Source organism: Rattus norvegicus, chromosome Y (genome assembly GCF_036323735.1).
Source record: "Rattus norvegicus strain BN/NHsdMcwi chromosome Y, GRCr8, whole genome shotgun sequence".
NCBI classification, from domain to species: Eukaryota; Metazoa; Chordata; class Mammalia; order Rodentia; family Muridae; genus Rattus; species Rattus norvegicus.
Genome location: NC_086040.1, coordinates 43227388 through 43299476, shown reverse-complemented (window position 1 = coordinate 43299476; position 72089 = coordinate 43227388). Strand labels below are relative to the sequence as shown.

The following is a 72089-nucleotide window of genomic DNA, read 5'->3' as shown; positions in this document are numbered from 1 at the left end:
CCAAGTGAGCTCGCATGTTAATGGGAAATCCTGAGGGTAGAATATTTTTTTTCAGTTTTGTTTGCTTATATGGTGGATCACTTTGATGGGTTTTCCTAGATTGATCCACTCCCGCAACCTCAAGAGGAAGCCTACATGATGGCACTGAATGGCGGTTTTGATATGCCCTTGGATATTATTTTGGAACATTTTACCTAGTAATTTTTCCACCAATGTTCGTAAGGGAAATTCGTCTGAAATTCTTCTTTTGTTGAGTCGTTTGTGATTTAGGTGTCAGGGTGACAGTGGTGACATGGAATCAGTTTGGCTATTTTCCTCCTGTTTCTGTTTTTGGAGTAGGTTGAGAATTCTTTGAAAATCTGGTAGGAGTCTGTACTCAAACAATCTGGCCCTGGGGCTGTTTCAGTGGGTAAACTTAATTACTGTTTGTGTCTCTTTAGTTGTTATAGAGCTATTTACATAGTTTATCCTACCAGAATTTACCAGTGATCAGTGTAATCAGACTACACAATCATTCACTTTGTTCAGAGCTTCTAATTTTTGAGACAGCAGGTAATTGAAGTGAGACCTAAAGATTCTGTGACTTTCATCAGTGTCCATTGATACGGCTCCCTGGTTCAATTCTGTTTTTGTTATTTGGATGATTTCTCTCAACCTATTAGATTATCTGTCTGTGTGTTTGTCTGTCAGGTTGATGTTCCAAGGAACCAACTCTTGTTTTTTTTTTTTTTTTTTTTTGATCTTTGTATTCTCTTTGTTTCTGATGGATCACTTTCACCCCGAGTCTGATCATTTCTTGCTGTCTCCTCCTTTAATATGTATTTGCTTCTTTTTATTTTAGAGATTTAGGGTGTGCTGTGAAGTTGCTAGTGTGTGGTCTCTCCGGTTTCTTTATGAAAGTGCCCAGTGCTGAATATGCAAGTTCCTCTTAGCACTACTTTCCTTATGTCCCTTAAGTTTGAAGAAGCTGTGCCTTCATTTTCATTAAATTCTAGGAACCCTTTTTGTTTTTCATGTCTTCTCGGAACTGGTTGTTTTTCAGTTGCGAGCTATTTAATTTCAATGAGTTCATACACTTTTTCTTATTGTTGAAGTCCAGTTTTAATCCGTGGTGATCTGAAAAGATCCAATGGTTAGCACAGTCTTTCTGTATCTGTTCTGGCTTGTTTAGAGTGGGAGAACATGGTCAGTTTATGATAAGGTTCCATGAGGTTCTGAAAAGAAAGAGTGTACTTTTGTGTTCGAGTAAACTATTCTGTAGATATCATTGAGGTCAATCTAATTGAACCCCGTATTAGTTACATCATTTATATTTTTTTAGTTTCTGTCTCAATGGCCTGTCCTTGGTGAGAGTGGGACATTGATGTTCCCCACTATTAATATTTGAGGTTCAATGTGATATTTAAGCTTCAGGAATATTTCTCTCACCAATGTTGCTGCTTTTGTCTTTGACACATAGACATCCAGAACTGAGATGACATTTTGGTGGATTTTTCTTCTGAAGCATAAGAATTGTCCTTCCCCATCTCTTTTGATTACTTTTGGTTGAAAGTCTGATTTGCTGGATGTTAGAATGGCTACACCATCTTGTTTCTTGTGTCCATTTGCTTGGAAAACTTTGCCGATCCCTTAGTCTGAGGTTGTGTCTATCTCGGTTGCTAGATTGTGTTTCTTGAGTGCAAAAGAAGGATGGATCCTGTTTTTAAATCCACTGTATTAGCCTGTGTCCTTTTACTGCTGAGTAGAGGCCATTAATGCTTAAAGGTATTAGTGAGAAGTGATATTTAGTTCATGCTATTTTGATGTTACAGGAGCAGTGCTTTTTCTTTGCTTGCATGTTTTTTGGTTTTTGTTTTTTCGATTGGGATGTTTGAGTGTTTTTGTGAGTATTAGATCTGTTCTGTAGGGTGCATGATTTTTTTGTTTACATGTTTTTGTTTTTGTTTTTTTTGGAGAGCTGTAAGAGTATGCGTGAGAATATGAGATCCCTTCTGTTGGTTATGCTATGTAATTATTAATATCTATTGGGAGGCAGGGACGGTTCAATTTCTTAAAATCCATCAATATAATCTACTATATAATGAGACTGAAAGAAAAAAAATCACATAATAATCTCATTAGGTGCTGAAAAAGCTTGCAAAAATATTCCAACCCCCCCTTCATGTTAAAAGCATCAGAGAGATCAGTGATACCAGTCCTATGCAGAAACATAATGGAAGCAATGGACAGCAAGCCAGCACGCAACATCAACCTAAATGGAAAGAAACATAAAGAAATTCCATTAAAGTTAAGGACAATGTAAGGATGCCCACACTTCCTACTCAGTATAGTATTTGAAATTCTATCCAGGTTAAAAGCATGGTTCAAATTTTGTTCTGAAATGGAGTATGGCCAAGGCCTGTGAAGGAGGAATGGCGCACAGCTTTAGAACTCCTGCAGTATGGCCCACTCTTCCCCCCAGTCCCGTTGGACCTTGGAGAGTCAGGAACCCAATGAGGACTTCATGCAGAGTGTCACTCGGTTTTTGCACTAATATCTCTCTTAATCTAAGAAGTGCATGAAAATCCTCATGGAGTTTCACACCACTCAGAGGGCAGCGCCATTGGTATTTGCAATAACAGTGGTCAAGATCTTTTAGGATTTGCCTCTGGGGCAGATCAGTGCTTCCATCATTTCCCGAGGAAATGTAGAATGGTCAGCGACGACCGCCAACCTTAAAACACATTTGGAAAAGTAAATTGCTTGTGAAGCTGACTAAGATGTTGTCCCTACTGACTCTGAGGTAATAAAAAATTTATGTAACAGTTTGAGGTTTGGAAAGGCTGGGACCTTTTAAGGTCAGGGATCAAGAACAATGGCGACACAGGCTAATGGTGTGACTGTCACAAAGGCTGAACTGTTGATGACTGATTTCTGTCCCAGGTTTAGCCTCAGTTCCTGATAGGTTTTAATAAGGATTGCCAATCACAGATGTGCGTTCTGATCATTTAAAGCAGATATGACATTTTTATACAGATATTTAGATTTCTGTTTTTTTAAAGATTCTTGAGTACTGTTAAAGATAAATAATACAATATTTAAACATTTCTCTGTAAATTGAAATTGATTACTTATGATGTTACGTTGGCCTTGGGAGGAATTTGATTTCTTTAGGTGTACTATGTAATATTTGTTCTAATACAGTATTGGGTATCATTTTTTCAGCACTATGCAAGAAAATAAAACTAGAACATGATCACATTTGTGTAATATAATATTCAATAAATTAATGGTCTATACGGAAAATACTGCCTGTCGGGAAAAAGAGAAAACCTACAAAATTGAACTGTATGTCACAGGAATGAACCTCGGAATAAAAATATTATCTAGAAAAATCTCCTATACTTTATTTTCCTAAATCATTTCTACCCATGCCATGCCCCTGACCAACTTTCTCCATTCAGAGTAAGTAACCAATATTGAAGACAAGAGAAGTCTCTAGATTTAGAGAGATATAGTATGTAAAGGTTTCCACTGTGTCACAAAAGACTCACCTGGAAAAGGCACTCTCAAAATTGGTCAATGAAAGCAAAGCTGTTCAGCAGGTAGGATATGGAGGTTCTCAGTGACACCATCATTAGTCCCTCCCTGAAAAATCTCTTGTAACCTTGAGAGCTCTAGCTCCTTCTGTGAGGTCATAAGTGTTGTTGTGACAGCACTTGCTTCTTAGATATTCCTTCAGTACCTCTAGTGCTTACTAATTGGCCATTAATTCAGAGTGAACAGCCATTTTTGAGGGAGAAAATGAGGATGAAGAGATCAGAGGTGGAAAGAAGGAAGATGCTCTTCTGTCTTGGTGTTAAAAAAGGAAGAAATACGTGGTCCATTGGAGAGCTAAATTAGTCCTGGGTAGGTTTTTAGTGGGTTCCCTGAAGAGACAGCCTTGATCTGAGTCTTCCACATATGGGAATCAGGAGATGGGAGCCTCTCAGAAGCATCTGGACTTCCCTGTTCTTATGGTTCCTGGAAGTCAGAGTGTTTATATCATTCATTTCTTTATTCCACAAGCCAATATTGGGAAGGGCACAGTTGTTTCCTGAGAGCTCATGACTTTTATTCTTTTTGTCATGAAGATAAAGGTCCTGAGGAAGAAGGGATGAACAAGTATTGTATTTTCAGCTCAGAGTAAACTCCTTCAGGCTTTGGATCCCTATAGTGCTGTTTGTGTCTGACACTGATATCTGGGATAGAGAAGTTCTTCTAGTTGAGATTTCATCATCTCAGTCTAACTACCATTTCCTTACAGTGACCCTTTACATTTCTGAGTCAATAGGTGAGATAAGCTAGCAGTTTCTTTTCTTTTATTTCTTCCATTTTTTTCATTTTTTAGCAAATTTTATTGCTTATTTAATTGGATATTTCTATATTAACATTTCAAATGTTATTTTCTTTCACAGTTTCCTGTCAATAAGACCCCTAACTGGTCCCACTACCCTTCTTCTATAACCTCCCTTACTGCACCTTGACATTCTTTGAACTGGGAGTCAAACCTGGGAAGGACAAAGTTTTTCTCCTTCCATTGGTGCACAACAGGGCCATCCTCTGTAACATATGATATTGGAGCCATAGTTCTGTCCATGCACAGAATATTGGATTAGTACCAGAAATCTCTGTTTCTTTGGAATTGCTTTTAGTATGGAGTTGAAAGCCCCTTCAATTTCTTTGGAGCAATGTCCTTGTCGTCCTCCAATGTTTATGTTATTATTATGGTTAGAATTAAGTATGACTATTTTCATGGAAAATCCCCACCCAGCTGCAGAATACTAATACACATCTGGTAGTCAAGAAAAATAATAATATTTCAAAGTTGTCCTGCTGACTAATAATATGACATACCTGTGACATTTCTGATATTATGTCAACATCAGCTGACTCCCTGACCACACCAATACTGTATCTTTGGCCTGAGTAAATGTTTCTTACTTCTCCCCTCCCTCTGTTACCCCTGTTATGGTATAAATTCATCCTTGGAGGAAAATAAAATTTTTGCCTTGATCAGACTCCTATATTAACGTCCTCCTTTGCGACCCTTGTCCCCAATTCTATTCCTGGCACCCTCAGACCTCTCACTTACAAATGGCTACCAATGTGCAGCTCTTTGAAGATGTTCTTGAGGAGAACGTCTATCACTGTGAATAGGCTGGTCTGTCTTTTTGTTTGTGGAAGCCTTCGTTCCCCCTTGGAGCTTTTGCTCCCACCCCCGTCCCATCCCAGAGCTTTTGCTGAGTGATGGAACAAGCATTCTACAGTCATCTTTTGTGACATGTCTCAGGGAGTCACTCAGGACACAAATAGGGTTAAAATTTAAAAAAAAAAATCTTAGATTTTGTAAAAATATTTGTCCATAGTTCCCCCAGGAGGGAACAACTGATTCAAAAGATAGTACAGAGTTAGTGATTGTTTAAAGGATGGGATAACCCTTTTACTGAAGTCTACCCCCTGTAATGAATAAAAGTTTTGTGGTTTATGGGTACAAGGTTGGCTCTCCTTGTATGGATGAGCAACCTCACATATGTGGATTTAAAACCTTATACCCTCATGCTACTGCAGTGGTCACTTTGTCAATCTGTGCTCTGTGATTGTGCTCCAGAAGTGGTCCACTATGAGGTCTTACAACATTTTGGTCCATCACAGGGAACTCTGTTCCCTCCAGACCACAATTGGCGAAGAGATCAGAGGTAAGCTCAAGCAAATCTGTGTTTTGTGTTCTGTGTTACTTTCTGTTTTGTCTCTGTGTCATGTCTGGTTTTTGTTTCATGTTGACTTGTGTTGTCTGCCTCTGATGGCTGAAGTGTTTGAGTCACCACTGGAGAGGATTGAGAGTCCACTTGGTAGTCGCTATTGGTCCTGTTATGGGCTTACGGCTGTGACAGGACGACTTGCTAGTTTTCACAGGCCATAGGCCCTAGAGGGTGCTCTAGGAGGAGAAAGGAATCTAGAAGACCCTCTAGAAACCCATTGCAATGCCCTTGAAGCCCTCCATTGTGTAGATGTTATTATTATTGTTAGAATTAACAATCGGTTCATGTTAACCTAGTTAACAATTAACTAGGTTCATGAAAAATCCCCAGCCAGCTGAAGAAGACTAATACAAATCTGGTGGTCAAGAAAAATAATAATATGATAATGTTGTCCTGCTGATTAATAATACGACAAACCTGTGAACTTTCTGATGTCCTTTCAACATCAGTTCCATAACCAAATGAATCCTGTGTTCTTGCCCTGCGTAAATGTTTCCTACTTCCCCCTCCCTCTGTAACCCCTGTGATGTTATAAATTCAGCCTTAGAGAAAAATAAAATAGATGCCTTTTTCAGGCTCTTGTCTTGGCATCCTTCTTGCGTCCTTTGTCCCACATTCTCTTCCAGGTACCTTCAGAACCCTCACTTACACAGCATTTGTAATCCTTTCTCAAAATCTCAACAGATCAGTTGTCAGTAAACTAGTTTGCCACTAGCATTAACTTCTGTATTTCATAAGTTTAGCTGTGTCTCCCAGGAAAGATCTATATCCGGTACCTGGAAGCATGTACTTCATTCATCAATCATATCTAGTTTTGGTGATATATATATATATATATATATATATAGTGTCTCCTACAGCAATGAGGTTAAGTAGAATTTTAGCATGGATTCTGAGCAAGTAGTTCAAGAATGTAGAATCCACAAATGACAATGCCAAATAAACTCCATCCTGTTCTTATGAACATATTGAAGTTGAGATTTAACTGTACCTCAAGCCATTCCTCTCCCTGCCCATCCAAATGAATCTTATGTTTTGTCTGAAGAAAGAACCATGATAAAATATCCAAAAACCTCAAGTCTGGCCCTGGGAAAACCAAAGGTAGATTTATAGAACTTATATCTATTGGGACTACAGATCTGCTTTCTAAAGTCCATGTTGTCCTTTGCTTTACAGATGTCTCATAATTTTTGGATTAAATATGCATTTAGAGTTCTTTATTTGAAGTAGGCACACAATATTTTCACTGTTCTGTTCACTCTATAGCTCTACCCCCTTTGTTGCCAATATCTGGGAGTAAGAGGTGCTTCTAATTGAGACTTCACCATCTCACTATTTCCAATATTATTTCTCTGACTACCATTCCCTGACATTGACACATTAGATTTCTCAGTCAACAGCTGTGTTTAGCTGGCAGTTTTCTTTTCATTTATTTCTTATATATTTTTTTATTTTTTTACAAATTTTATTTGTTTTTTTTAATGTATATTTCAATATTCACCTTTATAATATTATTTCCTTTAAGAGTTTCCTCCCATAAGATCACTAACTGGTCCCTCTCCACTTCTTCTATAACTCCCTTACTGTCCCTTCTAATTCTCTTTAACTGTGAATCAAACCAAGGGAGCATCAAGTGGTTCTTCCTCCATTGGTGCCCAACAAGGCCGTTTTCTGCTACATATGCAGTTGGAGACATAGGTCTGTTCACGTTTAGTCTTTCAATATTAGTCTCATACCAGAAAACTTTGATTCATTAGCAATGTTGTTCTTATGGTGTTGAAAGTCCCCTCAGCTCTTGTTAGCCTTTCTCAAAATCTACCAACAAGAGGTCCATTTTCAGTTCACAGATTTACCAATAGCATACACTTTTGCATTTGACATGCTCTTGCTGTGTCTCTCACAACAGAGCTATATCAGTTTTCTGGCAGAATGCACTTCTTAGCTTCATCAATTATAATTGGTGACAGATATATATATATATATATATATATATATATATATATATATATATATATATATATATATATATATACACACTTTTGGTGCCTACAGCTTTTTGGTGGAATGTTAACATAGATTCTGTGCAACTAGGTCAAGAATGTAGAGTTTACAATGACAATGTTAAATAGACTCTCTCCTGTACTTGAAGTTCAGGTTTCACTGTTCCTCAAGCTTTCTTAACCCTGCCAATCCTCCTGTTTCTTATATTTGGCTTTAAGAAAGAATCATGGTAAAATATCTAAAACCTTCAAGTCTGGCCATGGGAACACAGGAAGGTAGATAGTGTGGTACAGATATCAAATGTGACTAGAGGTCTGAATTTATAGTCAATATGGTCCTTTGTTTTATTGATGTCTGGTAATATTTGGATAAAATAAGGATTTGTGTGTTGATCATTAGAATTATGTACGGATATTTCCACTGCTATATTGACTCAATAGCCAGGCCAAGTTTGTTGCCTAATTCATTGCAAAAAAAAAAAAAAGGGAATTGGAAAAATGAAATTTTGAGTACACATGCAGGAATATATATAATGTCCCCTGTCAATGAATGTACAATCAGATAATGCAAAACAATGTTCACTCAATTAAAGGTCTGTAGGGTAAATACTGGCACATGGAAAACTGAGTAAACCTAGGGAATAGAACTGAATGTCACAGGATTGGACCGGGGAATAAAATTATTCACCAGAAGAATCTCCTTCACTCCTTGTTCCTATTACTTTTCTAACCTTGCCAAGCCCCTGACAAACTTCTCCATTCAGAGCATGTAACCACTAATGAAGCAGAGAGAAGTCCCTAGCTTAGAGAGATGTAGAATGTAAAGGTTTCCACTATGTCACAGGAAACACTCCAGGAAAGGGCATCTCCAAATCTGGTCAATGTAAGGAAATCTGTTCAGCAGGTAGGCCATGGCAGTTCTCAGTAACATCATCTTTAGGCCCTCCCTGAAAAATCTCTTGTAACCTGGAGAGCCCTAGCTTCTTCTGTGATGTCACAAGTGCTATTGTGACTGCAACTGCCTCAAATTCAGAGTAAACAGCCATTTGAGAAGGAGAACAAAGAGAATGAAGAGATAAGAGATGGGCAAAGGAAGCTGGCCTTCTGTCTTGTATAAAGAAAGGAAGGAAGATGTGGTTTATGGGATAGCTCAGTGAGACATGGGTAGGCGTTGAGTGGGATAACTGAAGAGAAAGCCTTTATCTGACCCTTCCACATATGGGAATATGGAGCAGGGAGCCTCTCAGAAGCATCTGGACTTCCCTTGTTGTTATTTTTCTTGAAAGTCAGATAGTTTATATCATTAATTTCCATATCCCAAAAGCCAAGTGTTGGAAAGGGCAAAGTTGTTTTTCTGAGAGCTCATGGCCTTTGTCCTTTTGGGCCAGGAGGAAAAGTTCCTTAGGAAGAAGGGAAAGACAAGAATTGTGTCCTGAGCTCAGAGTAAACTCTTTCATGCTTTGGATTCCTATAGTGCAGTTTGTGTCTGTCACTGATATCTGGAAGAGACAAGTGCTTCTACCTGAGATTTCATCATCTCAGTCTTTCCACTAGTATTACTCTACCATTCCCTGACAACGACAGTTTAGATTTCTGAATGAATAGTTCTAATTAGCTGGCAGATTCTCTTCTTTTATTTCTTTCATTTTTTATCATTTTTTAACAAATTATATTGCTCTTTTAATTGGATATTTATATATTTACATTTAAAATTTAAAATATTATTTCTTTTCCCTATTTCTTGCCCATAAGATCCCTAATCGGTCCCACTCTCCTTCTTCTATAGGCTCACTTACTGCACCTTCACATTCCCGTTATCTGGGATCAAAACTAGAGAGGACCAAGGGCCTCTCTTTTTATTGGGACCCAAACAGGTCATCCTCTGCTACAGATGCAATTGAGTCCGATGTCTACCCATGTATAGTCTTTGACTATTGGTTTAGTATATATATATATATATATATATATATATATATATATATATATATATATATATATAATTTGTTGGTTCCTACAGCTGTGACATCATGTGGAATTTTAATTTGGATTCTGAGCAACTAGGTCAAGAATGTAGAATCCACAAATGACAATGTCAAATAACTCCCTCCTGTTCTTTTGAACCTATGGAAGATGAGGTTTCACTGGTCCTCTAGCTGTTCTTCTCCCTGCTCATCCTCCATTATTTTATGTTTGGCCTTAACAAAGAATCATGGTAAAACATCCAACCCTCAAGTCCTGCACAGGAACACATTAAGGTTGCTATTGTAGTACTGATATCAAATGGGAATAGAGAACTGAATTCTATAGTCCATGTGATCCTTTGCAGTATTGATGTCTAGTAATCTTTAGATAAATTAAGGATTTGGGAGTTTATCATTTGAAGTAGGTACACAATGGTTACACTGTTATACTCACTCTAGAGCTGGGCCCACTTTGTTGCCAAAACCATTGCAGAAAATGGAATTGGAGAACTGAATTTTTGAGTACACATTGAGGAATATTTATAAAGTCCCCAATCAAGGATTGTACAATAAAAAAGTGAAATACATATTCATTCAATTAAAGGTCTGTATGCAAAATAATGGCCTTTGGGAAACAGAGAAAACCTAGAAATTTGAACTGTATGTCACAGTAATAAAACTGGGAATAAAAATATTATCTGGAAGAATCTCCTCCACTCCATGTTCCTAAATCATTTCTACCCATGCCAAGCCCCTGACTAACATTCTCCATTCAGAGCAGGTAACCACTAATAAAGCACAGAGAAGTCTCTAGCTTTAGGGAGATTTAGTAAATGAAGGTTTCCACTGTGTACCAGGAGTCACTCCTGGAAAGTGCACCCTTGAATCTGGTCAGGAAATTGTTCAGCAGGTAGGCCATGGCAGCTTTCAGTGACATCAGCATTAGTCCCTCCCTGAATAATCTCTTGTATCCTGCCTCTCAGATATTCTTTCCTTACGTCTAGGATTTGTATAGTGGCCTCTACTTCAGAGTAAAGAGCCTTTGGAAAGGAGAACAAAGATGATGAAGAGATCAGAGATGGGGAAAAGGAACCTGGCCTTCTGTCTTGTTATTTAAAAAAAGGAAGAAATACGTGGCCCATGGGAAATCTCAGTGAGTCCTGTGTAGGAGTTGAGTGGAATCGCTGAAGAGATAGCCTAGACTTGAGCCTTCCACATATGGGAATAAAGAGATTGTAGCCTCTCAGAAGCATCTTGACATCCCTGGTTTTTATGGTTCCTGGAAGTCAGAGAGTTTATATTATTACTTTCTTTATTCCAAAAGACAGGTTTTTATCTTGGCACATTTGTTTTCCTGACAGCTCATGGCTTTTACTCTTTTTGCCCAGAAGAAAAACCTCCTAAGGAAGAAGAGACAGACAAGTATCGTGTCCTCAGCTCAGAGTAAACTCCTCCATGCTTTGGATACGTATTGTGCAGTTTGTGTCTGACACTGATATCTGGGAGAGAGAAGTGCTTCTAATTCAGACTTCATCATCTCAATATTTCAACTAGTATTACTCTGACTGCCATTCCCTGACAGTGACCCATTTGATTTCTGAGTCCATAGATGTGATTAGCTGGAAGTTCTCTTTTCTTTTATTTCTTTCATTTTTTTTTATATTTTAACAAAATACATTGCTTTTTTATTTGGATATTTCTATATTTACATTTAAAATGTTATTTCCTTTCCCACTTTTCTGTCCATAAGATCACTAACTGTTCTGCCTTACTGTCCCTTGAACTAACAGTCAAACCTAGAGAGGACTAAGGGCTTCTCATTCCAATAGTGCCCAAAAAGGCCATCCTCTGCAACATAAGCATTTGGAACCATAGGTTTGTCCACGAATAGTCTTTGATTATTGTTTTAGATCCAGAACATACTGGTTCATTGACATTGTTGTTCTTATGTGGTTGAACTCAGCATCAGCTCTTATAATTCTTTCTCAAAATCTACATAACTCTGGTGTCAGAAAAGTAATAAGACTGTAGTGTTCCTTCTATTTCTAGTTTGTTGAATAGTTAGGAGAATATTGGTATTAGGTGTTCTATGAAGGTCTGAGAGAATTCTGTACTAAACCTTCCTCATCCTGGGATCTCTTGGTTAGGAGACATTTAATGACTGCTTCTACTACTTTACAAGTAAAGGGAGTATTTAGATGGTTTATCTGATCGTGATTCAAGATACTTTGGTATCTTGTATCTGTCTAGAAAATTATCCATTTGATCCTTGCTTTCCTGTTTTGTTAAGTATATGCTTTTATAGTAGGATCTGATAATTTTTTGAGCTTCCTCATTTTCTATGGTTATATCTCTATTTCACTTCTGATTTTGTTATTTTTATTTTGAATACAAAGGATTTACCTATCTTCTGGATTTTTCAAAGAACCAGCTCCTGGTTTTGTTGATTCTCTACATAATACCTTTTGTTTCTACTTGGTTGATTTCAGTATGGAGTTTGATTATTTCCTGCTGTCTAGTACTCTTGGTGTATTTGGATTTTTATTGGTTCTGAGATTTCAGGTGTTCGGACAAACTGCGAGTGTATCATAGCTCCTGTTTCTTTGTGGAGGCTCTCAGAGCTATGAGTTTTCCTCTTAGCATTGCTTTTTTGTGTTCCCAATTTATGCATTCATTTTCATTAAATTCTAGAAAGTCTTTAATTTTTTTTCTTTATTTCTTCAATCTTCTTGCATCTTTTGAGGCCTATTTTGTGATGGATCATATTATCAGTTTTGTAGAAGGTACCATGTAGGACTGAGAAGAAAGTGTCAGGAGCCATATCAGGACAAGCTCATAACTAACAGGTGATCATCCTCAGATGGACAGCCTTGGATTATTTTATAATCCACAACTGGTTTGCCCTTATTAAGCAAGGTTGTAAGAGATTCATTTTTGGAAAGTTTCCTGCTATTGAAATGCTATTCGTGTTATTATTATTAGACATATATAGCAATCATTGAGTAAGAGCACACCCCTTTGGAGCAGATCTCTGCAGGCCTATGAAGTTGCACTGTCCCGTAGTGATGCTATTCATACAAATAGATGAATTCTTTAGTCTTAATAATGATCCTACAATAATTCCTAAAATTATATGAATGGTTATTAAGCTCTTATATAGTGGAACTCCTACAAGTCTCTTTCTGATAGTCAGAATTCCAGTGACAACTCCAGTCTCCCAGGTGTCACCAGGTAATTATTCTAAGACAGTAAACAGACTTTCTCCTACTTAGAACACAATTCAAGAAGTTGCAAAAACAGTTATCAAGTGTCATAAACTATTTGTTACAGGTGCAAGGACAGGGGATAAGATATTGAATGTGTTTATTTGTAAATAACTTCACTAACAACTATGGTTTTAGACATTCAGTGAACCTGTAGAGCTGACACTGGTGATGAATGTTTAGCCAGATAATTACTCCTGATGGATATCCATGTAAACATTCTCGGTTGTAAACTTGTATTTCTATTTATGCTTTGATCTTTCATATGTACTTGTGGTGAACAATTTAACACCTGATCATGTATTCTGAAAAATTTTTAGGTGCTGAGGACAAAGAGAAGACACACAGAAGGACTGAGACAGAGGGTCTGAACTGGAAGGACAGAGACAGATGGACAGAGCAGGAGAGGGGATGACCTGAAAAGACCAGTTTGAGATAAGGAAAACAAAGGTAAGTAGAACTAAGACAAAAAGATCTGGGCTGAGAAGTAATGTAGAGAGGAATAACTTATGTAACATAAGAGAGCAATCTAGAGAATGCAGGTGAAAAGAGGACAAAAGAAGAAGCTGGAAAGAATAGAAGGTGCAGGCAGGTTTCTCCTTATCTTGGGACAGAAAAGGACATTTCTTAATAGCAATGCAAAATTAGTCTTGTTAAAAGGAACAGGCCTTTTCTTTTACAAACTTGGGTTTAAATCACTTAGCATTAAAAGGGTAGAAGCGATTTCTTTCTCTCTGTAATAAAGATTGGAGTTCATCTTTCTGTACTGGTCCTTGGTCTTTTGCACCATATGCATATGTAAGTATTGATGTCTGTGTAAGTATGCAATTATGAGAATGTATGCATGTGTGTGTGTGAGTGTGTGTGTGTGTGTGTGTGTGTGTGTGTGTGTTTGTGTAAGAATATAATTGTGACTCTGCTAGCAGAACCCGTGAGAGAGAGACCCAACCGCCTGGTCAGGTGGGCACTCCTGAGGCTGCAGAGCTGAAGAGACCACCAACACTGCCCACCCCTGCCCACATCCCTGGCCCAAGAGAAAATTGTATAAGGCCTCTGGGCTCCCGTGAGGGAGGGCCCAGGAGTGGCAGGACCCCTGCCTGAGACACCGCCAGAACCTGAAGGAAACAGACTGGATAAACAGTTCTCTGCACCCAAAACCTGTGGGAGGGAGAGCTAAACGTTCAGATAGGCAGACAAGCCTGGGAAAGCAGAATAGACTGCTCTCTGCACATACATCTCGGAAGCAAGAGGTAAAAACAAAAGGCCATCTGGAACCCTGATGCACTGAAGATCCCGGAAAGGGTGGCGTAGATCTTCCTGGTTGCTGCCGTCACAGAGAGCCCGTGGGCAGCACCCTGTGAGTGAACTTGAGCCTCAGGACCACAGGTAAGACAAACTTTTCTGCTGCAAGTGACCTGCCTGGTGAACTCAAGACACAGGCCCACATGAACAGCTGTAGAAATGTACAGAGGAAAAACTAAATGCCCAAAAGCAGAACACTCTGTCACCATAACTGACTGAAAGAGAGGAAAACAGGTCTACAGCACTGCTGACACACAGGGTTATAGGACAGTCTAGCCACTGTCAGAAATAGCAGAACAAAGTAACACTAGAGATAATCTGATGCCGAGAGGCAAGCGCAAGAACCCAAGCAACAGAAACAAAGACTACATGGCATGATCGGAGTCCAATTCTCCCACCAAAAAAAAACATGGAAAATCCAAACACACCAGAAAAGCAAGATGTAGTTTCAAAATCATATTTGATCATGATGCTGGAGGACTTCAAGAAAGACGTAAAGAACTCCCTTAGAGAAACACAGGAAAACATTAATAAACAAATAGAAGCCTACAGAAAGGAATCACAAAAATCCCTGAAAGAATTCCAGGAAAACATAAATAAACAAGTAGATGCCCATAGAGAGGATACAAAAATCCCTGAAAGAGTTCCAGGAAAGCACAATCAAACAGTTGAAGGAATTAAAAATGGAAATAGAAGCAATCAAGAAAGAACACATGGAAAAAACCCTGGATATAGAAAACAAAAAGAAGAGACAAGGAGCTGTAGATACAAGCTTCACCAAAAGAATACAAGAGATGGAAGAGAGAATCTCAGGAGCAGAAGATTCCATAGAAATCATTGACTCAACTGTCAAAGATAATGTAAAGCAGAAAAAGCTACTGGTCCAAAACATACAGGAAATACAGGACTCAATGAGAAGACCAAACCTAAGGATAATAGGTATAGAAGAGAGTGAAGACTCCCAGCTCAAAGGACCAGTAAATATCTTCAAAAAATCATAGAAGAAAACTTCCCTAACCTAAAAAAAGAGATACGCATAGACATACAAGAAGCCTACAGAACTCCAAATAGATTGGACCAGAAAAGAAACACCTCCCGTCACATAATTGTCAAAACACCAAACGCACAAAATAAAGAAAGAATATTAAAAGCAGTAAGGGAAAAAGGTCAAGTAACATATAAAGGGAGACCTATCAGAATCACACCAGACTTCTCGACAGAAACTATGAAGGCCAGAAGATCCTGGACTGATGTTATACAGACCCTAAGAGAACACAAATGCCAGCCCATGTTACTGTATCCAGCAAAACTCTCAATTATCATAGATGGAGAAACCAAGATATTCCATGACCAAACCAAATTTACACAATATCTTTCTACAAATCCAGCAGTACAAAGGATATTAAATGGTAAAGCCCAACATAAGGGGGCAAGCTATACCCTAGAAGAAGCAAGAAACTAATCGCCTTGGCAACAAAACAAAGAGAATGAAAGCACACAAACATAACCTCACATCCAAAAATGAATATAACGAGAAGCAATAATCACTATTCCTTAATATCTCTCAACATCAATGGCCTCAACTCCCCAATAAAAAGAAATAGATTAACAAACTGGATACGCAACGAGGACCCTGCATTCTGCTGCCTACAGGAAACACACCTCAGAGACAAAGACAGACACTACCTCAGAGTGAAAGGCTGGAAAACAACTTTCCAAGAAAATGGTCAGAAGAAGCAAGCTGGAGTAGCCATTCTAATATCAGATGAAATCAATTTTCAACTAAAAGTCATGAAAAAAGATAAGGAAGGACATCATATTCATCAACGGGAATATCCACCAAGATGAACTCTCAATCCTAAATATCTTTGCCCCAAATATAAGGGCACCTACATACGTAAAAGAAACCTTACTAAAGCTCAAAACACACATTGCACCTCACACAATAATAGTGGGAGATTTCAACACCCCACTCTCATCAATGGACAGATCATGGAAACAGAAATTAAACAGTGATGTCGACAGACTAAGAGAAGTCATGAGTCAAATGGACTTAACGGATATTTATAGAATATTCTATCCTAAAGCAAAAGGATATACCTTCTTCTCAGCTCCTCATGGTACTTTCTCCAAAGTTGACCATATAATTGGTCAAAAAACGGGCCTCAACAGGTACAGAAGGATAGAAATAGTCCCATGCGTGCTATCGGACCACCACGGCCTAAAACTGGTCTTCAATAACAATAAGGGAAGAATGCCCACATTAACATGGAAATTGAACAATGCTCTACTCAATGATAACCTGGTCAAGGAAGAAATAAAGAGAGAAATTAAAAGCTTTTTAGAATTTAATGAAAATGAAGGTACAACATACCCAAACTTATGGGACACAATGAAAGCTGTGCTAAGAGGAAAACTCATAGCGCTGAGTGCCTGCAGATAGAAACAGGAAAGAGCATATGTCAGCAGCTTGACAGCACACCTAAAAGCCCTAGAACAAAAAGATGCAAATACACCCAGGAGGAGTAGAAGGCAGGAAGTAATCAAACTCAGAGCTGAAATCTGAAGTAGAAACAAGTAGAAACAAAAGGACCATAGAAAGAATCAACAGTACCAAAACTTGGTTCTTTGATTAAATCAACAAGATAGATAAACCCTTAGCCATACTAAAGAGAGGACACAGAGAGTGCGTCCAAATTAACAAAATCAGAGATGAAAGGGGAGACATAACTACAAATTCAGAGGAAATTAAAAAAAAATCATCAGATCTTACTATAAAAACCTATATTCAACAAAACTTGAAAATCATCAGGAAATGGACAATTTCCTAGAAAGATAACAGGAACCGAAGTTAAAGCAGGAACAGATAAACCAGTTAAACAACCCAATAACTCCTAAGGAAATAGAAGCAGTCATTAAAGGTCTCCCAACCAAAAAGAGCCCAGGTCCAGACGGGTTTAGTGCAGAATTTTATCAAACCTTCATAGAAGACCTCATACCAATATTATCAAACTATTCCCCAAAATTGAAACAGATGTATCACTACCGAATACCTTCTACAAAGCCACAATTACTCTTATACCTAAAGCACACAAAGACACAACAAAGAAAGAGAACTTCAGACCAATTTCCCTTATGAATATCGACGCTAAAATACTCAATAAAATTCTGGCAAACCGAATTCAAGAGCACATCAAAACAATCATCCACCATGATCAAGTAGACTTCATCCCAGGCATGCAGGGATGGGTTAATATACGGAAAACCATCAATGCCATCAACTATATAAGCAAACTTAAAGAACAAAACCACATGATCATTTCATTAGATGCTGAGAAAGCATTTGACAAAATTCATCACCCCTTCATGATAAAAGTCCTGGAAAGAATAGGAATTCAAGGCCCATACCTAAACATAGTAAAAGCCATATACAGCAAACCAGTTGCTAACATTAAAGTAAATGGAGAGAAACTTGAAGCAATCCCACTAAAATCCGGGACTAGACAAGGCTGCCCACTCTCTCCCTACTTATTCAATATAGTTTTTGAAGTTCTAGCCAGAGCAATCAGACAACAAAAGGAGATCAAGGGAATACGGATCGGAAAAGAAGAGGTCAAAATATCACTATTTGCAGATGATATGATAGTATATTTAAGTGATACCATAAGTTCCACCAGAGAACTACTAAATCTGATAAACAACTTCAGCAAAGTGGCTGGGTATAAAATTAACTCAAATAAATCAGTTGCCTTCCTCTATACAAAAGAGAAACAAGCCGAGAAAGATATTAGGGAAACGACAGCCTTCATAATAGACCTAAATAATATAAAGTACCTCGGTGTGACTTTAACAAAGCAAGTAAAAGATCTGTACAATAAGAACTTCAAGACACTGAGGAAAGAAATTGAAGAAGACCTCAGAAAATGGAAAGATCTCCCATGCTCTTGGATTGGCAGGATTAATATAGTAAAAATGGCCATTTTACCAAATGCGCCCTACAGATTCAATGCAATCCCCATCAAAATACCAATCCAATTCTTCAAAGAGTTAGACAGAACAATTTGCAAACTCATCTGGAAAAACAAAAAACCCAGGATTGCTAAAACTATCCTCAACAATAAAAGGACTTCAGTGGGAATCACTATCCCTGAACTCAAGCAGTATTACACAGCAATAGTGATAAAAACTGCATGGTATTGGTACAGATACAGACTGCCAGACCAATGGAATAGAATTGAGGACCCAGAAATGAATCCACACACCTATGGTCACTTGATTTTTGACAAAGGAGCCAAAACCATCCAATGGAAAAATGATAGCATTTTCAGCAAATGGTGCTGGTTCAACCTGAGGTCAACATGTAGAAGAATGCAGATGGATCCATGCTTAAGTCCAAGTGGATCAATGACCTCCACATCAAACCAGACACACTCAAACTAATAGAAGAAAAACTAGGGAAGCATCTTGAACACATGGGCACTGGAAAAAATTTCCTGAAGAAAACACCAATGGCTTACGCTCTAAGATCAAGAATCGGCAAATGGGATCTCCTAAAACTGCAAATCTTCTGTAAGGCAAAGGACACTTTGGTTAGGACAAAACGGCAACCAACAGATTGGGAAAAGATCTTTACCAATCCTACAACAGATAGAGGTCTTATATACAAAATATACAAAGAACTCAAGAAGTTAGACTTCAGGGAAACAAATAACCCTATTAAAAAAAGGGGTTCAGAGCTAAACAAAGAATTCAGAGCTGAGGAATGCCAAATGGCTGAGAAACACCTAAAGAAATGTTCAACATCTTTAGTCATAAGGGAAATGCAAATCAAAACAACCCTGAGATTTCACCTCACTCCAGTGAGAATGGCTAAGATCAAAAACTCAGGTGACAGCAGATGCTGGCGAGGATGTGGAGAAAGAGGAACACTCCTCCATTGTTGGTGGGATTGCAGACTGGTAAAACCATTCTGGAAATCAGTCTGGAGGTTCCTCAGAAAATTGGACATTGAACTGCCTGAGGATCCAGCTATACCTCTCTTGGGCATATACCCAAAAGATGCCTCAACATATAAAAGAGACACGTGCTCCACTATGTTCATCACAGCCTTATTTATAATAGCCAGAAAATGGAAAGAACCCAGATGCCCTTCAACAGAGGAATGGATACAGAAAATGTGGTACATCTACACAATGGAATATTACTCAGCTATCAAAAACAATGAGTTTATGAAATTCGTAGGCAAATGGTTGGAACTGGAAAATATACCTGCCCAATCACAGAAAGACATACATGGTATGCACTCATTGATAAGTGGCTATTAGCCCAAATGCTTGAATTATCCTAGATCCCTAGAACAAACGAAGCTCAAGACTGATGATCAAAATGTGAATGCTTCACTCCTTCTTTAAATGAGGAAAAAGAATACCATTTGGAGGGAAGGGAGAGGCAATGATTAAAAAAGAGACTGAAGGAACACCCAGTCAGTACCTGCCCCACATGTGGCCCATTCATGTACAGCCACCCAATTAGACAAGATGGATGAAGCAAAGAAGTGCAGACTGACAGGAGCAGGATGTAGATCGCTCCTGAGAGACACAGCCAGAATACAGCAAATACAAAGGCGAATGCCAGCAGTATACCACTGAACTGAGAATAGAACCCCCGTTGAAGGAATCAGAGAATCAGGAAGAGCTTGAAGGGGCTCAAGACCCCATATGTACAACAATGCCAAGCAACCAGAGCTTCCAGGGACTAAGCCACTAACTAAAGACTATACATGGACTTACCCTGGACTCTGACCTCATAAGTAGCAATGAATATCCTAGTAAGAGCACTAGTGGAAGGGGAAGCCCTGGGTCCTGCTAAGACTGAACCCCCAGTGAACTAGACTGTGGGGAGGAGGGTGGCAATGAGGGGAGGGTTGGGAGTGGAACACCCATAAGGAAGAGGAGGGGGGAGGTGGTTGTTTGCCCGGAAACCGGGAAAGGGAATAACACTCGAAATGTATATAAGAAATACTCAAGTTAATAAAAAAGAAAAAAATAATGTAATTGTGAGATTGCATGAAATTTGGGCCCAGCTGAATTTCAGTGGAAATGTATCAATGCACATTAATTGAATCCAGGTGTGAAATTATATGTTTATTCATATTTGTCTATGTAAAAGTTTTTAATTCTGTAATTGCTATGCACTTCTCATGGTTTAATAGATGTTGATGGCTCCAAGCTTCTCCCTAGCCTGTCAAGCAAAAAGCATAAGGACAAAATGGAAAAGGCTCCAGCAAGTAATCTTCTACTTTATCTCCTGCTGTTTCAGAATGAGGTGGTAAGTGCCAGAGACTGCAGTTTCTGGTCTCAGAAGGCAGACCAGTTACACTAGCACAGCATAGTGACTTGGACATAGATAAGTAAATCAGGTACAGAAACTTAGTAACTTAAACTTAGATAAGTAAACTTATTATTATACAGCAACCCAAAATATCTTGTTAGACAAAATCTTATCACATATCTCGTAAGACAAAGTCTTACCCTCAGCTAACACCCTTCATCCTCAGCTTCTTCAAGAAGAACGAACAGGAGAAAGATCAATCTTAGGGCTGGCCCATGGCAAGGAGGTGCATTATTTGTTTTAGGATGAAAGGTAGTATTGGTATTTGTTAAAAATATTTGGTTCATACCTTGTTTGTTTCTCTGTGTCCTTGCTTAGTTTCTCTTTCCATGATCTGTGCATTTATGACAGTGTGGTATTGTATATGGAATTATGTATGCTTTGAGCTTAGTAAAGTTTAATTGATGAATGAGTATGCCCTTCATTTTGTAGCATAATTATTCAGTATTGATTTTTTCTTGGTATATTTTTCATTTGATGTGTATGAAATGTCCTTCATTACCATTTTTCATAACTTTTCCTTGAAAGTCTCTTTCATTTGATATTAGAGTGGTTACGCCAGGTTCTTTCTTGGGAACATTGGCTGGAAAATTTTTTCCCACCTTTCATTCTGAACATATATTTGTCTTTGTCATTGGATTGTGTTGTTTAAGCAGCAAAATGCTGGGATATATATATATATATATATGCGTACACACACACACACACACACACACACACACACACACACACACACTCTTTATGTAGAATTGAGTCCTTTGGTGTTTTGTTTTATTTGGGACCAATATTTGCTTTTTCCGGTTAATTTTTTTGTTAGATATCAAATTATGTTTCTGTGGCTATCTTCTTTAACTCTTTTGTGTTTTTTCAAAGTAGATTATTTTCTTGCTTTGTGTGGGGGTGTAGTTTCCCTCCTTGTTCTGGAACATTAGATATATTATCTTTTGAAGGACTGGATTTGTGGAAATATATTTTCTAAATTTGCTATTGTGTGGCATATCTTGATATCTCCATCTATGTTGTTAAGAGTTTTTATAGTAGCATGGGTTGACATTTTTGTTCTTTTAGAATCTGTGTGATATATGCCCAGGATCTGTGTCTTTTATGAAGTCTGGTGGAATTCTGATAGGTTTGCCTTTTTATGTTAGTTGACCTTTTTGCCTTACTGCTTTTAATATTTTTTCTTTGATTTGTGGACTTTATACTTTGACTATTATATGATGGGAGAAAATTCTTTTCTGGTCTAATTTTTTGGAGTACTATTTACTTCTCATATATTATCTCTTTCTTTAGGATAGGGAACATTTGTAGTATAATTTTGTTGAAGATATTTACTGGCCCTTCAAAGTGGGAGTCTTCATTCTCTTCTATACCTATAATCCTTAGGTTTTATCGACTCATTTTGCCTGAGATTTCTGGGATGTTTTGGGTTAGGAGTTTTTGTGTTTTGCATTTTTTGACAGTAGTGTCAATGTTTTCTATGGTACCTTCTGTCTCTGATAATCTTTTCATGTTTTATGTTCTGTTGTTTGATGCTTGCATTCTTGAATCCTAATTTCTTTCCCAGGTTTTCCATATCCAGAGTGACTCTTTTTGTCTGTTTTTGTTGTTGTTGTTGTTGCTGTTTAAATATTTTTTTCCTGATGGGTTGTTCAATTCCTCCACCTGTTTGATTATGGTCTCCTGTAATTCTTTAAGGGAGTTTTGTGTTTCCTCTACAAGGGCTTCTATCTCTTTACATCTGTTGTCCTGTATTTCTTTGATGGAGTTATTTATGTCTTTCTTAAAATCCTTTAACATCATCATGTTAAGTGATTTGAAGTACAAACATTTCTTTTTCTTTTCTGTTCTGTTGAGGGTATCCTAGCCTTGCGTTGGTGTGAGAACTGAGTTCTGATTATGTCATGTAGCCTTGGTTTATGTTGCTTAGGCTATTATACTTCCCTCTTGCCATCTCGTTATCTCTGGGGTTAGCTGGTTTTACTGTCTCTGACAATGGATTGATCCTCCTGTAAGCCTGTGTGTCAGCACTCCATGGAGACTAGTTCTTTCCTGAAGCATCTTGTGTACCAAAGCTATGGAACAGGTTCAGCTACAAGGAATAGATAGAAATCAAAAGTATCCTGTAGCAGACTGCCCCTCTCTTCCTGGGTTCTGAGGACTCTGAGAAGTGGTAGTCTCTAATGTGATCTTGAGTATGTCAGTACTCCTGGAAATCCAGCCATTTCCTGGTGGTGTCTGGGCACAGAGAGGTGAGGTACAGGTTCAGCTATGGAAACATAGTTTTGGGTCCTCTTGATTTTTAATCTTTCACTGGAACAGCTCACAAATGAAATTTGACTCTGTGACCAGTGAGCCCCTAGGAATGATCATCCCTTTGTATCTTCAGAGACTGGACAACACATGAGTGGCGCCTGACATTTTTACATGGGCGCTATGAATTAAAATAAGTATCATATTCTTACATGTCAAATGTATTCCTAACTGAGATAATTGCTCAGTCAACAAAGCATTGCTGTTGAATATGAAATAGACTATCGTTGAAAAATAAAATGTTTAGACAATGTCATCTAGGTAATTGAATTTTAATATATTTATCAACTCACTTAAATACTTCATGATGGTTTAACCAACGCATGGAATGCATATTCATTAAAACGAAGAAAAGCATAAAGTTTATTTTTACAACTTTCTGAATCATGTAATAAATAATAAGTCTCCATTAATGTACCGGGATCCATAATAGTGGTATAGATTATGAATGAATAAAAAGTATTATGAGCTTTCTTTTATAAAAATTGCATAAAGATATAAGAAAAAAGAAAGAAGCGAATGCATAAATCAGTGTGTTGCAGGTGATTGTATGCACATAATTCAAGAATCTATTTTAGAAATAAGTTCATTGAGACTGTCCTAAGAAAGTGACAGTTAAGTTAAATAAGATGAAAAATAATTGAACTATATTTTGGGCAATATTACAATAAGTATAAGGTCAATAAAGGAAAAGAGCTTGACATATACAAAAAGTAAATGTGAAAGAAGGTTGTATAGATTAAGTGATGGAAGAGAGGACGAAATAAATCTGAAGCTTAGGCAAATAAAGCATATGGGCTTACAGAAACAATATAAGAGATATAAATTTTTATTTATGGAAAATATCTTAGAAATAATTGAATAGTTTTAAATAAGTTTGTTTAACTCAGTATGTATATAGGAAGGGACTCTGGTTACTTATGTATTATGAAATGATACCGAGCATGATTTGAAGGCTGTTTTTGAAGTTTAACTGGAAGTAGTGTCAGTGATAATGAAAAAGAGTCATATCAGAGAGCTATGTTGGAAATTGATGTTTTTGGTAGAAGAATGAGTGCGGGGAGGGCAAGAATCAAATAAAGCTAATGTCTTTTTTCTGAGCAATGAAAAGGTGTTGGGATTATTTACTCTGATTTGAAATATTTCATGATAAGTGGGTTTAGGAGAATTTTATAGGAATTTATTTTAGATCGATTTACTTCAAGATGCTTGAAAGAACCTGTAACTCACTAGACATTTCTACTTACTGTACATGGTTTTGTGATTTAAGCCATTACTCAGAGCATTATTAGCTGTTATATAAGAAAAAACTTAATTCAATATCTGTATTTATTAAGTTATATCTGGGAGTTCTTATTTAATAAAGAGCAAACCTATGATTATACTACATGTTTATTTAGTATATTCAGCAAATTATTTGCCCATTTACTTACTACAAACATTTTAGATTGCAATTAGAATTTAATCCAAGTTTATGGGGGTTGACACGGCTGTTTGATTAGTATTTAATAGCTCATGAATGTGAATTTCACCGAAAGAAGTCATTTGCTCAGTTTTTGTAAATTTACAGACCCTAGAAGAGAAAAAAAATATGTAATAAATTCTAGCTCTTCTAGTTTTTTTTTTTTTTTTTTTTTTTTTTTTTTTTTTTTTTTTTTTTTTGGAGCTGGGGATCGAACCCAGGGCCTTGCGCTTCCTAAGCAAGCGCTGTACTACTGAGCTAAATCACCAACCCCTCTAGTTTTCATATTTAGTATTTTAGTGTGTTATGCAGAAATTCTGAATCCAGATGATTTTAACTATAATATCCAGTAGTATTAAACACATGCACAGCATTTTACAACTATGAATAGTATATGCTTTCAGAAAATTTTCATTAAAAGAGCCAGAAATTCTTCATGACTTCTACCGAACATGGACATTGGGAACAGAATAAACCGCAAATAAGAAAATGCAGAAAGTGATTGACACACGCAAATTCTTGGTTTTAAATTTAACAATCGTGATAGTTATCGGATAGAGCTTTGAAAATAGAGTCAATGACAGGATGAAAAATACTGAAGAAGAGTATTTAAATTAAATTTTTACTAAATAAAAGAAAACAGTGGATCTGAAGGTAAGCTACATTTAACAAATTGACCCTGATCTTCTGCCACTATTTATTTAATGCTTTGGTTTTTGTTCTTATATTATGTTTAGAAACATATCAATGATTCTCATTATTCTTAAATAAATGATATGCAGTTCAGCTGATTAAATATTCCACATTATCTTAATGTTCTTCTGTATCATTAGATATTAAAATTATAGAGATTATTTTGACTAGAATAAAATTTATTGTTTCCTTATCATATGAGAGAAGCAATTATTTACAGAGAATGGATACCTGATATTTTCTAAATACTGTCAATAGAGGTTTAAAGCATATATATTAGCTCAATCATTTATACCTCCAAATGAAAGTCATTAAATGTTACTACACATATAGTACGTAAAGGAAGTGATATATAGGGATAAAACCAACACCTATCCTGCCACAATCATCTATTATCCCCATGATGAAAGCCAATCCTAGGAAGAGAAGATGGTACAGACACATTGAAGGATAAATCAGCTTCATACAAAATGAGGATTGAGCTGAAAAGGGATTTGAACTAAGAATAGTTAATAATAATATAAATAAGGTTAATGTTATGAGACCTGGTTTACCTGATATGGTTGCCTCATCCCTTTAACTTGGGCAGTCACATTTCTGCTCTGTGGAATGAGACGTCTCCACCTTCTCTGCCCTCACATATTTCAGTTTGTCACATGGTCCTCAGGACATCCTTATACCTGGGGAAGTATTTTTCTTCTTGGAAATAAAAAATGCTCATATTTCCTGACTTCGGAGACAGGGTTAAAAGGAAATGGGAAGTGAGTTACATACATACCACAACTCTTCTGTATTATTCCCTAAATGGGGGTTTTTCGAGGATGGGATACTTGAGGTGAGCAGAAAGGAAAGATGCTGCTTTATTTGAAATATTTTCTTACCTCATTCTGTGCCCCTGTAAAGGGCCCAGCCTTATCTCTCAGGCGTGGCCATGTTCCTGTCACTGCTCCCCTCCCTATTTCTTGCAGCTCTTAATTCTAGTTCCTGCTTGCCACTCTAGGTTTCATCTTGACCAGATTCAGCTCATTTTCCTGTGATCCTGCTCTGAAACATACACAAGTTTTTTTTTTTCTTTTGTTTCATTTTCAATCGTTTAATGTTTATGTTGGCTTTTGTTTTACCTCTTTTATGGAAGCCTTAGAGGAGAATCATTCAGGGATGTCTGTTTTGATTGGAATGAGAAAATAAAGAAAAAATCCCTTTTTAATTTTACAAGACATTTTCATATCTAAGTTTTTCACTAACATTTCCCACCATGCTAGTTTATCTCCCTGTCTTGTCCTGAGTTGTTTCCTCTCATTGCTACTTGGATACTGCCTCGTAGGACTTACTGCAGAACCATGAATTCTGGCATACACGAGGAAGGAGTTGATTCTTCACCACTATTCTAACCCTTTTTTAGATGTATCTTCTTTCTCTCTTGAGCTATTTGAATTAATTTGGATTACTGTACTCAATTGTATAGTACTATAGTGCTTGCGCCTTGAAAATATCTGTTATTATTGTCTTGTCATAGTTCTACAGCTCAGGGTTGGGCCTAGTTACATTTTGGAACATTATTCCAAGAAGTTTGTGAACTTGAAAAAAACCTAGGCAGCAGCTATCAATACTTTCAGATGGTACTTTAATACATGAGGGCTTAAAAACTTTTAATAAATCATGGCAAAAGCAATATGAGATTCCTGTTTCTGTAAAGTACTTGAAAAACAAAAAAGGGAAAAAGATCATGCCCCACTCACTTTTGTCTTCACGTAGGGTGCACAAATGTGACTTTAGTTTTGATGCCTTTTCTGGTTAGAACATAAAATTGTTTGTGGTAGTTTGCGGTAATGGTTTGCTTCTATTAGTTTACGCTTTTGTGATTTTTTTTTTGTCGTCATTATTCCCATTAGGGCCATGCTTCCCCATTTTGTATAGATAAAAGGTGGATTCAGTCCAGCTATTATTGTCCTGGGGAACTACCCACAATTTTGGGAACAAATGTCCGCAATTATGTAGTTGACTATGGTTTGAAATCCTTCCTTGCCATCACTTTCTTGCAGCAACATAATTCTGTACTATCTCTTCAATAATTGACAACCCTATAATCCCATTATATACCTGTGTGTAGGGGGAAATGGGATTCTTTAAATTTTCTGTGTTATGTGGTTTTATTCTTCCATAAATTATTTCCCACAGCCACAGAGCACAGCACACTACCGGGCATTATTGAATGCTGGGATAATTGGGGAAGGGTAGTTTGCAATACATCACTGTTCTTTGTGTCAGAGATTTTTTTCTTTTTTTTTTTTCGGAGCTGGGGACCGAATCCAGGGCCTTGCGCTTGGTAGGCAAGCACTCTACCATTGAGCTAAATCCCTAACCCCAGCGATTCTTATTTTTAATAAGTAATCCATCCTATAGAAATAGCTAATTAACTCTTGTATTCTCCTTCATATATGGATGCTGCTGTGAATAAATTCCATTTTTCCATTGATAAACAAAAATAAAATCCCATAAAGGCACGAAAATACATAAAGAGGGAAAATTATCCACAAAGAAAATGCATTTAAAATGGAGAAAAATATAAACAAAATGAGATCAAAATTTATAGCCAGAAATTATGAAATTAAAAATTTCATTATAAAACTACAAATTCGTAAGGTTAGATAATTAAATATATATTCATGCAAAGAGGAAAACATTAAATGCAATGTATGCACAAAGAGTTAACTCAAAATGTATTATATAAACCAAGATTGGAATGGAGCACTCACTGTTTCTGCTGTAGAGGCAAAAATGGAAAGACTACCACTAGGTTTACCCCAGGTTTATTGCATAGTGACAAATTTTAAGAAAGGTGATGTTTCAAAAATACCTCACAAATAAATCATTGATAATTTAAACAAATACAAAAATAATAAAATATAGAAGAGCAACCCTAGTCAATGGTGATCTGATAGGATGCATAGGATTACTTCGATATTCTGGTATTTTTTGAGGCCTGTTATGTGAATGAGGTTATGGTCAAATTTGGAGAAGTTACAATGAGGTGAAGAGGAAAAGGTATATTCTTTGGTTTTAGGAAGAAATGTTACCTAAATCTCTGTTAAATACATTTGGATTTTTCAAGTTATTAAAATAAATTCTGTTATTTAACCGTATATGTTTACTTTCAGTTTCCATAAATTGTCCGTTGATGAGAGTGCGGAGTTGAAGTCTCCTACAATTTATTGTGTGTGGTGCAATATTTGCTTTGACCTATAGTTATGTTTCATTTATGAATTTAGGTGTCCTTGCATTTGAAACATAGTTGTTCAGAATTGAAAGTTCATCTTAGCATTATTTTTCTTTGACAAGTATGGTTACCTTCCTTATCATTTTTGATAACTTTGTGTTGAAAGTCAATTTTATTCGATATTAGAAAGGCTACTCCAGCTTGTTTCTTGGGAACATTTGCTTAGAATTTTTCTCCAGGCTTTTACCCTGAGATACTCTTTCTTTGTCACTAAGGTGTATTTCCTGTATGCAGCAAAATCTTGGGTCCTCTTTACGTATTCAGTCTCCTAGTTTATGTCTTTTTATTTGGGGAATTGTGTTCATTGATGTTAAGAGATATTAAATGAAATGGACTATTGCTTTCTATTATTTTTGTTGTTAGAAAGGGAACTACTATTGTGTGGCTACCATCTTTTGGGTTTGTTGAAAGATTATTTCGCTACTTTTTGCTACGGTGTAGTTTCCCTCCTTGGGTTGGAAGTTTCCATCTACTATCATTTGTAGGGTTGGATTTGTGGAAAGATATTGTGTACATTTCACTTTGCCATGGAATGTCTTGGTTTCTCCATCCATGGTAGTTGAAAATTTCACCAGATATCCTAGCCTGAAGATCCAGAAATGAATGCACACACCTACAGTCACTTTGTCTTTGACAAAGGTGCTAAAACCACGAAATGGAAAAAAGACAGAATTTTCACGAAATTATGGTTCAACTGGAGGTCAGCATATAGAAGAATCAATTATGTAAACAAACCTCCGGGGGGTGGCAAATGAACATCTTATTAGATGCTGATAAAAATTTAAAAAAATCAATATTTCTTCATGTTATAAGTCTTGTAAAATATCAGGAATTCAACGGCCATACGAAAACATAGTAAGTATTAAAAAAAAAGTAGCCAGCATCAAACTTACTGGAGAGAAATTTGAAGCAATACCACAAAAATCACGGACTGGAAAAGGTTCCCTAATCTCTACTTACTCCTTCAGTATGGTACTGGAAGTCTTATTCACAGAAAATAGAAAAAAACACGGGGCAAAACGGAAAAATTTAGAAAGCCAGAAGCTAAAATATCACGATTTTTAGATGATGTGATTGTATATTTTAGTGACCCCAAAATTTCCACCAGAAAACTCCTTCAGCTGATAAACAACTTCAGCAAAGTGGCTGGATGTGAACTTAACTCAAACAAATCTATAGCATTCTACTTCAAGGATAAACAGTTTGAGGGGAACTTAAGGAAATAACAGTCTTCCCAATAGTCACAAATAAGAAAAAAATACCTCAGGTTTACTCTAAACAAGCAAGTGAAATTCTGTATGACAGGAACTTCAAGTCTCTGAAGAAAAAAAAACATTGACGAAGGTCTCATAAGATGGAATAATTTCCCATGCTCATGCATGGGAAGGGTTAATATTGTAAAAATGGCCATCTTCCCAAAAGCAGTCAACAGATTCTAGGCAATCACCATCAAAATTCCAACTCAATTCTTCACAGAGTTAGAAAGACCAATTTGAAATATTAATATTAATATTAATAAAAAATGATCTGAACGGTACAGAGACAGTGAGGTAGATCAATGGACTATAGACACTTGATATTTGACAATGAACCAAAACCATCCAATGGAAAGATAACATTTTCAACAAATGTTTCTCATTCGACTGGAGGTTACCATGTAGAAGAATGGAAATCTATCAATTCTTATCACCCTGTACAAAGCAGAAGTCGAAGTGGATCAAGTATCTCCACAAAAAATGACATATAATCTTAAACTAATAGAAGAAAAAGTGGGGAAGTTTCCTGTACAGAACACCAATGGCTTTTACTCCAAGATCAAGAATCTACAAATGGGACTTCATAAAGCTCTTGTAGGGCTAGGGATGTGGCATTTGGAAAAAGGTACAATCAACAAATTACGAAAAGATCTTTACCAATCTTCCATCTGATAGAGGGCTAAAATCAATCTATACAAAGACTCAAATAGTCCTTTCAAAAATGCTGTATAGAGCTAAAGAAAGAATTCTCTACTGAGGAATATCAACATCCTTAGCCATCAGGATAATGCAAATCACAAAATTCTAAGGTTACACGCACTCCAGTTAGAATGGCTAAAGTAAAAAAATGACATGACAACAGATGCTGGCAAGGAGGTGGAGAAAGACAAACTCTCCACCATGTTTGGTCAGATTGCAAGCTTGTACAACCACTCTGGAAATCAGTCTGGAGTTTTCACACAAAGTTGGATATAGGACTACCTGAGGATACCACAAACCCACTTCTTGGATATATACCCAAAAGATCTCCAACATATAAGAAGGACACGTGATGCTACAGGTTGAGAGCACCTTTCTTTTTTATAATAGCCAGAAGTTGAAAAGAAACCAGATGTCTCTACACATAGTAATGGATAAAGGAAATGTGGTACATTTACACACCTGTGTTCTTCTAAGTTATCAAAAACAAAGTTTGTATAAAATTCTTAAGATGGAAGTAGAAATTATCATTCTGTGTGAGGTAACCCAGTCACAAAAGAATGCAAATGGTAAACATTTACTAGAAGTGTGTATCAGCCCAAAAGTGTGGAATACAGAAGGAAGAATTCTCAGGTCATATGAAGCCCAAGCAGAAAGAAGACCAAAATGCAGATGTTACATTCCTTCTTAGAAGGGGAAAAATATTCATGGTAGGAAATACAAGGATAAAGAGCTAACCAGGGACTGAAGAAAGGGTCAACCAGAGACTGCCTCTTGTTGGGATCTGTCCCATATGCAGTCACACAAACCAGTCACTATTGCTGATGCAAACATGCCCTTGTTGAGAGGACTCAGATAAGGATATCTCCTGAGAGACTCTGAGTGAACCCTACTGACACTGGTGAGGATGATTGTAGCTAAACATTGGACTGAACAAGGGGGTTCAATGGAGTTGTTAGAGAGCTGAAAGGGTTTGCAAAACCCCAGGAAGAACAATAATATCAACCAACCAGACCCCACTAGAAATTTGAGGGATCAAACCACCCACTAGTGAGTAAAGATTGAGGGACCCATGAGTGCAGCCACATATGTGGCAGAGGATTGCACTGTCTAACATCGTTGAAAGGAAAAGCCCTTAATCCTGTGAAGACTTGTTTCCCAATGTAGGGTAATGCCGGGGCATTGAAGTTGAAGTGGATTGGTGGGAATGGGAACATCCTCAGCGATGCCATGTATCTGGTGGGGGTTATGGGAGAGGGAGGAAAAGAGATAACATTTGAAATGTAAATACCTAAAATAGGAAAATTATTAAATAAAAATGACATTTTCTGTCATTAAATTAATAATACAGTAAAATATCATTTCCCACTTCTGTTATTGGCACAAATGTTAGAGTTTGGCATTAACTTCCTTTGGTCTCTTTTGCTGTCTATAGCCAACATGTCTCTTTTTGTTATGAGTTATATAAACAAAAATCTATTTTTCAATTTAAAGGAATATAGATTGAAAAAATACTGATATCATTTGAGAATGAAAGATACTAACAATTTTACTATACTTCCCTTTATTAAAAGTTAGACAACTCCTTGAAAAAAACTTCAATGGATAATATCAAATATGTTTGTAGTAATGGTACATCAAATAATTTTTGTTAATAGCCACAAACAAGAAATGTTTCTGATATTTATACATTATGGTATTTGATTATGGAAGAAACTGAATGATCTTAGATTTTGAAAATAATGTATATAAATCATTTATTTTTAATTTTTGTTGACAGAATTAAATTATCAACGAATACATATAAACAATGTGGCACAAACTTATAATATACATAGAGCAAATTAAACATATACTTAATGAACCAAATGTGAGCAATCATGTATAAAAGCAAGATATATCATGGGGTTGGGGATTTAGCACAGTGGTAGAGCGCTTGCCAAGGAAGTTCAAGGCCCTGGGTTCGGTCCCCAGCTCCGAAAAATAAAAAAAAAACAACAAAAAAAAAGATATATCACTGAGTCTACTTACAGTTGGAGTTAAGAGATGATTCATGATTCCATGTATTTCTTTCTAGACACCTAATAAGATAAAATTAATGTTGGAAAATGCTAAAACTGCAATTAGTAGGTTAGATCGAATATACACATTTAAACATTGCATTTGAAGAAATATACATAATGTATTTTCAAGTTTATGTACAGCATATACTAAAATACACTATCTCCATAAATTATCAATATGACTCAATCAATTTCTATGCTCATATTAAAGTTGAATTAGCAAGCATACATATACATGTATGTGTGTATGTACACACACACAGGCACACACACACACACACAATACTCCTAAAAATTTAAAACAAATTAGCAAATAATAAATTCATTCAGAGAAAACCATGTAAAGTGATGAACTAAATTTCCAGAATAATGCTCTCGCAAAAGAATACTTTCAGGCATATAAAACATTGCCTCAGGATTTTTAAGAAAAATACGTATGTGGCCAATATATGTAATCAGATCCCAGTTAGACTTATCATTCAGAATTGAAGTAGAAATTGAAGTGGACCGGGAAAAATATTAAATAACAGGGTTAACTATATTTTTTTCAATTATAAAAAAGAAACATTGGAGAAACAGGTGAAAGGACACAACAGGTAAGATTGCTTTCTATTAAGCATTGATATCTAAATTTAGTCTTTATATTCTATATAATAGACAGAGAAAAGTATATCTTACAAGTTGTTTCTTGACTTAAACACATTTTTCTTGGCTTGTGAATATACCCAGAAACATTCAAGACAATGAAAAGGGATAGATGCAGTGTTTAAACTAGTAAAAGACCTTTTGTTTATTTACTAGTTATGAATGTATTTTTGTAGCATTTCTTCTCAAGTTTCTGTTTGATACTTTATAAACCCGGCCTTTGGTGTGATCAGTGCTTAAATTTAACTGAACATGGCTGAATATGACAATATAATAGAAATGGATCCTTGGTGCAGAGAATACCTTTGGTTTCAACCTGGTTGTAATGAAATTGTGGCCAGAGTGTGCACAATGAAACAGAAGGTAAGAAACTGTGGACTCGGGTACAGGGCTCTTTATGAGATTTCCCTTTTTAGTGTTGGCAGAATTGTTTCATGATATCAAGTGATTGTGCAGTGAGCTGGCCTTTGCTTTATTCCTGTAATTAAAGCAAATATTTGTTATTTTCAGTTCCTTCAGAGAGCTTGCTATGTGACTAGATCATTCAGCAACTCGGTATTAGGGTCTTAGATGTGCAATTTAATTTTAATATAATTGCATTTAGGTGAAGCTGTGGGTTGTTTGAGTTTATTAAACAGGAATGGGTCACATGAGATTAGAAAGTAGGGTTAAAACAGTGTGGTTTGGAATATATAGAGCATATGGGATATGAATGTAGAAGTAAGAATGATGCAGACAGTATAGTATAAGTGAGAGAGGCATAGAAGCGGTGTGGAAAAAGAACTGAGGGAGGGAGGATGAAGTTCAATGTCTGCAAACATGACATAAGGCAACGTGTCACTTTATAGGTTAGGTTAAAATAAATACTAAAATTGAAAACTGATACCTTATTTTTTTTCTTTTTTTTGGAGCTGGGATAAGACCTTAATTTTTAATGCAATATACATCATGTTTGAGATAAAATGCCAGCAAGTGATATCAAAATAATATATTTATCTTATTTGATCTTAGTCATACTCTGCATAATTATTTGTTAAAAACATCACTTATCTTCCAATTGTGGTATCATTTAAAAAATCGCCTGTGAGGTAATAATTATTTATGGTAGAAGAGTATTATTATTATAAGAATATCAGCTGGAAAAAATGTGATTTGATTTATATTTTAAGTTGCTTTTTGCTTAATTTTTGCCCCTCTTGACATTCACTCATACTGAAATATAATTTTCAATGTTGATATACTACTATAAAAATATGTTTCTGCAGGGTTTTTGAAATTGCTCAATTATAAGTTCATATTATCCATAAACTTCAGGATACCCTCCACAAACCTCATAGATCCAAAGAGGATAAACAAGAAGAAAGGCTTAAATGCAGGTACTTGACTCTCACTTAGAATGGGGAATAAAATAGTCTTGGAGGGAGATTGAGGGAAGGAACTGGTTGGGAGAAGGAAGAGAGAAGAGAATGGATTATGTGTGGGAAGGGACAGGAGATATGGCCAGATAGTCATGAGAAGGAAAGGAAATCTTGAACTTATGGTGATGAGGACGTAGGGGAAATATCCAGGGTGAGAAAGAGTCCTGGGATAGGGTAGGTACCCACGAATCAATGGGGGTTTCCTAGGCTGTGACTTACATTGGTGATATGGAACATGAAGAGGTCAACTCCTGTAGCCAGGAAGTACCACCAGTGGAGGGTTAAAGACACCAGTACACCCACAAAGCATTCAACGTAAAATTCGTCAAGTCTAAAAGAAAATCAGCGACTGAGTGACTTGCCAGTGAAATTGAGATCCATCCCATAGTCAAGCAACAATTCATGGCATTATTAATGTTGTTCTATTACACTCGCAGATAGGCGCATGTTGTACTGAGAGACCCCACCCAGCAGCAGACTCAGGCACATACAGACACCTACAGCCAAACAGTGGATGGAGCTTGAGGACAGTTTGGTGGCCCAAAAGGCAATAGAAACTGCACAGGAAGAACAACAGTGTCAACTAACTTAGACCCCGGGGTACTCTTAGAGCCTGAGCCCTAACCAAAGATGATGCACAGGGTGTAGCTAGGCCCCTGGTGCATATGTGGCAGACATGTAGATCAATCTTCATGTGGCTTCCGCAAAAACTTGAGTGGGGGAAGTCCTGAAAGTTGTAGCCTGACCGAGGAATCTGTTCCCAGACAGGGTTCCGTTGTCTAACTGCAGTTGGAGAGGATGTGCCTAATTCTGAAGAGATTTGATGTTTCAGAGTTGGGGCCATAACTAGGTGTGTCATCATCTTAGGAGAGAAGAGGAGTGGGACAGAGACTCTGTGAGGAAGTGACAAGGGAGGGGCAGCGTTTGGTATGGAAATTAAAAAAAATAATTACTAAATTTGCTACATCTTTTTCAGTAATCTCCTAGATTATAGTCTCACTGTAGATAAATACTGTGTTTAAATCCAATCTCTATTTGTGGACTTCTATTAGGATAGCTGTTTAGCTTCTCTTTCCTTACCACAAGAGGTCATAAATAAGGGTCTAGCACTGCAATTTTCTTCAGAAGGCAGGCATAGATGTACCACAAACGAGGATAGTACGCAAACGAAATATAACTGAAAATTGAAGATTGAGCTAGAGTAGTGAACAGAAAAGTTATTTCCCATTTAATAACATTCCTTTTTATCATGAACAAATACAGGAACAGAAGATTCCATATATATATATATATATATATATATATATATATATATATATATATATATAACATATAACATATTTTTGGTCTTACGTTTTCCTTTCCTTCAACTTCCCATAGATATTTCTAGTTTATATATATATACATATATATATATATATATATATATATATATGTATATATATATATATATATATATATATGTATATATATATGTATATATATATATATATATGCATGAACAGCACTTGAAACTCAGCAGAAGATTCAGTGCAATGACCATGTGATTTACCTTATCATTAAAGAAGGTGTTTTCCAATTCTTTATCTGACATAGGGATCATATCCATTGAATAAGACCCAATAACTTATTCTTCAAAAATATATTACATACTAGAACAAATGCTTAAAATAATAGCACAAAAATTATCAAAATGTACAGGAAAAATACTAAACCCACAAATCATTGGTTAAGTATAAATACAAATGACAATGTTTATACTGTGTTGCTGGAAAAATGTACCCTAGAATACAGATGCTCAGACTAAATTTTAATATAGCTACTATAGAAATCGATATAGAAACTAAAAACTGAAATCACTTGTGATTCAATAGTACCACTGAAAGAATATGTACCTGAAAGTATCTACCTATATATTTCTATGATACCTTTATTAAATGAGTTTATCTTCTCACTGTTCACAATATCCATGTTACAAAATTGGATACATGACATATATAGACACTAGACCTTTATATAACCAGAAAAAGAGAAAAATTACATAATTGGAATGGATATTGATGAAGCTAGATATAATTGCCCCAATTGAAAAGAATAGAACTGTGAGGACAAATGCCTTAATCTTATGAAAGTAGACAACTACAGTTTGTTTGACTTTGAATCCTCTTCTATAGAAGGGAAGTCAGATCTCATGTTGTAAACATGGTCAAAGTTTCCCATGTCTCAAATGGTTGTAGAGAGGATCCTACTATTCCTGTTTTGCTAAATGACCATGTTGTCAAACTGTCTTCCAATTCTTATTGTTTTTGTCCATAGATTACAGCTTTCATGAGCTGTGGTCAGAGAAATGTGTATGTGTACTGTGCAGCAATTACTGCTGATATGTGTAACTGGTATAAGTGCTAAGACTGTGAGAAGAAGAAAGCTGATGGCTGGGGAAACATTGCAGAAAATGAGAAGACAGAATGTGAGGATTGGGAGGATGCAATCGTGACCTCTGGACATGACACAGTTATTGGACCTATGGACTCACTGCATCTACCCTAGTATTCACAAGTCCGGCACATGATTAAGACAAGATTAGGCAACATCCCAGCAGGCAGTACTCAGTAAAGCAATGGATTACAAAGAAAAGAAAAAAATATAAAGAACATGAAACTGGAATGAGAATGTTCTGGAAAGAGTAGAACCAAGTTTAGGATAGGTGTGATCAAGGTACATTGTATATATGTATGAAGAATAAGTAAAAATTCCAAAATAAAAAATTCTGAAAATCTATTAAGACTTGTTGTAACCTCTGCAAGTCACTTTTTTCCCCTAAAATATCCTCACTTTTGGTAAGTTGCAGGAAAGTCAATGTTACATTAGTTCAGTGCATGGTGTCTGCATTATGGAAATATCAAACTGAGGGTCATTAATCTGTACAGATAAATTCTATCACCTGTTCAAATAAAATAAAATTAAACACTGTAATGATCCACCAAAACCAAACTGCACACTGGAGAGGTCAATGCAACCTGAAAAATGCCCTCTTCTTAACCTCAACCATTTTAATCTTTGAAACTCTGAATACATGTGAAGAAAAAAGGTCTATTCTGATACACAACATGTAGTATGGTGTCTTTGTGACTTATATGGCAAGACATTCAGGGTTGCACATTGCCTTCATTATGTCATTCATTTTAAAAATCCTAGGAGACCAAGATCTAAAATCCATGGGCTTTTGTCCTGACAGCTATGGATTGCACTCTGTCCATGATAACTTTATGTATATTGGTTAAACTCTGAAAGTCAATTTGCTCCCTCACAAAATTAAATTGATTCATTTCTATGGTTATGATAATGATTTTTTTGTAGAATAGTTATAAATTTCTCATGACAAAATGTGCTTCCTCTTCTGTTGGTTTGTCGGCTATTGATGAGCTTAACCCTCTTCCTTCCCAACATAGCACTTACTATAGATTATTTTTCACTGTCGATCTTATATACACTAAAGATAGGAAAAACACTGAAAATAGTATGGGCTTTGTTTTCTGTCCCAAAAGTTCTTTTTTTGAATTCTTCTTCATCATTTTCATCACCACCACCACCAACAACAACAATGACATCATCACCATCATCATCTAATTTACATGAAACTGAATTTGAAATTTTATTACACAATGAAATGAGGAGTATTCCCTTTGAAGCAGAGATATTGATGAAGACTAACTCCTGTGCAGTCATTTTAGTGTTATAAAGACATTGCCAAAATTGCTTCAGATGATTTATTGAAATGCTAGCGCTCTTTACAACTGGTTTTGAGAGTCCCTTAGTAAAAGAATGGTCTTCTACAGCAAGACCTTCATTAACAGAAGTTTGATTTAACCCATGTACCAACGAAGTGAAATTGTGCCAGAAATAAAATAGAGCCTCTCCAGAAACAGCTTTTATCCAATAATTCACATCTACTTCTATTTCTTAATTGCCATATTGATATGGGCTTAGGATACAATATATTCTGATTTATTAATGGTATTTTAGTTTTATTTGGTAAATTGTGAAAATTTCAAAGGAACATACCTATATCCCATACAACTTTTAATTTGAACTTGAAGAGTTTCATGAAAACTGAAGTATCAAAAATGTATATCTTCCCATTGAAAATGTGTAACATCCATCATGTGAAATACCCACTATACCCCACTGGATTGATGTCTCTGAAAGCATTTAAAGACTGCATTACTTTAAGCGTGCAGAAGCTTCACTCATATAGTTGCAGTTCCAGATTGGCTGTAAACAAATCACTTTCTGTGAGTTGGAAAGTGACTAAAAGTTTTGATATGAAACTAGTTAGGACTTTGAGAAAAGGGAGCAGACAGGCCATATAAAGTATGTTTTTAAAATTCTTTTCTTTAAAATAGACTTTTTTATGCAATATATTTTTTACTGTTCCTCTAACCTCTATTTCTCCCCCTTCTTCTATACCTCTCCTGTCACCTGTATCTACATTCCTTCTGACTCTCAGTAGATAACAAAAAATCATCTAAGGGACAAAATTAGGGTAAAGGTTAATGAACTGGAGTAGAACAAAACAAGCAGATAGCAAAGAGCCAATAAAAGGCACAAGAATCAGGTACAGACACAGGGACCCATACTTCCATTCACATACTGGATAATTCTAAGGAAACATAAAACCAGGAAACAATATATACAAAATCATACAGAGTAGCAATTAATAGATAATTAAACAAATTAAGAAGAGGTAAAAGAAATTGTGAAGGAAATGTCCTGGTGGATTATGAGACAACGATTCTCCAAAGATAATTTTGAGTTCCATTAGTGCTTTTTATGCAGTCTACCCTTAAAATTGAATTGTGTACCCAGTGAGAGTCCCTTGGAGAAAAGTATGCTTTCATTTCAAATTATTACCCATTGGAGATAATTTCTGGTTGAGAGATAAGGTGATGTTCAGGGCTTGCCTTCTTTAAAGGGCTAATTAACAGGTAACGAGTTCTGTGAGGTGTTGTCTTCTGAGCAATATTCAGTTGTGACACTCAGGAATTCGCAATAATTACATCTATCTGAACAGACCCTAAATTATGTTGACCCTGCCTATTCAAAGTTACTAAGGGCAGGGCTGGAAAATAAAAGATGATGTAGCCACTGGTGTCTTACTAGGGGTTAAATGTTTAGCTTCATGTCCTTGTTCACCAAAAAGGCTCAAGTTATATCCAGGGTTCATGAAGGAAAATATAAAGATATTCACGCGCTATCAGGATTTAGTCCAAAGAGATTATGTTGGTTGGGGAGGATGAGGTTGAGAGTGTAGAGGGCTTACATTCATGTTTTGTGCATGTATGGAATTGTCAAAGAATAACTTCCTTTCTTAAAACTTCTAAATGTAACCACAAAGAAAATTTGGGAGATATTCTTTCAAATCTGCTCTATTTGTTTTAAAAATTGTGTCTCATTGTGTAGCTCAAATTACCCTAGAACTACCAGTGTTCTGTCTCCTGCATCCCCTGCTCTTTTATCAGGTTTACTCAATATTGACAAAATTATAGAATATATGTAAATATTCTGTTTTTGAAGTTTCATTAAATAATGCATTATTCTGTCATTTGTTTTTCAATTAACAATATATCTTGAATACATGGGAATTTCTTCATGGAATATCATGCATTTAATAAATGGTAGAATACTCATTTGTTTAAATAATAATCTAATTGTGCCATTCAGATCATTTTCATTTTCATTAACTAAAGTTCGCTACAGAGTGTACACTGACTCAGGCACTCTACTCAATGGTGATTATTTACATTATATTTTGTATAAATTACAAAACACATTGTTGGAATGATGTCAAGACTGTTAAGTAATGTAATACTTGTATAAATACTGCCAAATTTCCATTTCAGAAGACTCTAATAAATATATATTGCCATCAATTTTATATGAGAAACCATACTATACCATTCAAAATTAAATGGTACACATATTTTTAAAAAGGTATCAATCTCTAACTTCTGTCAGTTCTTTAATTAGTGGAAGGGTTGAACATGTTGAAGAGGAGGGCATCCTCTATAGGAAGACAAGCAGTCACAACTAATCTGAATCGCTGAGATCTCCCAGACACTGATCCACCAAACAGGCAGGGCACCTAAGGTGATCGGAGGCCTGACACATGTATAGCAGAGGACTGCTTGGTTTGGCGTAATCCTTGAGAAACTTGAGGCCACAGGGATTATGGTGCCTGGCAGTATCTGGGGAGAATCCTCCTCGAGTCAGGGGAGGAAGAGGTGGAATGGGATGAGGAACTGTGGGAAGGACATAGCACAATGCAGGAATGTAAATAAATAAAATAATTTTTAAAATAGTTTCACTCATAAATTCAAATGCTAGTTTCTTTTTATCATCTACATTGCAATTCAATTGTGAAGTTTAGCGTTTTCGCTTACTGAACTGTGTAAGCATTAATCCTTAATTTACTCTTCATACTATTTGCTATTTTTTTCCATTCTTACTACTTTGCATCAATTGTGTTTTCATATGTCGTATGCTTACTATTTATTATTTGTGCAGAAAATATATTTATGAATCTTTTATTTTAATGATCTGTTATGTGTGAATGTCTATGTATAGATTTGTGCACATGAACACAGGCACTTGGGGAGATCAGTTATCAGATCCCCTGGAGATGCTTTTACAGCTGGTTGCAAGTGTATTCATGGGTGTTGTAAACTTAACGAGTTTGCTCTAAAGAGTAATAAGTGCTCTTAACCACTAAGGCAATACTACAATACTTATTCCATAATAAAATCAACCTATTTATCATTTTCTCATGTATTTCAGTGTATCTTTGTATTTGAGACATCTTGCCTCCTTCTCGGTGCTGAGACTACATTCAGGCACTTTTTTCCAGTTTTCTTTCCTTTATCTTTTAAGATGTTTTAGATTAAATATGTCAATATTATGCAGTAAATCTTTCAAATTTTTACTTATACAACCTTGGTTCAGTATCTTTTTCTTTCCTCTGCAATGACTATATTAATTTTACAGTTTGCTGTTCTCTCTTCCTTTACACAATCCATCTCATGTGTTTTTGATTTCATATAGAATGAAGTAAAACCTTTTAGTTTTTCTTTGAAGAGTTAATCTGCTAAGAAAATGTGTTGAATTTCCTTTTTTAAGGCCAATACAATACATTATTGTATTAAAATATTCATAGGGTTTTGTTTTTTTTTCTTATTATTATTGTTCTTATTAGTCTCATTACTAATATTCTGTTTAAGCTTTTATGTGCTCAGGTCATGTAGTAAATATGAAAATCTTCAAAACATATATGTGTGGGTATCAAATTTAGATTCTTGGTTTTTCATGGCATGAAAATTTATCTGCTCGGCCACCTCTCTAGAACACACTATAAAACTTTAAGGTGACATATACCTCCAGGGTGCTTGTATATATACAATGTTTTCATCATTTGGATTTTAATAAATATATTTTGTTTACTCTAATTTATTTTATTTTCCATTTCCACTTGGTAAATCTAGTATGCTTATTTTAATATATAATTAATAATTTTATCATAATTATTATGCATTTGATACCTAGCTAATATGATATTATCTTAGATACAATTCAATACATGCAATTAGATACCTAAAGCATGAAACTTGGTACATAATTTTTTTCATTATTACTATGCATTTGCATAAAACAGAGAATATATCATCGTCACAATCATTACCCAGTATGACAGCTACCAACTATCTGTGACTTTTAATCATTTAAAAGGAGTTAGAAGGAAACAGACCGGATAAACAGTTCTCTGCACCCAAGTCCTGTGGGAGGGAGAGTTAAACCTTCAGAGAGGCAGACATGCCTGGGAAACCAGAAGAGACTGCACTTTGCACACACATCTCGGACGCCAGAGGAAAACACCAAAAGCCATCTGGAACCCTGGTGCACTGAAGCTCCCAGAAATGGCGGCACAGATCTTCCTGGTTGCTGTCGCCCTAGAAAGCTTGTGGACAGCACACCGCGAGCAAACTTGAGCCTCGGGACCACAGGTAAGACCAACTTCTCTACTGCAAGAGACCTGCCTGGTGAACTCAAGACACAGGCCCACAGGAACAGCTAAAGACCTGTAGAGAGGAAAAACTACACGCCCGAAAGCAGAACACTCTGTCCCCATAACAGGCTGAAAGAAAACAGGGAAACAGGTCTACAGCACTCCTGACACACAGGCTTATAGGGCAGTCTAGCCACTGTCAGAAATAGCAGAACAAAGTAACACTAGAGATAATCTGATGCCGAGAGGCAAGCGCAGGAACCCAAGCAACAGAAACCAAGACTACATGGCATCATCAGAGCCCAATTCTCCCATCAAAACAAATATGGAATATCCAAACACACCAGAAATGCAAGATCTAGTTTCAAAATCATATTTGATCATGATGTTGGAGGACTTCAAGAAAGACATGAAGAACTCCTTTAGAGAACAAGTAGAAGCCCATAGAGAGGAGACACAAAAATCCCTGAAAGAATTCAAGGAAAACGCAATCAAACAGTTGAAGGAATTAAAAGATGGAAATAGAAGCAATCAAGAAAGAACACATGGAAACAACCCTGGATATAGAAAACAAAAAGAAGAGACAAGGAGCTGTAGATACAAGCTTCACCAACAGAATACAAGAGATGCAAGAGAGAATCTCAAGAGCAGAAGATTCCATAGAAATCATTGACTCAACTGTCAAAGATAACGTAAAGCGGAAAAAGCTACTGGTCCAAAACATACAGGAAATCCAGGACTCAATGTGAAGATGAAACATAAGGATAATAGGTATAGAAGAGAGGGAAGACTCCCAGCTCAAAGGACCAGTAAATATCTTCAACAAAATCATAGAAGAAAACTTCCCTAACCTAAAAAAAGAGATACCCAAAGGCATACAAGAAGCCTACAGAACTCCAAATAGATTGGACCAGAAAAGGAACACCTCCCTTCACATAATAATCAAAACACCAAAAGCAAAAAAAAAATATTAAAAGCAGTAAGAGAAAAAGGTGAAGTAACATATAAAGGCAGACCTATTAGAATCACACCAGACTTTTCGCCACAAACCATGAAGGCCAGACGATCCTGGACTGATGTCATACAGACCCTAAGAGAACACAAATGCCAGCCCAGGTTACTGTATCCTGCAAAACTCTCAATTAACATAGATGGAGAAACCAAGATATTCCATGACAAAACCAATTTACACAATATCATTCTACAAATCCAGCACTACAAAGGAAAATAAATGGTAAAGCCCAACATAAGGAGGCAAGCTATACCCTAGAAGAAGCAAGAAACTAATCGTCTTGGCAACAAAACAAAGAGAAGGAAAGCACACAAAAATAACCTCACATCCAAATATGAATGAAACAGGAAGCAATAATCACTATTCCTTAATATCTCTCAACATCAATGGCCTCAACTTCCCAATAAAATGACATAGATTAAAAAACTGGATACACAACGAGGACCCTGCATTCTGCTGCCTACAGGAAACACACCTCAGAGAGAAAAACAGACACTACCTCAGAGTGAAAGGCTGAAAAACAACTTTCCAAGCAAATGGTCGGAAGAAGCAAGCTAGAGTAGCCATTCTAATATCAGATGAAATCAATTTTCAACTAAAAGTCATCAAAAAACATAAGGAAGGACACTTCATATTCATCAAAGGAAAAACCACCAAATGAACTCTCAATCTTATATATCTATGCCCCAAATATAAGGGCAATACATATGTAAAATAAACCTTACTAAAGCTCAAAACACACATTGCACCTCACACAATAATATTAGGAGATTTCAACACCCCACTCTCATCAATGGACAGATCATGGAAAAAGAAATTAAACAGAGACGTAGACAGACTAAGAGAAGTCATGAGCCAAATAGACTTAACGGATATTTATAGAACTTTCTCTCCTAAAACAAAAGGATATACCTTCTTCTCAGCTCCTCATGGTACTTTCTCTAAAACTGACCATATAATTGGTCAAAAAACGGACCTCAACAGGTACAGAAAGATAGAAATTATCCCATGCGTGCTATCGGACCACCACGGCCGATGTTATTCAATAACAATAAGGGAAGAATGCCCACATATACGTGGAAATTTAACAATGCTCTACTCAATGATAACCTGGTCAAGGAAGAAATAAAGAAAGAAATTAAAGACTTTTTAGAATTTAATGAAAATGAATGTACAACATTCCCCAACTTATGGGACACAATGAAAGCTGTGCTAAGAGGAAAACTTGTAGCGCTGAGTTACTGCAGAAAGAAACAGGAAAGAGCATATGTCAGCAGCTTGACAGCACACCTAAAAGTTCTAGAACAAAAAGAAGCAAATACACCCAGGAGGAGTAGAAGGCAGCAAATAATCAAACTCAGAGCTTTAATCAACCAAGTAGAAACAGAAAGGACCATAGAAAGAATCAACAGAACCAAAAGTTGGTTCCTTGAGAAAATCAACAAGATAGATAAACCCTTAGCCAGACTAACGAGAGGACACAGAGAGTGTGTCCAAATTAACAAAATCAGAAATTAAAAGCAAGACATAACAACAGATTCAGAGGAAATTCAAAAAATCATCAGATCTTACTATAAAAGCCTATATTCAACAAAACTTGAAAATCTACAGGAAATGGACATTTCCTAGACAGAATCCAGGTAATGAAGTTAAATCAGGAACAGATATACCAGTTAAACAACCCCATAACTCCTAAGGAAACAGAAGCAGTCATTAAAGGTCTCCCAACCAAAATGTGCCCAGGTCCAGACAGGTTTAGTGTAGAATTCTATCCAAACTTCATAGAAGACCTTATACCAATATTATCCAAACTATTCCACAAAATTGAAACAGATGGATCACTACCGAATTCCTTCTATGAAGCCACAATTACTTTTATACCTAAACCACACAAAGACCCAACAAAGAGAGAACTTCAGACCAATTTCCCTTATGAATATCAACACTAAAAAACTCAATAAATATCTGGCAAACCGAATCCGAAAGCACATCAAAACAATCATCCACCATGATCAAGTAGACTTCATCCCAGGTTTGCAGGGATGGTTTAATATATGGAAAACCATCAATGTGATCAATTATATAAACAAACTGAAAGAACAAAACCAAATGATCATTTCATTAGATGCTGAGAAAGCATTTGACAAAATTCAACACCCCTTCATGATAAAAGTCCTAGAAAGAATATGAATTCAAAGCCCATACCTAAACATAGTAAAAGCCATATACAGCAAACTAGTTGCTAATATTAAACTAAATGGAGAGAAACTTGAAACAATCCCACTAAAATCAGAGACTAGACAAGGCTGCCCCTCTCTCCCTACTTATTCAATATAGTTCTTGAAATTCTAGCCAGAGCATTCAGACAACAAAAGGAGGTCAAGGGGATACCGATCCAAAAAGAAGAAGTCAAAATATCACTATTTGCAGATGATATGATAGTATATTTAAGTGATCACAAAAGTTCCACCAGACAACTACTAAAGCTGATATACAACTTCATCAAAGTGGCTGGGTATAAAATTAACTCAAGTAAATCAGTAGCCTTCCTCTGCACAAAAGAAAAACAAGCCGAGAAAGAAATTAGGGAAACAACACCCTTCATAATAGACCCAAATAATATAAAGTACCTCGGTGTGACTTTAACCAAGCAAGTAAAAGATCTGTACAATAAGAACTTCAAGACACTGAAGAAAGAAATTGAAGAAGACCTCAGAAGATGGAAAGATCTCCCATGCTCATGGATTGGCGGGATTAATATAGTAAAAATGGCCATTTTACCAAAAGCGATCTACAGAGTCAATGCAATCCCCATCAAAATACCAATCCAATTCTTCAAAGAGTTAGACAGAACAATTTGAAAATTCATCTGGAATAACAAAAAACCCAGGATAGCTAAAACTATCCTCAACAATAAAAGGATTTCAGGGAGAATCACTATCCCTGATATCAAGCAGTATTACAAAGCAATAGTGATTAAAAACTGCATGGTATTGGTACAGAGACATTCAGATAGACCAATGGAATATAATTGAAGACCCAGAAATGAACCCACACACCTATGGTCACTTGATTTTTGACAAATGAGCCAAAACCATCCAATGGAAAAAAGATAGCATTTTCAGCAAATGGTGCTGTTTCAACTGGAGGTCAACATGTAGAAGAATGCAGATCGATCCATGCTTATCACCCTCTACAAAGATTAAGTCCAAGTGGATCATGGACCTCCACATCAAACCAGACACACTCAAACTAGTAGAAGAAAACTAGGGAAGCATCTGGAACACATGGGCACTGGAAAAAATTTCCTGAACAAAACACCAATGGCTTATGCTCTAAGATCAAGAATCGACAAATGGGATCTCATAAAACTGCAAAGCTTCTGTAAGGCAAAGGACACTGTGGTTAGGCCAAAACGGCAACCAACAGTTTGGGAAAAGATCTTTACCAATCCTATAACAGATAATGGCCAAATTATATCCAACAGATATATCCAAAATATACAAAGAACTAAAGAAGTTAGACTGCAGGGAGACAAATAACCCTATTAAAAAATGGGGTTCAGAGCTAAAGAAACAATTAACTGCTGAGGAATGCCGAATGGCTGAGAAACACCTAAAGAAATGTTCAACATCTTTACACATAAGGGAAATGCAAATCAAAACAACCCTGAGATTTCACCTCACACCAGGGAGAATGACCAAGTTCAAAACTCAGGTGACAGCAGATGCTGGCAGGATGTGGAGAAAGAGGAGCACTCCTCCATTGTTGGTGGGATTGCAGACTGGTACAACCATTCTGGAAATCAGTCTGGAGGTTCCTCAGAAAATTGGACATTGAACTGCCTGAGTATCCATCTATACCTCTCTTGGGCATATACCCAAAAGATGCCCCAACATATAAAAAAGACACATGCTCCACGTTGTTCATCGCAGCCTTATTTATAATAGCCAGAAGCTGGAAAGAGCCCAGATGCCCTTCAACAGAGGAATGGATACAGAAAATGTGGTACATCTACACAATGGAATATTACTCAGCTATCAAAAACAACGACTTTATGAAATTTCTTAGGCAAATGGTTGGAATTGGAAAATATCCTGAGTGAGCTAACCCAATCACAGAAAGATATACATGGTATGCACTCATTGATAAGTTGCTATTAGCCCAAATGCTTGAATTACCCTAGATGCCTAGAACAAATGAAACTCAAGACGGATGGTCAAAATGTGAATGCTTCACTCCTTCTTTAAAAGGGGAAAAAGAATACCCTTGGTAGGGAAGAGAGAGGCAAAGATTAAAACAGAGACTGAAGGTACACCCATTCAGAGCCTGCCCCTCATGTGGCCCATACATATACAGCCACCCAATTAGAGTATGAAGCAAAGAAGTGCAGACAGACAGGAGCCGGATGTAGATCGCTCCTGAGAGACACAGCCAGAATACAGCAAATACAGAGGCGAATGCCAGCAGCAAACCACTGAACTGAGAATAGGACACCCGTTGAAGGAATCAGAGAAAGAACTGGAAGAGCTTGAAGGGGCTTGAGACCCCATATGTACAACAATGCCAAGCAACTAGAGCTTCCAGGGACTAAGCCACTACCTAAAGACTATACATGGACTGACCCTGGACTCTGACCTCATAGGTAGTAATGAATATTCTAGTGCGAGCACCAGTTGAAGGGGAAGCCGTGGGTCCTGCTAAGACTGAACCCCCAGTGAACTAGACTGTTGTTGGGAGGGCGGCAATGGTGGGATGGTTGAGAGGGGAACACCCATAAGGAAGGAGAGGGGGGAGGGGAATGTTTGCCCAGAAACTGGGAAAGGGAATAACACTCGAAATGTATATAAGAAATACTCAAGTTAAAAAAAAAATTCTCAAAAGAAGAGTTGAGCCTCTTCTGACACTACAATCCCCATGACTCTACCACAAAGAAAGCCTAAATACCCAAAAGGAGAGCAATGCCTGACCTACTCCAGTGAGATGTGCCAATTCTCATTCTTAGAATCTAACCAAGGTGTGGAAACTTTGACAATTGTTTTTAAAATGTGACATTCTACAAAAAAGGCAAAAAACTCAGAAATGGCTAATAGATTAAAAAAAGAGTTAGAATTATATTGTTAAATGATATTTCCCCAACATCAAGTAAATAGATTTTATTTTGCTTCAGTTAATTAAACATGCCATAGGAGGAAAATTTTAATTTCCTCTTTTTTTTAAACAAAATTTAACTTTTACATCCCCCTACCTATCAGAAAATCAATATTCTTATACTGGAAGATATGCCAGGCACAGGTCAAATTTCTAGTATAACCTGTTATTACAATCATCAGTCTTGTCAGTTTCAAATGATGTTCACATCATGCCTGTAAAACACAATGATAAACATGGCAGTATAACCATAAGGGCAGTGCAATGGCGTAAATAGCTTGGTGAGAGCCAACAGCTCTCTAACTTGGCTTAAGTCCTGTTCAATGAAAATCGTTTGTAGTAGAAATGTAGCCGTGTATATGACTATTGAAGCTGTGGGTGTGAAGGAGAATGTACAGCCCCTTACTTACTTAAGCCAGTATAATACCTAACAACAATCAAAGCCATGTGTCCTTAAATACAGAATTAATTACAGTCTCTGGAACAAACATCACAGTAAAAATCCCAGCCATAAAAAATGCAGGATAGAAATTTCAAGCCCAGTCTCAATGACTCTATCTACAAAATGTCACATGATTCAAGGCTGAGGAACATTACCGAAGAGGGAGCATGAAGATTGTAAGAGACTAAAGTTTTCTATGAGATGGTGTCTCAATGTAACACCAGAAATTACACTTATATCATCTCACTAAAACTACTGCCTAAACAACAGCTGACGAAGAGAGGGAATGGAGAAGAATGGAACTTTAGTTCTCTTTCTGTTTCAAATCCTTCTTCTTCTTCTTCTTCTTCTTCTTCTTCTTCTTCTTCTTCTTCTTCTTCTTCTTCTTCTTCTTCTTCCTCTTCTTCCTCTCTCTCTCTCTCTCTCTCTCTCTCTCTCTCTCTCTCTCTCTCTCTCTCTCATTGTTGGAGATTTCATGTTTACATTTCAAATGTTATTCCCTGTCCATGTTTTCAGTCCACAAGCCCCTTAACCCTTCCCCCTACTCTTCTGTAAGGGAGTTCACATTCCCACCCATGGCCTCCCCACACTTCCCCATTTTCCCCAACACTGGGGGTCCTACCTTGGTAGAAACAAGAGTTTCTCATTACATTTTTCCCAGCAATGCCATCCTTTGCTACATATGCAGTTGGAACCATGGGTCTGTCTATGTATAATCTTTCTCTTGTGGTTTGGTCCTGGTATCTCTGGTTGGTTGGCAATGTTATTATTATGGGGTTGCAAATCACTTCAGCTCTTTCAATCCTTTCTCTAATTCCTCCAACCGGGTTCTGGTTCTTGGTTCAGTGGTTTGCTGTTTCCATTTTCCTCTGTATTTGACATATTCTGGCTGTGTCTCTCAGGAGGGATCAATATCCAGTCATTGTCAGCCTGCACTTCTTAACTTCATCCATCTTAACTAGTTTTGGTGTCTGTACATATATGGGCTACATGTGAGTCAGGCTCTGAATGGCAGGTCCTTCAGTCACTGTTATGAACTTTGCCTCCTTATCCCCTGTCACGGGTATTTTGGTTCCCCTTTTAAAGAAGGAGTGAATCATCTGCATTTTGGTCATCCTTCTTCAGCTTCATGTGGTCTGTGTATGGCATGATGGGTATTTCAAGCTTTTTGGCTAATATCTGTTTATCAATGAATGCATATCAAGTGTGTTTTTCTGTGATTGAGTAACCTCACTCAGGATGATATTTTCTCGTTCCTTTTATATGACTAGAATTTCATGAAGTCATTGTTTTTACAGCTGAGTAATATTCCATTTTGTAGATGTACCACATTTCTGTATCCATTCTTCTGTTGAAGGGCATCTGAGTTCTTTCCAGCTTCTAACTATTTTAAATATGGCTGCTATGAATACAGACAAATATATTTCTCGGTTGTATGTTTGACAATATTTTGGGTATATGCTCAGGATATTTGTAGCTGCGTCCTCATTCATGGAATGTCCAATATTCTGAGGAAACTTCAGTGTGATTTTCCGAAGGGTTGTACAAATCTGAAATCTCACCAACAATGGAGGAGTGTTCCTCATTCTCCACATCCTCACCAGCATCTTCTGTCACCTGAGATTTATATCTTAGCCATTCTCATTGGTGTGAGGTAGACGCTCAGATTTGTTTTGATTTGAATTTCCCTGATTACTAAGTATGTTGAACATTTATTTAAGTGTTTTTTGGCCATTTGATAACCTGCATCTGAGAATGTTTTGTAACTCACTGTACCCCATTTTTAATTCTGTTTTTGCTTTCTAAAGTCTAACTTCTTAAGATCTTTGTATATTTTGGATATTACCCACTATCAGATATAGGATTGGTAAAAATGTTTTCCCAAACTGTTGGTTGCAGTTTTGTCTAAATGACAATGTATTTTGCCTTACAGAACTTTGCTATTTTATGAGGTCCTATTTGTCAATTCTTGATCTTAGAGCATAAGTCATGTTTTTTTTTTTGTTTTTTTTCAGGAAACTTTCTCCAGTGCCCATGTGTTGAAGACTCTTCCCCATCTTTTCTTCTATTAGTGTAGTGCCCACCTCGACCAGCAAGGAAGACACATCACCGTTGGATTCTACTCAACAGCCTTTATTTCAGGAAAACCTCATTCTTGATGAGGGGGGCCCCGAGGGAAAAAAGGCACTCCCCCTAAATACAAGAAAGGCTGTGGTTGTAAATTTGTCCTCTGGGGATTGGTGGAGTATGAAATACCTTATTAGCGTGAATATCACTCCAGTCTGATAACTGCCGGAGAAATGTCAATACATGCACATTGTAGGTGTTTATCACTAACAACCACAGATGTCGGAGCCATCTTTAGCCACTCCCTACATCTCCCTCTTTTTTGTTTTCTAAAAATGACTGTCTAGATCTTGGTGTCACATCAGTATATGTCATTGTTTCTGTCTTAGATCGTTCTTCTCCAGGACTCGGCCTTACTTGTCCTTGTGTAACCCTATCGACACCAAGCCCCTGTCTTAGGTTGGTCTGAACCTGAGGAATGGTGTCCGTCTCTGGATATAATGACTTCACATGACAGTGACAAAATATAGTCTAGGGCAGACTCTTAATTTTTTAAAGAGGCCTGCCATATATTGGGAGACGCACCAATTTCAATGGCAACCATAGCCTGGTAAACAATCGCTTTGTGTCTGTCATGTTCTCGTTGTAAACTGCAAAAGAGCCATAGACATACTCCACATCCCAAGAGGACAATGGCTCCCCAGGCAAAAATGCTAGCCCATTCTTTAAAAAAAAGAGAGCATTGGTAATCCATGATGTGAAAACTCTAAACGTGATGGGTTCCATTCCAGTATTGTTAAGGACAGGAATCTGTATCAGCAATTGTCTTGATAATTGCTCTGCTTTCATGGACCAGTTTCCTTTTAGATAATTTGAGATTTCTTTGTTCTGTTAGAATACTGATAAAAGTTAACCTGTAAAGAGTAATACATGAAAAACTACAATTATGTATCCTAATCAAAGTTGTAATGTTCAACTTAGCAGAATTATTGATTGATGTGTTTTCACTGCCTGAAGAAGCTACTTGGGCAATTTGACTCAAAGAAGCCAGGATGGTTCAAGTGCCCACAGCACTATTGTTCATAGGATCTAACCAATTGGCCAATGTGGTCCTTCACAACCATATAAAAGGCTGGGAGGAATTTTTAAGAGTGAAACATAATGTATGTAACAAAGAATTATTAGTGGCAGTATACCGTTGGGGCAATTCTACATTTGGCGCTATACAAGGAACATCATGCAAACAGGATGTACAGAAAAAGTTGGAAAACAGTAGAATTGCTGTGAATTGGGATAAGTACTGGCCAGTATCTGGCAATGGCACACAGAGTGAGTGAATCAACCTGGATTACCATTTCCACCAGTAATGGTAGGGTTCGTAGTCTCATCTTCACGCATAGCAGGAGACAGTTTCCAAGTCAAATATTCAGGCACCCATATTGGATTGTCTTGATTCTGTGGAAAAACACAAACAGCGCCCCTAGATCTCAAAATTACGAGTCTGGGCCACACCATTCACCAGTTAAAACATCCTTCCACTTTACGTCTGCATTAGTCAGGTTTAGTAGCAGCATGGCGATCCGCAGCAGAGCGGCCATGCACATCTAAAATTAAGAAATTTAGAGTAAAAAGAGCTAAAGACAACTGTTCTCTTGGTGTTCTGCCATTGGCAATTTCCCCTTTTTGTTTTTGAAAGAGCTCTTTTAAGGTACGATCTGTTCTTTTCACAATTCTTTGACCTTGGGGATTGTATGGCAATCTAGTACTATGACTGACCTGCACTGTCTGGCAAAATGAGTGAAAGGAGTTTACAGTGTAGGCAGGCCCGTTGTCTGTATTGAGACTATCAGGCTTTCCCCAGGCTGCCCATGTCTGTAAGCAATGACTAATGGCATTACAAGCCTTTTCACCAGTCATCAGAGGGGTATGTATAATACGGGAACAGGTATCAACAGAAACATGAACATATTTTAAATTTCCAAATTGAGATATGTATGTGACATCCATCTGTCAAAATTTTAGTGGGATCAGACCACGAGGGTTAATTCACACATGAGGAAGGAGGTGAAACTGAACACAATTCTCACCTTTATACAACATCACGAGCTGCAGCTCTAGAGATTTTAAATTTTTGTTGAAGAGTGAAAACAGGAACATGAAACTTTTGATGAAATTCTCTAGCGAGATCAACCAGAGCAGCATGAAAAATAAAATCTCTACGAGTACTAGCATCCATCAGGATGTTATTATTGGCCATGGGACCAGGCAATTTAGTATGAGCTCGGATATGTTGTATGAAAAACTTATTTTTTCTGGCCCAAAACAATTTTTGTAATACTAAAAGAATTTGACCCACAGTACTAGTCGACATAATTGGTCCTGCAATTTCAAGTGAGCGCAGAGCATTAACTACTTAAGCAGAATCAGAAATTATATTCAAAGAGTCATGAAATCTTTTAAAAACTTCCAATACAATTTTACATTCTGCAATTTGGGGGGTGCCTGGACTGTATTGAATTAATACTGGTTCTTGAGAATAAACCATATAGGCACCTACACCTGTTTTGGAGCTATCTCTATAAATATCTAACGCTCCAGACAAAGGCTCTGAGGCAGCGAATTTAGGAAAGATCACAGGATGTTCAGTAAAAAAATTGTAACAAACAATCCTTAGCATAATGATTTTCAAACTCTCCATCAAAACTACATCATAATATGGCCCAGTCATCTATCAGGGCACACAATGTTTCCACCTGAGTGGTAGTATATGGTATAATTTTCTTGGACAAAATAACAAAATGCTGAATACAAGATTTAACACCTAACATAGCAAGCTGTTCGACAGCAGAGGAAAAATATTCAAGGGTTTTATTCGGAGAAATATGGGGATAAATCCACAGTAGTGGTCCTTTTTGCCATAGCAATCCTGTAGGCTGACGAAAAGTTCTCAGTATACACAAAAAGAGAACCTCCTTTTCCTTTTACCTTCTTAGCATTGCTTTTTCCAGTCTTTCTTCTACTTTTCTCAAGGATAATTGTGCTTCCTTGGTTACAGCACAGGGTGATGTAACCTGAGAATTCCCTTTCAGGATATCATAGAGTGGTTGTAAATCTACTTTAGGCATTTTAATATAGGGTCAAATTCAATTTATTCTTCCTAGTAACTTTTGAAAGTCATTTAATGTTTTTACATGATTTTTTCATCAAAAGACTGACAAAAAAATTGTAACCAGTTCACCTGGGACTTTCAGGACCTCAACAGTGGCCCTTTATCAAACTGTCTCAGAGGGCTAAAGGCCCATGGAAAAGAAAACATTAATCTTGACCTTGGTCACAACCCCTTATTGGAGTAAGGTGAAGAGCCTATGCCAAGACTTTCACCTCTTATCATCTTAGAGCAAAGCCTGTTCTGTCTAGAAAGACAAAGTTACTTATACTCTGCTGTAGACATTTTCTGAAACTACTTTAGGCACCCCCTGTCCCCAAATCTGGGGCATTTTTACCATAGGGGCAGAAACTGGCTGCTGAGGGGACAGGATCAAAGGCACTCTCCATGTTAATGATGATCAAGGGGAAAAGTAACTTAATGCTGGAGATCAAGGGGAAAAGTAACTTAATGCTGGAGACTGACTCCTCTCTTGGAATAAAGCCAGCAGATAAGGCAGACTCTCTTAAGGAAGTTGTCTTAATGAGCACTCTCTTTCTGTGAGCAAATGTTGAAGGTCAGGTGTTCAACTGGGAGCAAGTGGAATTTTTTCTTCTGACCTTGTTCTTTGAGTTATGGATAAATTCCTTTCTAGTTCTTGTTTTACTTAGAGTCTTCCCCCACCTTACGCTCAGCCTTTTCAGATCGTTCTTTCTGTAACATTTCTAACACAGCCTGTCCCTTTTCTATAGCATGTTAACAGCATTTCTGATCTTCTAGGCAGGTATTCATTAAGTGCCAAACCGGCCCATCCTCTGTCTTTATAGTTCCTTGCTCCCAAGCAAAATTTAAATCTTTTCCCAGCTTATCTCAGCTGTCCACCATGAGATTCCCAGAGAGTTAGCCAAGGAGTAATGGCTTCGAAAACACTAAGAAATCTCTCTATAGTGCTTCTTTTTATCCTGTCTATTTCTTTCAAACAGCTCTTGAAGAGCCAGGAAAATTGGGTGAGACTGAGAAGTTTCCATGTTCACTGTAGCAGCTCCGCAGCTAGTTTTGCTCCCCCCTACTGTGTGGGCTAGGAACAAAAGCACAGATAAAACACTATGTTTCAAAAATTAACATTGAGGATCAACCAACACACCACTACTAGAGCAGGGTCCTTAAAATTAAATTTCCTTTTACTACACTTACTCCTTAGCCAGAGGCCTTATCTGGGGAAATTTTATTTAAGAGTGATTTCTTCCTCAAGGTTCCTTGTCTCTTTTCCTTTTGATTTTAAGCTTACGCTGACGAACAAGCTCCTGAATAGCTGAAAGGAGGGGGTGGAGTGTGAGTTTCCCATGATCTACGACCTTATTTACTATTGATTTACGATCAGGGCAAGCTGGAGTGTTTATTTACACACCAGTTTGTAGCTCATCATTAGTGGTCTCTACCCAGCACATGTATTCATGGCCTGGATGGTGGCAATTCAAACAGTAGCAACACCACCACACAAAAAGGGTAAAAGGCAAAAGTGTTAGTACAACCCACAGAAGATCATTTGGGGAAAAAAAAAAACTTTGCCACGTTTCACTCACTTTTTTGCCTGTAAAACAAGGCTATCTTCGTCTCTGCTTACTCCAGAGAAACTTATTTTCCCATTAGGGAAATTTTATAGTCCCTAACACACCAGAACTTGATCGACACTATCTGGGATACTTACCGTCCCTTTTCTGGGAGCTTTATGATATCTTATCCAGGAGCTTTATCGTCCCATCAAGAAACTTCCTCACGTCACAGTCCTGAGGCTGAAAAGTTCCGAATCCACTTGAGAAAAGAGAATTTTCTTGGGTCCCCGTACAAGTTGTAGTGCCCAAGTCGTCCAGTAAGGAAGACACAACACCATTGGATTCTTCTCAACAGCCTTTTTTGCAGGAAAACCTTATTCTTGATATGGGGGACCCTGGGGAACAAAGGCACCTGACTTAAATACAAGACAGGCTGTGGTTGTAAATTTGTTCTCTGGGGATTGGTGGAGTATGAAATACCTTATTAACATGAATATTACTCCAGTCTGATAACTGCTGGAGAAATGTCACGACATGCACCTTGTAGTTGTTTATCACTAATGATCACCGGATGTCGGAGCCATCTTTAGCTTCTCCCTACATATTAGTTTGAGTGTATCTGGTATGATGTGAAGGTCCTTGATTCACTCGTACTTAAGCTTTGTACATGGTCTTAAAATGGTATAATATGCCTTCATCTTCATGCTGACTTCCAGTTCAACCAGCCCTTTTTTCGGAAAATGTTATATTTCTTCCTTTGGATGGATTTATCTCCATTGCCAAAGATCAAGTGAAAGGTTTGTGGGTTCATTTCTGGGTCTTCAATTCTTTTTCACTCTCTATCTGTCTGTTTCTCTACAAATACCATGGAGTTTTTATCACTATTGCTCTGTAATACTGCTGGAGTTCAGGGGTGGTGGTTCCCGCAGAAGTTCTTTTATTGTTGAGGATAGTTTTAGCTATCATGGGTTTTTCTTATTCCAAATGATTTTACAAATTGCTCTTTCTCTCTCTATTAAAGAATTGAATTGTAATTTTGACGGAGATTGCATTGATTGTGTAGATTGCTTTTGGCAAAATGGTCATCTTTACTATATCAATTCTGTCAATTCATGGGCATGGAAGCTCATTGTATCTTTTGAGTTCTTCTTCAATTTCTCTCTTCAGAGACATGAATTTCTTGTCATACAGATTATTCACCTTCTTGGTAAATCTCACAACAAGATATTTTACATTATTTTGGACTATTGTGAAGTGTATGATTTCATTATTTTCATTCTCAGCTTGTTTATCCATTTAGGATAGGAAGGCTCCTGGTATGTTTGAGTTAATTTTATGCCCTGACACTTTGCTGAAGTTATTTATCAGATTAAGTAGTTCTCTGGTGGAACTTTTGGGGTCACTTAAGTATACAATCATATCATCTGCAAATAGTGATATTTTGATATCTAACCTTCCAATTGTATCCTTTTGACCTCCTTTTGTTGTCTGGTTTCTCTGTCTATGACATGGAGTCCTGTTTTGAATAAGTAGGCAGAAAGTGGTGCAGCCTTATCTAGTCCCTGATTTTAGTGAGACTGCTTCAAGTTACTCCCCATTTAGTATGATGTTATCTAGAGGTTTACAGTATATTTCTTTCACTATGTTTAGAAATGGGCCTTCAATTCCTGATTTTTCTACGACTTTTATTCTGAAGTGTCACGTCCACCTCGGCTGGCAAGGAATACGCAACACAGTGGGATTCTTCTTAACAGCCTTTATTGCGGGATCACCTCTTTACTGATAAGGGGAACTCGAGCGGGAAAAGCGCTCGCCTTATGTAGAGAAGAGACTGTGGTTATGCTAATTGTCCTTCAGGGATTGGTGGATCATGAATCACCCCACTATTACTCTGCTACTTGTCCTTCATGGATTGGCAGAGCATGAATCCCTCATTAGCACATTCCTGTCCCATCCAACTGATGCCAGGTGCATATTCCATGCATGAGCTGTATGCAAATACCGTTGTTCACCACAGCAGGGCTCTGGATTACCTCATTATCATAAGGCCGCCCTGGCAAGTGGACAAGCCTATGCATCCTCAATAAGTCATTTACTACCACACGGGACAGGATGTCTGCGCCATCTTTGTTTTACCATGCTGCTCCCCACTTCTCCCCCTTTTTTGTTTAATAATATGAATGGTCTAGATCTGGGTGTAACATCATTCTTTTCATTGCTCCTGTCTTAGGTCATTCCTGATGATGACTCAGACTTACCCATCATTGGGTTCACATACAACCATTGGGCCTCCTGTCTCAGGTTGGACCAAACTCGAGGATATTTACCCATCTCTGGATACAATGATTCCACATGACAATGACAAAAATGATCTAGGGCGAACACTTAATCTTATAAAGAGGCCATCCCTATGTTGGGAGAAGCACCATTTTCAAAGACGATCATAGCCTGGTAAACAACCGCTTTTTGTCTGACATGTTATCTTTTTAAATGGCCAATAAGCTAGAGACATACTCTGCATCCAAGGAGGAAAATAGCTCCCCAGGCAAACATACCAGCCCACTCCATAATAAAGGGAGAAAGCATTGACAATCCATGACGTAAAGTCTTCAACTGTGATAGGGTCCAACCTAGTGCTGTTAAGTCAGCAATCTACATCAGCAATTGTCTTGATAGTTGCTCTGCTTTCATGGAATAGTTCCCTTTCAGATAATTCAAGATTTCTTTGCTCTGTTGAGAATGGTGAGAAAAGTTAACTTGCAAAGGAGTAATGCATAAGCCTCTATGGGAAGAAAAGCAGGACAGCTGCGTAATATGGTAAGGTGCTTCAATTTGTCTTTGAACTAAATCTATCCTTTGATTAACTAATAGGAGGCCAGATACCAAATGGGTATATTGCTCACATTAGAGCTTATATTATATTGAATATTGAAATGTGGCTCTACGCAACCAAATGCAAGGCAGGGAAGAGTTCTTTAAATAAAACATAAGGTTGCGACAGAGAAAAGTTAATGGCTGCATACCATTGGGGCATTTCTCCATTTGGCAAAATACAGGAAGCATCACACAAACAGGAGGCAGAGGTAAAGTTTGGCAAAACAGTTGAATTGCTATGAACTGGCATGGGTACTGGCCAGGATCTGGCAGTAGCCCACAAGATTAGTGAATCAACCTGGATTACCATTCCCAGCTATAGTAGGGTTCGTAGTCTCATCTTCAGGAGAGCAGAAGGCAATTTTCGAGTCAACTGCTCAGGTACAAATTGGATTTTCTTAGTTCTGCGGAAAAAGACAAACAGCTCCCCTAGACCACGAAATCACAAGATCTGGCCCACACCATTCACCAGTTAATACTTCCTTCCACTTTTCTTCTGCATTACTCATAGGTGTAGTAGCAGCATGGCAATCCGTGACAGAACGGCCATGCACGGACAAAATTAAGAAATTTAGAGTAAAAAGAGCTAATGAATGTTCTTCTTTTGGTGTTTGGCCACTGGCAAATCCCCCTTTTTGCTTTTTATAAGCTCTTTTAAGGTACAATGTGCTCTTTCCACAATTCCTTGCCACTAGGGAGTGTATGGTAATCCTGTAGTATGACAAACCTGCATTGTCTGGCAAAATTCCTTAAAGGACTTTGCTGTGTATGCAGACCCGTTGTCTGTCTTAACACTATCAGGCTTTCCCAGGCCACCCATGTGTCTAAGCAATGACTAATGGCATTACTAGCCTTTTCACCAGTCACCAGAGTAGCATGTATAATACCAGAACAAGTATCAACAGAAAAATGAGCATATTTTAAATTTCCATATTGAAATATGTGTGTGACATCCATCTGCCAAAGTTTTAGGGGGATCAGACAACAAGGGTGAATCCCCACATGACGAGGGTGGTGAAATTGAACACAATTCTGGCAACTAACACCACATCACGAACGGTAGCCCTAGAGATGTTAAACTTTTGTAAAGGCAGGAACATGAATCTTTTGATGCAATTCTCTAGTAAGATCAACTGGAGCTGCATGAAATATAAATTCTCTACGAGTACTAGCATCCACCAAGTCGTTATTATTGTCCACAGGACCAGGCGAATTAGTATGAGCTCGGATATGTTGTATGAAAAACTTATTTTTTCTGACCCAAATCAATTTTTGTAATTTGAAAATAATTTGACATACAGTATTAGTCGAAGTAATTGGCCCTGAAATTTCAAGTGAGCGTAAACTACATAAGCAGAATTAGAAATTAAATTAAAAGAATCATGAAATATTTTAAAAACTTCCAATACCATTTTATATTCTGTGATTTGGGGTGTTCCTGGACTGTACTGAATCAATACTGTTTCTTGAGAATCAAACATGTAGGCACCTACAGCTGTTTTGGAGCCATCTGTATAAATATCTAATGCTCTGAGGCAGTGACCTGAGGAAAGATCACTGGATGCTCAGTAAAAAATTGTAGCAAAGGATCCTTAGGATAATGATTGTCAAACTCTATATCAAAACTACAGCGTATTATGTCCCAATAATCTATCAATTCACACAGTGTTTCTACATGAGTTGCTGTATATGGTATAATAATTTTCTTTGGTAAAATACCAAAATGCTGAAATCAAGACTTAACACCTGACATAGCAAGATGTGCAAGAGCAGAAGGATAATATTCAAGGGTCTGATTAGGAGAATATTGGGATAAATCCACAGAAGTGGTCCTTGTTGCCATAGCACTCCTGTAGGCTGACGAAAGGTTCTCAGTATACACAAAAAGAGATCTTCCTTTTCCTTGTACCTTCTTAGCAATGCCTTTTCCAGTCTTTACTCTACTTTCCTTAAAGATAATCGTGCTACCTTGGTTAAAGCACGGGGTGAAGTAAGCGATGAATCCTCTTTCAGTATCTCATAGAATGCTTGTAAATCTACATTAGCCATTTTAATATAGGGTCGATTCCAGTATATACTTCCTAGTAATTTTTGAAAGTCATTTAATGTTTATAAATTATCTTTTCGTCAAGTGGCTGACAAAAGAATTGTAACCAGTTCACCTGGGACTTTCAGGACCTCAATAGCAGCCCTTTATCTAAACGCATCAGGGAGCTAAAGGCCCATGGAAAAGAAAACATTAGTCCTGACCTTGGCCACAGGCTCTAATGGGAATAAGCTGAAGAGACTGTGCGAAAACTTTCTCCTCTTATCATCTTAAATTAAAACCTGTTCTGTCTGAAAAAACAAAGTTATTCACAGTCTGTTGTAGACTTTTTCTGAAAAAACTTTAGGGGCTTCCCTGTCCCAAAACTTGGGTCATATTGCCCATAGAGGCAGAAACTGGCTGCTGAGGGGATATCTTCAAAGACACTCTCCATGTAAATTAATGTTGACTAACGGGAAAAGTAATTTAATGTTGGAGACTGACTCCTCTCTTGGAATAATGCCAGCAGATAAAGCAGGCTCACTTAAAGACCTTCTCTTAATGAGCACTCTCTTTCTGTGAGCAAGTGTTGAAGGTCAGGCTACTAAAAGAAGCAACTGGAATTTTTTTTTGACCTTGTTCTTTGAGGGATGGATAAATTTCTTTCTAGTTCTTGTTTTCCTTAGAGTCTTCCCTCACCTCACTCTCAGCTTTTTTAGATCATTCCTCCTGTAGCATTTCCAAAGCAGCCTGTCCCTTTTTTATAGCCTGTTGACAACACTTCTATTCTTCTAGGCAGCTATACACTAAGTGCCATACCTGCTGAAACTCCACCTTTAAGATTCCTTGCTCCCTAGCAAAACTTAAATCTTTTCCCAGATTATCTCAGCTGTCCACCGTGAGATTCCCAGAGACAACAAACCCAAGGTGCAATGGCTTCACACTCACTAAAAAATCTCTCTACAGTGCTTCTTTTCATCCTAAGCCTTTTTTCTTTTAAATGGCTCCTAAAGAGCCAGAAAAATTGGGGAGACTGAGAAGTTTCCATGCTTGCTGCAGCAGCTCTGCAGCTTGTTTCGCTCCCACCTACTTTGCGGGCTGGGAGCACAAGCACAGGTAAAAGACTATGCTTCAAAAATTAACTCCGGGTATCAAGCAAGACACTGCCATTAGAGTAGGTCCATAAAATTTAGTTTCCTACTCACTACATTTATCTGGAGAACTTTTATTTAAGAGCGGTTTCTTCCTCAAGGTTGTCTCTTTTCCTTTCGATTTTAAGCTTATGCTGACCAAGAAGCTCCTGAAGAGCTGTCAGGAGCGGGGTCGAGTGTGAGTTTCCCCTGCTTTTACGACCTTATTTACGATTGATTTACGAACAGGGCGAGCTGGCGTGATTATTTCCACATGATCGTGTGGCTCATCATTAGTCGGCTCTTCCCAGCAAATGCATTTGGGCCCTGGATGGTGGCACTTCAAACAGTAGCAACTCCACAACACAAAAGAGTATAAGGCAAAAGTGCTAGTCCAACCCATGAAGGATCAAAAGGGAAAGACAACATTGCCGTGTTCCACAAACCTCTTTCCCTCTAAACCAAAGCTTTCATCATCTCTGCTTACTCCGGAGAACATTATTGTCCCATTAGGGAAATTTTATAATCCCTATTATACAGGAGCCTTATCCTCCCAATTCTGGGAGCCTTCTCATCCCAATTCCGGGAACCTTATCGTCCCTTATCCGGGAAACTTTTTGTCCCTTATCCAGGAACTTACTGACATCATTGCAGTCCTAAGGCTGGAAAGTCCTGAATCCAAGTCAGAACAGAGAATTTTCTCGGGTCTCCATACATGTCCACAAGTTGAAGCGCCCACCTCGAACAGCAAGGAAGACACAACACCGTTGGATTCCTTCTCAACGGCCTTTATTGCAGGAACACCTCATTCTTGATACGGGGGTACCCGGGGAACAAAGGAACTTGCCTTAAATACAAGACAGACAGTGGCTGTAAACTAATCCTCTGGGGATTGGTGGAATATGAGATACCTTATTAGCATGCGTATCACTCTGGATTTGTAAATGCCAAAGAAGACTGAAGACATGGCTATAATGGTTCTAATACCACAAATGACCACTAGCGCCATCTTTAGCCGCTCCCAACACTGAAGCTCAAAGAACATATTGAACAGAAAATAATAATAGAGGAGATTTCAACACCCTCCTCTCATCACTAGACAGATCACAGAAACAGAAATTAAACAGAGACATAGACAGAATAACAGAAGTTATAAACAAAATGGACTTAGTAGATATTTTAGAACATTCTATAATAAAACAAAAGGATATAACTTCTTCTCACCACTTCATGGGACTTACTCCAAAATTGATCATATAATCAGTCAAATCCAGGCCTCAAAGGATACAGAAAGATAGAAATAATCAAATAGAACCTATCAGACCACCATGGAATAAGGCTGTTCTTCAATAAAAATTAGGAAAGAACACTCACATATACATGGAAGTTGAACAATAATCTACTCAATGATAACTTGGTCAAGGAAGAAATGAAGAAAGAAATTAAAGACTTCTTAGAATTTAATGAAAATTAAGGTACAATATACCCAAACTTTTGGGACACAATGAAAGCTAAGAGGAAAACTCATATCTCAGAGTGCCTGCAGAAAGAAATAGGAGAGAGCATAAATCAGCAGCTTGACAGCACACCTAAAAACTCTAGGACAAAAAGAAGCAAATATGCGCAGGAGTAGTAGAAGGCAGGAAATAATCAAACTCAGAGCTGAAAACAACAAAGTAGAAAAAAGGGACTAAACAAAGAATCAACACAACCAATACCTGTTTCTCTAAGAAAATCAACAGGATACATTAACCCATAACCAGACTAACCAGATGATGCAGAGAGTGTGTTCAAATTAATAAAATCAAATATTAAAAAGGGAGACATAACAGCAGAATCAGAGGAAATTATAAAAAATTGTACTACAAAAGCCTATGTTCAAAAAACTTGAAAATCTGGAGAAAAGGGACAATTTTCTAGACAAATACAAGGTACCAAAAAATAAATCTGGGAAAGATAAACCATTTAAACAAAACATAACTCCCAAAAGCATAAAAGCAATCATCAAAACTCTCCCAACCAAAAAGAGTCCAGGATCAGATAGGTTTAGCGCAGATATCCATCCAAAATTCATTGAAAATTTCATAACAATACTGTCCAAACTAATCCATAAATTTGAAACAGATGGAGTACTACCAAATTGCTTTCATGAAGGCACAATTACTCTTATCACTAAAACACAGAAAAACCAAACAAAGTAAGAGAACTTCAGACCAATTTCTCTTATCAATATCGACTCAAAAATACTCAATGAAATTCTTTCAAACCTAATCCTACAACACATTAAACAGTCATCCATTATGATTAAGTAGGATTCATCCCAGGCTTGCAGGGATGCTTTAATACACAGAAAACCAACAATGTGATCTACTATACAAACAAACTCAAAGATAAAAAACACATGATCCTTTCATTTGATGCTGAGAAAGCTTTTGACAAAATTCAACATCACTTCATGATAAAAGTCATGGAAAGTACAGGAATTTAAGGCCCACACCTAAACATATACAGCAAATTCATTGCTAACATTAAACTAACTGGAGAGAACATTAAAGCAATCACACTGAAATCAGGGACTAGTCAAGGCTGCTCACTCTCTCAGAACTTATTCAATTTAGTTCTAGACATCTTACCAGAGGAAGCAGACACAGAAGGAGATCCAAGGAATATAGATTGGAAAGGAAGAAGTCATAATAGCACTGTTTGTAGATGATATGAGAGTATACTTAGTGATCTCAAAAGTACCACAAGATAATTACTAAGGCTGAAAAACAATTTCAGCAAAGTGGATGTGTATAAAAATAACTCTGCACAAAAACTAAACAAGCAGAGAAAGAAACTAGGAATAGGAGACCCTTCAAAATAGCCCAAATAATATAAAATATCTCAGAGTGACTTATCCAAGCAAGTAAAAGATATAAGCATATGAACAGAACATCAAGTCTCTGAAGAAACTGAAGGGGATTTCAGAAGATGGATAGATCTCCCATTTCCATGGACTGCAGGATTAATATAGTAAAAATGACCATTATACCAAAAGCAATCTACAAATTCATTTCAATCCCCATCAAAATTCCAATCCAATTCTTCATAGAGCTAGACAGAACAATTCACAAATTCATGTGGTATAACAAAAAACACAGAATAGCTAAAACTGTCCTCAACAATAAAAGGAATTCCTTGGGAATCACTATCCCTGAACTCAAGCAGTATTACAGAGCAACAGTGATAAAAACTGTATGGCATTGAGACAGATACAGCCAAATAGACATGTGGAATAGAATTGAAGACTCAAAAATGAACCCACACACCCATGGTCACTTAATTTTTGAGAAAGGAGCCAAAACCATCCAATGGAGAAAAAGATAGCATTTTCTGCAAATGTGCTGGTTCAATTGGAGGTCAGCATGTAGAAGAAGGCAAATGGATCCATTCTTACTGCCCTGTAGAAACCTTAAATCCAACTGGATCAAGGACCTCCACATCAAACCAGATACAACTAATAGAAAAAAAGTGGAGAAGCATCATAAACACATGGGCACTGGAGAAAATTTCCTTAACAAAACACCAATGGCTCATGCTCTAAGAACAAGAATCAACAAATGCGATATCAAAAACTACAAATATTCTGTACAGCAGAGGACACTGCTGTTAGGACAAAATGACAACCAACACATTGGAAAAAAGATCTTTACCAATACTACAGCAGATAGAGGGCTAATATCCAAAATATACAAAGAAATCATGAAGTTAGACTAAAGGGGGACAAATTACCCTATTGAAATATGGGGTTCAGAGCAAAACAAAGAATTCACAGCTGAAGAATATCAAATGGCAGAGAAACGCCTAAAGAAATGTTCAACATCTTTAGTCTTAAGGCAAATGCAAATCAAAACAACACTGTGATTCCACCGCACACCAGTCAGAATGTCTAAAATGTAAACTCAGATGATAAAAGATGCTGGCAAGGATGTGGAGAAAGAGGAACAGGCCTCCATTGTTGGTGGGATTGCAGACTGGTACAACCACTCTGGAAATCAGTGCAGAGCTTCCTCAGAAAATTGGACATTTAACTACCTGAGGAACCAGCTATACCTCTCTTGGGCATATTCCCAAAATATGCCCAAACATGTAACAAAGACACATGCTCCACTATGTTCATAGCAGCCTGATTTATAATAGCCAGGAACAGGAAAGAACACAGATGCCTTCAACAGAGGAATGGATACAGAAAATGTGGTACATCTACACAATGTAATATTACTCAGCTATCAAAAACAATGACTTTATGAAATTCAAATGGATGGAAGTGGAAAATATCATCCTGAGTGAGTAACCCAATCACAAAAAATCACACATGGTATGCACTTATTGATAAGTGGGTATTAGACCAATTACCCTAGATGCCCAGAACATGTGAAACTTAAGAAGGTTGACCAAAATGTGAATGCTTTGCTCCTTCTTTAAATGGGGAACAATAATATACTTGGGAGAGGATGGGTGGTAAAGTTTACAACAGAGACAGAAGGAACACCCATTCACAGTCTCCCACACATGTGGCCCATACATATACAGAAACCTAAGGAGATAAGAGATGATGCAAAAAAGTGAAGGCTGACAGGATCCAGATGTAGATCTCTCTTGCGAGACACAGCCAGAATACAGCAAATAAACAGGCAAATGTCAGCAACAAACCACTGAACTGAAAACGGGACACTTGTTGAAGGAATCAGGAATCAGTTGAGCTTGAAGGGGCTCGAGACCCCATCTGAACAACAATGTCAACCAAGCAGAGCTTCCATAGACTAAGCCACTACCCAAAAACTATACATGGACTGACCCTGGGCTCGAACTTCATAGGTAGCAATGAATATCCTAGGAAGAGCACGAGTGGAAGGGGAAGACCTTGGTCCTGCCAAGACTGAATTCACCATTAAATGGGATTGTTTTGGGGAGGCACTAATGAGGGAGGAAGGGGAGCTAGCACATATATAGAAGGGGATGTGTATGGGATACGGGGATGTTGGTCCAGAAACTGGGAAAGGGAGTAACAATTGAAATGTTAAAAAACAAAATAACCAAGTTAATAAATATGGAGAAAAAAAGTAATTTTCAACATGTTTAATCATAAGGAAAATGCAAATCAAAACAACCCTGACATTCCACGTCACACCAGTCTGAATGGCTACAAAAAAAAATCTCAGGTGACAGCAGATTCTGGCAAGGATATAGAGAAAAAAAAGAGCACTCTCCATTTTTGGTGGGATTGCAGACTGGTAAAAATCATTCTGTGAGCTTCTTTAGAAAACTGGGGATTGCACTATCTATGTACCCAAGTATATCTCCCCTGAGCATATACCCAAAACATTCTCCAACATACAACAAAGACTCAAGCTCCACTATATTCACAGAAGAAGATGGAAATTACACAGATGCCCTTCAAGAGAGGAATGGATACAGAAAATGTGATAAATCTACACAAAGGAATACTACTCAACTCTCAAAAAATGACATCATATAATTCATAGGCAAGTGGATGGAACTAGAAAATATCACCCTGAGTGAGGTAACCCAATCACAGAAAAAACACTCATGGTATGTAGTCAATGATAAGCGGATATTAACCCAAATGCTCTAATTTCCCAAGATGCACAGACCACAGGAATTTCAAGAAGGATGACTGTAATGTGGATGCTTCACTCCTTCTTTAATAGGGGAACAAGAATACCCATAGTAGGGCACAGGGTGTCAATGTTTAGAGAAGAGAATGAAGGAACAGTCATTGGGACCCATACATATACAGCCACCAAACTAAATAAATGGATGAAGCAGCAAAGAGAGGCAGGCTGACAGGAACTGGATGTAGATCTCTCCTGAGACACAAAGCCAGATAATCGTAAATACTTAGGCAAATGCCAGCAGCAAACCACTGAACTGAGAAACGGATCCCCGTTGAAGGAATCAGAGAAAGGCCTAAAAGAACTGAAGGGGCTTGAGACCCCATGTGAAATAACATGCCCACCAACCAGAGCTTCCAGAGACTAAGCTACTACTCAAAGACTTTACATGAACTGACCCTGGTCTCCAAAATCATAGGAATCACTGAATGCCTAGTTGGGGCACCAGTGGAAGGGGAGTCTTTGGTTCTCCCAAGACTGAACCCCCAGTGAATGGCATTGTTGGGAGAAGGGCAGTAATGTGGGGGAGAATCGGACAGTAACACCCCTGTAGAAGGGGAGTGGGAGGGGCTAGGAAAATGTTAACATGGAAACCTGGAAAGAAAATAACATTTGAAATGTCAATAAGAAATTCTCAAGTTAATAAAGATTGAAGAAAATAAAAAAAACACTCCTTCTGGAAGAGGAGAATGTATCATTTTCCCTTCAGTATCTGTGGGAAGAATTTTGGACACTTGGGCAAATGTGGAATAACCCTATAGAACATTGGAAACATTTGGTTATTTCCGCAAAGTCTTGGGTGGGTAGGAATATCTTGGGGTAAAATGGGAGATCAAGTTCTCCATGTCTAGATAGGGAAGGATGTTGGGAACCTGGAAAGTGTGGGGAAATTACTTGTCCAAGTTTGTCAGTAGAAGAGTCAGCAGAAGGTGGCCCAGGCACAGTGTGATCTACTTTGAATCTTTCAGTGTTCTCTCCAGTACTGTGTTTTGTAGATGTTGCAGGCACTCTGGCTACCAACTCGTCAAAGTCCATATTTTCTTCAAACCCAGTAGATATAACCCACTTTTTTTTTTCATCTTCCCAAGAATGAGCACTAAAGATGCGGCCACTCTTTTTCTGGTAGCAGGATGTAAGCACATGTTCTGGTATCCCTGGTCAGTGGGTTACTCAGTGATCTGCTATCCTTGGTCAGTGAATTACTCATGCCCTCAGGAACCCTCAGAGGAATTGGAACTGTCCATTTCTTCTTCTCTGTCAGTTCCGGTCTGTGGTCTAGGACCCCCTTACTGACTGAAGCCTTCATATGATCTTCGAGTTTCCGTAACTTTTCTGTAGCACGAATATCAGGTTTTTTTGAATCTCTGGTCTTCATAGGGTTTTGTGGATCTGAAGTTGTACCGAGTGCATCTAAGTAGTCCGGGAGGTACAAAGTCGCTCGGGTCTCTGCTGTTCAATTGCTTCCCACACTGGTGTAGGAAGTTATAATCCGGTTGGGAGACACTTAAGGCGGTCTCAGGTGGCGAACACTGGGAACCCTTAAAGTGCTTCCCCCATTGGAGTCCGGTGTTATAATCATCTTGGGGGACTCTAAAGGCGTTCCAAGGCCGAGGAGGCTGGGAAATCGGCGGTGCATGGTCAGAGGGTAAAGTCCGGGATGAAGCTCACTGGCCTCTCTCCACACATCTGGCCTTTTAGTCGTTAGGAAATTGAACAAGAAATGGCAAATGGGCTACTACTCGTGAAGTGGCAGTGAATGTACTTCCCAGTGGTGAGGAACATCAGTTGAGCTGTATCATTTGAGTATTGCTCTCTCTCCCGAGAACTTTGGACAAGTCCGGAAGGCAAAGCAGGGAAATCTCGAGTGACCATTGATCTCAGGAAACAACCAAAGCTCGAGAGGGCCTGTCCTCGAGTTAGCACGGGGCAGTAGCGAGGACTGCATGGTGCAGTCGCGAGGTCTGCACGGGGGGTCGTGAGGTCTGCACCGGGAAGTCGCGAGGTCTGCACGAGGCAGTCGTGAGGTCTTCACGGCCCAGTCAGGAGCTGCCTCACTTGTCAATTCTGCTTGTAGTAGCGGGCGATCATCCAAGCTTTCTGAATGGGGAGGATCCCTGTCGACTCTCCTCCTTTGAATCCAGAGTGCTATCTGCTCTTGTGCACACTGTCAGGGGCCAAGACAAGGGATTCTGGAAGGATCAACATGAACGGAAAGGGCAAGGAGTGCTTAAGACACTGTGCAGTCAAGCGACTCTTAAAACAGGGTAGTTCCCTGTAAACTGGAGGCCATCAGTGGTGTAGTCATGTGTCTTGGAGCCTCAAAACCGAATGTGAAAAGCTGATCCAGACCCTTGCTCCTCAGAGACTGCAGGGACTAGAAAATCACTGGTGGACTGTGTTAGGGAATGAACATGTGATAGGATATGAATAGAGCATAGAATGCATGTGATTGATATTAGAATTCCATGTGACTTCCAGGTGTTTCTGTGATGCTTGTGACTTCGTGTTCATTATTTTTTCTCGTCCTAAAGCTCTTAATATTATTTCCATGATGATATTTTTGAAATATTGAGTATGCTACTCAATGGAATGTATTTTCTCTAGTCACATATATTGAAATTCTAAATGTCTCTTGTTATCGTACACAGTTGCCTGGCTAGAAATCCTGGGATGCATTCAATACTAGTAAGTTTATTGAACACATACTGTTCGTGTTACAAATTTTGCTTGTAATTAATTCTTTTGGTGAACCCCAATTAGATTGTAGAAATGGCTCCTGCCTTTTACAGACATATCTACAATCACCCTTGCTTGGAGAAAGGAGTTAAGTGTTATGCCTTCTTTGAATGAAGAGAAAGACCTAAGGCTACACTCCTCAGAAAACAAGAAATCAGAAACTGTAGGAAGAAATATGCATCTAGGCAACAATAAATGTTCCAAGCTAACCTGTGCAGTAAAATAATGTATGGAAAATGCCACTCCTTTATTATTAGTATTATTAATCATTGTTTTCGTTTTCATTGCAAATATTAACCACTTTCCATTCCCTGTTAATAAACCACCCCACAGTATACTCCTCCACTTTGTCTCTAAGAGGGTGCCTCCCCAAATCTCCCACTCATTCTTGCCTCACCCCTCTAGAATCACTCTTCTCTGGGATATCAAGCATCTAAAGGCCAAGTGCTTCCCCTTCCACTGATGTGAGATGAGGCAGTCCTCAGCTACATATGTAGGGTACCAGACCATATACATTCTATGGTTGGTTGTTAGGGCCATGGGAGCTCTGAGGTGTCTGCTTAATTGATATCGTTATTCGACTTCTAATTACAATCCCCTTCAGCTCCTTCAGGCCTTCCCCTACATCTTCCATTGGGATATCTAGGCTCAGTTCAATGGTTGGCTCTGCTGGCAGAGCCTCTCAGAGGATAGGCATACCAGACTCCAGTTTGCAAGCAGATCTCAAGATCAGCAACAGTGTCCAGTTTGGTGTTTGCAGATCTCTGGATGGCCTTTCCTTCAGCCTCTGCTGCATTTTTGCCCTGCATTTCCACTAGACAGGGATAACTGTGATTTAATAAGAGATGGGTGAGTTGTCCCATTCTTGCACTGTGGACCATGTCTATCTACTGCAGGTGGTGTCTTCAGGTTCAATATCACTGTTGTTGTGTATGTTGGCTAATGTCATCAATGTTAGGTCCAGGGAACCTGTCACATCCTTAGTATCTGAGAAATTCGAGAGATTACCCCCTTACCAGTGAGTGAATGCCATGTGCCTTTATTTGTGTTAGGGTTACGTCACTCAGGATGATATTTTCTAGTTTCATCCATTTGCCTATGAATTGCCTGAAGTCATTCTATTTAACACCTCAGTACCACACCATTGTGTAAATGTACCACCTTATCTGTTTCTCTTTTGAGGGACATGTGGGCTCTTTCCAGCTTCGGTCCTTTATAAATAAGGCTGTTATAAACATAGTGGTGTATTTGAACTTGTTGTAGGTTGGAGCAAGTTTTGGATATATGCCATCGAATGGTACAGCTGGGTCCTCAAGTAGTAAATACTACGTTCAATTTTCTGAGGAACCTCCAGCCGGTTTCCAGAGTGGTTTAAAGAGCTTGCAATTTCAACAGTGACAGAGTGTTCCTTTCTCTCCACATCCTTGCCAGCCTCTTTTGTCACCTGACTTTTTTATCTTAGCCATTCTGAGTGGTATGAGGTAGAATCTCAGGATTGTTTTGATTTGCTTTTCCCCAAGGACTAAGGATGTTGAAAATATCTTTAGGTGCTTCTCAGCCATTCAATATTCATCAGTTGAGAATTTTTGTGTTTAGAACTGTAGTCCACTATTAAATAGTGTTATTTGGTTCTCTGAAGGATAGCTTATTGAATTTTTTGTATATATTGTAGATTAGTGCTCCATCGGATATAGGAT

General features: G+C 37.7%; 2 long non-coding RNA genes across 3 annotated transcripts in view; one reads left to right on the top strand and one right to left on the bottom strand.

The window, feature by feature from the left end:
- LOC134484357 (uncharacterized) overlaps nt 1-3703 on the bottom strand; it is a 5518-nt gene extending 1815 nt beyond the window's left edge. Inside the window, exons 1-2 of one of the 2 annotated variants that reach the window (XR_010061774.1) lie at nt 3534-3703; nt 2193-2251 (exon numbers count right to left, since the gene is read on the bottom strand). This is a non-coding gene — a long non-coding RNA (uncharacterized LOC134484357). The remainder of the gene's footprint in view (nt 1-2192; nt 2252-3533) is intronic. The other variant, XR_010061773.1, reaches the window with a different exon arrangement.
- Nucleotides 3704-13191: 9488 nt separating this feature from the next.
- Nucleotides 13192-51405, top strand: LOC134484356 (uncharacterized). The gene is made up of 3 exons (XR_010061772.1): nt 13192-13454; nt 20518-20633; nt 51199-51405. It is a non-coding gene; the product is annotated as an uncharacterized LOC134484356 (long non-coding RNA).
- The last annotated feature ends 20684 nt before the right edge of the window (nt 51406-72089 follow it).